Below are 72,089 nucleotides of genomic sequence, written 5' to 3' on the forward strand. Positions count from 1 at the left end.
ACATGAAAATGAAAATGTTCAATATTGCTAATTATTAGAGAAATATGAATCAAAACTACAATGAAATACTACAAAAACTACACCTCATAACAGCAAGAATGGCTACCATCAAAAAATACAAACAATAAATGCTGGAGAAAGTGTGGAGAGAAGGGAATCCTTCTACTCTGTTAGTGGGAATGTAAATTGGTATAGCCACTATGGAGAACGGTATGTAGGTTCCTTAAAAACAAATTTTTTTAAATAAAATAAAATAAAAAAATAAAAATAGAGTTACCATATGGACATATGCAGGGTCCCACAATCCCACTCCTGGGCATATATCCAGAGAAAAACATGATCTGAAAGGATACAGACATCCCAATGTTTATTGAAGCACTGATACAATAGCAAGACATGGAAGCAACCTAGATGTCCATTGACAGAAAATGGATAAAGAAGATATGGTTCAGTTCAGTTCAGTCGTGTCCGACTATTTGTGATCCCATGAAAAGCAGCACGCCAGGCCTCCCTGTCCATCACCAACTCCTGGAGTTCACTCAAACTCACGTCCATCGAGTCGGTGATGCCATCCACCCATCTCATCCTCTGTTGTCCCCTTCTCCTCCTGTCCCCAATCCCTCGCAGCATCAGAGTCTTTTCCAATGAGTCAACTCTTCGCATCAGGTGGCCAAAGTACTGGAGTTTCAGCTTTAGCATCATTCCTCCCAAAGAACACCCAGGACTGATCTCCTTCAGAATGGACTGGTTGGATCTCCTTGCAGTCCAAGGGACTCTCAAGAGTCTTCTCCAACACCACACTTCAAAAGCATCAATTCTTCGGCACTCAGCTTTCTTCACAGTCCAACTCTCACATCCATACATGACTACTGGAAAAACCATACCCTTGACTAGACGGACCTTTGTTGGCAAAGTAATGTCTCTGGTTTTTAATATGCTATCAAGGTTGGTCATAACTTTCCTTCCAAGGAGTAAGTGTCTTTTAATTTCATGGCTGCAGTCAGCATCTGCAGTGATTTTGGAGCCCCCAAAAATAAAGTCTGACACTGTTTCCACTGTTTCCCCATCTATTTCCCATGAAGTGATGGGACCGGATGCCATGATCTTCGTTTTCTGAATGTTGAGCTTTAAGCCAACTTTTTCACTCTCCTCTTTCACTTTCATCAAGAGGCTCTTTAGTTCCTCTTCACTTTCTGCCATAAGGGTGGTGTCATCTGTACATCTGAGGTTATTAATATTTCTCCCAGCAATCTTGATTCCAGCTTGTGCTTCTTCCAGCCCAGCGTTTCTCATGATGTACTCTGCATATAAGTTAAATAAGCAGGGTGACAATATACAGCCTTTACGTACTCCTTTTCCTATTTGGAACCAGTCTGTTGTTCCATGTCCAGTTCTAACTGTTGCTTCCTGACCTGCATATAGGTTTCTCAATATACAATTGAATATTAATCAACCATTAAAAAGAATAAACCAATGCCATTTGCAGCAACATGGGCCTAGAGATTGCCATAGTGAGTGTAAGTAAGTCAGACAGAGAAGGAAAAATAGCATATGACATCCCTTTTATGTGGAATCTGAAAAGAAAAGATACAAATGAATGTACAAAACAGAAAGACACCCATAAACTTAGAGAACAATCTTATGGTTGTAGGAGGGAAAGCATGAGGGAAAGGGATAGTTAGTGAGTTGGGGTGGACGTGTACTCACTGCTATATTTAAAATGGATAACCAACAACAGCCTACTTACTGTATAGCACACAGAACACTGCTCAATGTAATGTAGCAGCTTGGATGGAAGGGGAGTTTGGGGGAGAATATATACATGTATATGAGAAGCCGAGTCCCTTAACTGTTCACCTGAAACTATCACAACATTGATAATCGATTGGCTATAATCCAATACAAAGTAAAAAGTTAAAAAAGAATTTCTTGAAAACATCGAAGTTAAGCAAATGTTGACCAAACTAAATTTTTCAAACAAGTTGAGCATAAACTGAAGTCTGTATTTAAAAAGTTACATTGCACAGATTGTTAAAAGCATGAACTGTCTTTTTTAAAAAACTAAATTTAGTATTTCTTGCTATGCACATTTAGTTTTTCAACATATTGATTTATTAAACTTGTATCCACTGTGATTTCTTTATAAATAAATTGTTGAAGAAGTGAAAAAAAATTCAGAGGTAGGGGGAAAAATACTGAGAACAAGTTTAATTTACTAGTCAATGAATAATAAATTCAGACAATTCAGTTAGGATTAAGCTTCTTCTAAATTAAAAAAAATAGTAGAAATCCTTGTTATTTTAAAGTCTTTAAAGAAGTGTCTTTTTTGTTTGTTTGTTTATTTTGTTAAGGATTACCTACGCTAGTTAAGTGTTGTTATTTTTGGTTACTTTATCAGCACACAGTCCTCTGCCTTTTTAGTTTATTTTGTTGACTGATTTAATTTTTGCCAGAATATCCACTGAGTACATACCCAAAGAATTTACATTAAAGAAACACTTGGAATGGGTTTTAAGCTGTGTGGCCAAGGAATGACTTCTGTCCAGGCCCTTTGTGGCTGAGTTACATACAGTGTTATCTAACACTGATGGAATGCAATCCCAGGCAATCTTTCAAGTATTCCATCTGCATAAGTTCGTTCAATACTCACAGCAACACCAGTTCACCTCTGTTCCGTCACTCAGCCGTGTCCGACTCTTTGCTACCCCATGCACGGCAGCACATCAGGCTTCTCTGTCCATCACCAACATCCAGGAGTTTGCTCAAACTCATGTCCATCGAGTCGTTGATGGCATCCAATCATCTCATCCTCTGTCGTCTACTTCTCCTCCTGTGCTCAATCTTTCCCAGCATCAGGGTCTTTTCCAATGAGTCAGTTCTTCGCGTGGGATGGCCAAAGTATTGGAGCTTCAGCTTCGACATCATTCCTTCCAATGAATATTCAGGACTGATTTCCTTTAGGATGGACTGGCTGGATCTCCTTGCAGTTCAAGGGACTCTCAAGAGTACTCGCCAACAACACAGTTCAAAAGCATCAATTCTCTGGCGCTCAGCTTTCTTTATGGCTATTAAGGTTACTATTAATATTATAGCCTCCTTTTTTTTTTTTTTTTTTTTAATACAGAAGAGGAAACTAGGGTATACACACCTTAAATTGCAGGACATCACATGGATAGAGAGAGGTGCGCCAGGATTCAAATGTGCCCTTTGACTCCGGAGCCTGCAAAAGACATTATCTTGCCTTTCTGTCCCATCTATCAGTGCATTAGTCCGTCAGTACACTACTCCGATTCACAGAACTTCATGTCTGTGACAACTGTGGCAAAACAACGGATATGCTTTGCGCTGATGAAGCCCCTCACGCCACTGGCAGGCGCCAACTCTCAGTGCGCAGGCGCCAACTCTAAGGCAGCCAGATGGGTCCCGTCTCCTAGGTAACGACTGAAGCATAGGCGACAGGTAAAACATCCTTCTCCCCAGACCCAGAGTGGCTGACGTCATTTCCTTCCTCTGGGCGGTCGCCTCAGTGACACGTAGGGCTGCAGGGCGGTGTTAGGTACCCGAGGCCCGGGGCAGGAGTAGTCACTTCCTCCCAGAGATCTTGTATCCTAGCAACCGCCCCCCCACCTCCGTTCTTCGTCTCGCCTCCAAGCTTCCTAAGAAGCCAGGTCTCTGAAAGCAGCCAGGGGCAGGCCGGGTAGAGGGGCCAGCCGCTGGGTTCTCGGGTTGCGGGCTGCCCTCCGCAGGAATGCCAGGTGAATACAGAAGGCGGGACTTGAGGGTCGCGGAGAACTGGGGCCGGAGCCGCGCTCGGCTGTGCACTGGCGTGGCTAGTGGTGGCTGCTGGGTCGGCCGCAATGGGCCGAGCGGTCAGGCACAGGGCGCCACCACCTTGTAGGGCCAGAGCGGTCCCCGCGCGCTGCGGAGGGCAGCGGGGCGGCCCGGCAGTCTCCTCCTGGAGCAACTTCATTTTGTTTTATCTAATTGTATTAACATTTTTGTGAGACGGAAGAGTGAAAGAAAAAAAAAAAATTAAATGATGAAGTTCTTAGATGATCCTTTATGCTGACAGTACTCTTCTTTTAAGTAAGTATGGCTTTCAAATAAAGGGCTTCCCTGGTGGCTCAGAGGGTAAAGCGTCTGCCTGCAATGCGGGAGACCCCGGTTCCATTCCTGGGTCGGGAAGATCCCCTGGAGAAGGCAATGGCAATCCATTCCAGCGCTCTTGCCTGGAAAATCCCATGGACGGAGGAGCCTGATAGGCTACAGTCCATGGGGTCGCAAAGAGTCGGACACGACTGAGCGACTTCACTTTCTTTTAAATAAAAGTAGACTTCATTTTAAAAATAAAAGTAGCCTTTTAAATAAATATGCCTCTTTTGTAGGCAATATTATACTTTTGAATGGAAGAGAGGTAGAAAAGTTTCTGTTTTAATTGGCAACAAGCCATTGCGCTCATTATTCAAGTGAGTGCAATAATTGTAAAACTTATTTAGGATAATAAAATAATTGTAAAACTAAGATAACTTAAGTTTGAATTTTCTTTTCTCTTTGAAAACCAGTTTGTTGGTAGAATTTGCTATTTATTTTCAAGAACTCTGTTGAAGTGAACTTGCAGCTCAATGATGCTTTTCTTGTTTTTGTTTGGCTTTTCTGGTGGTCAAATGGCAAGCCTCTCCTGTTCTCTTGCCTGGAAAATCCCATGGACGGAGGAGCCTGATAGGCTACAGTCCATGGGGTCGCAAAGAGTCGGACACGACTGAGCGACTTCACTTTCTGGTGGCCAAGGAAGCATTAAATGTAATAATACAAATTCTCAAGCATGCAAAAATCTCTGACTTGTTTTTTGTGTGTTTCAGCCATCATCAGAGGTTGAATTATTCCTATCATTGGTTAGCCATTTTATAAAGGTCGAGAATTAAAACACACTATGTCTGATGAAGTTTTTAGCACAACTTTGGCGTATACAAAGAGTCCAAAAGTCACCAAAAGAACTACTTTCCAGGTAAAGTATTTTTATTTTGAATGATTTTACAAGGTAATTCCTGTATTAGGAATATTGGACTTGAAAGTAATCCTAGAGCAGTCCTATAAAGAGCATGAGTAAATCCTATGTTTCTTTTGAGATTTTGCAGGTGATTGTATTTGGGCTCTAGTATTACCAGCTCCTCTGTGTGGCTTTAAGACTACCAAACTAAATACTAGGTTCTTAGTATATTAAAAGTTAAATTCGCTTGTGAAAGTTAAATAGCAACTTCTAATTGCCATTTTCATATAAATATTGTTAATTTTTTTTCTGGTTTAACATAATAACATTTAAGCTTTCTGTGTCCAGTTGCTACAATTTTGAATTGAAGGTCTCAATTTATGGTATTGATTACATCTGTTAATAGCAATATGCTGAAACAAAAGATCATGAAGAATACCAGTTTCTTCCAAATATCAGTTTATAATGAACCTGGTCCAGATAGAGTCCCTCAATTAATTTTCTTGGTGTTTCTTGTTAAACTGTAAGTTCCATGAAAAAAGGGGTCATCTGTGATGTTCTGTGTTGCCTCTTAGAGTTTGGGTGCATGGCATAAAGTAGAGTTTCGGTAAATATTTGTTAGATGAATGAAATCTGAGTTTTAAAGCAGTTATTAATCAAGCATTATCTGTTTAAAGAATTAATTCTACATATGAGAGTACACATTTGGGTGGCGACTGATTTTAATTATCTCATTTCAGGATGAGCTAATAAAAGCAATTACAGCTCGCTCAGCCAGACAAAGAAGTTCTGAATACTCAGATGACTTTGACAGTGATGAGATTGGTATGTGAGACCGTGAGAAAAGAAATGTCTTCTTTTTGCTTCCTTAGTTATTTATAGCCGAAACCTGAAAACAAAACAAACTAAAATCACCATTCTAAAATAATACCAGTGAATTCACTGGTTTTAGGTCTCCAACTTTTTAATGAATAAAAAGTCACTCTTAATTTTCAAAAAGTTGTATGATTGTCCTTGTTTTTTTCTGAATGTGTATACAAAACTGAAAAGTAACTGATAGCAGATTTGCTTGTCAGTGGTAAATTATATTGGAGATGATACGTTCATCTTTAAGGCCAACCCTATGAGACCTACAGTGAGGTAATAATTAGGGACCATAGAACTGAACTTTGGGTACATCAGAATCACTTTTATAATGCTTTTTCTAAATCAAGGTTTTTTGGCTGTGAAAGGGAATCCGTTTAAAAAACCCAGTATGTCAGTACTGTATGATTAATTTGGTTTCTTTGGTTATGTAAGATATTAACATTTCACATTTCAAGATAAACATACAAAATTCTGAACTTGAAATTCAGTGTTTTATTCTTTGATATTCAGTGAAAAACTCTCGGTGTTCTCTGTAAAAGGTACCAGAACAATAATTAAATCATTACTGTATAGTTAAGTTAGCATTCTTCATTCTTCTTCTCATAATAAAATCTAATACTCTGGTATGGATGGAATAGCAGTTCCAAAATTTTACTGGAAAAACATTATTAGCTAATTCTTCCATTTACAAATATTCTTGATTTTATATGATGAAGTTTTTGAAAAAAATAAATAAATAAGTTTTACAGTCCAAAATCTAAATGTCTATGACTGATTGTTGTTTTGAAGAACCTTTGAATGACTTCTCTCAGAGCAAGCACAGTGCTTGACTTGATACACTATTCATACTCAGTAAGTACGTTTTAAATAAATGAAACTGAAAATTTTAATTTATAGACTGCCTAAGTTAGGAGTTTTTTTAGGGTTCCAAATCTATTCACAGTTGTAAATTCATATCTAGCCTTTAAGGTAATGTTTTTGATTAATGTAACCTTCAAAACTTTAAAATGTACTATTGAAAATATTTTTCTCTTCTATTTTTCTGTTTCCTTAGGTGATTTTTCTGACACCTCAGTAGATGAAAATTCAGTTAATAAAAAAATGAATAATTTTCACATATCAGATGATGAAGAAAACAATTCTCCAAAACTGTCTTTTTTGAAAACAAAGAAATCAAGCAATGATGTGAGGAAACATGAGCCAGTAGTCTCTATCAAAAACGATGACATTGCATTTGATAATGGTGAAGGCATGGTTGTAAATCCCTTACCTGAATCTCAAAATAAACAACAGGAAGTTGAAAAAGAGAAAATTAAAATGGAAACTAAACCTAGAATTCTTCCAATCAAAAGTACATCTTCAGGTAATTTGTTGGTTTGGTTTGGTTTAGTCGCTAAGTTGTGTTGGACTCTTTGCGATCCCATGGACTATAGCCCGCCAGGCTCCTCCGTCCATGGGATTTTCCAGGCAAAAATACTAGAGTGGATCAAAAGTACATCTTCAGGTAATTTGTTAGGTTACTGTAATTGCATTTCTTGAAAATTTATTTTAAGATAATTACAAAATATTTTTACATAGGAGCTAATAAATATTTAAGAAAAAAGACAGACTTAACATTTCAATTTTACAGATATAAATAAAAATACCAGAAGTATAGAAAATGAAAATGAAAATGTTTGTCTCTCAGTCCTGTCTGACTCTTTGTGACCCCATGGACTATTGCCTGCCAGGCTTCTCTGTCCATGGAATTCTCAGGGCAAGAACACTGGAGTGGGTCCCTTCTCCAAGGGATCTTCCTAACCCAGGGATTGAAACCAGGTCTCCTGCATTACAGGCAGATTCTTTATTATGTGAACCACTAAGGAAGCCCATAAATTGGAGATCTGGCTGTGTAGAGGTTGGGTGCGTCTGTGTGTAGTAAGTCACTTCAGTTGTGTCCTACTTTTTGTGACCCTATGGACCGTAGCCCACCAGGCTTCTCTGTCCATGTGACTCTCCAGGCAAGAATACTGAATGGGTTGCCATGCCGTCCTCCAGGAGATCTTCCCAACCCAGGGATCGAACCCACGTCTCTTATGTCTCCTGTATTGGCAGGCAGGTTCTTTACCACTAGTGTGACTTGGGAAACCCAGAACCATAGAGGAAAGTCGTAATTCTCAGGAAAGTCTGGAGGCTTAAATGGTAAGAGCAACAACACCTCTCCCTCCCGTCCTCCAACCCCCATTTCAAATATACAGATGTCAAACAAATATTCTGGCAAATGACTGCATGGATATGATTGTTTTAAGGACTCCCCCAGTGCTGCTCTAACCCTAATGTCTGGAGTATGAGATTGATTAGAAAAGATTCCATTGTAGTTACACTGCTAAAAACAAAATTGGAGCTCATAGGCCTTAGCGAGGCTGGATGTGGATGACTGAAAGCTCTTTGGCCTCCTATCAGGCACCAGCAGAGATGCGAGACTGAATGAATGCAGGAGGTGGAAGAACTTTGAGCATCCACATCCAGCCTCGCGTAGACATATGAGCTCCAGTTTTGCTTTTAGCTCTGTAACTACAGTGGAATCCTTTCTAATCCATCTCACACTCCAAACATTAGGGATAGAGAGCAGCATTGGGGCTAGTCCTAAAGAATCATTTCCATGCAGCCAGAATATCTATGTGACATTTGTATATTTGAAATAGGGATGGGAGAGAGAGGTGTTGTTACTCTTATCGTTTAAGCCTCCAGATTTCCTTAAGAGAATCTCCATTTGGTTTCTCTGTTCCCCAGGAAAATCCACTAAAACTCAGTTTTCTGTGGGGAAGTTCCTGGTAGGAGCATTACAATAGTTTCTCCACAATTCTATTGAGCCCTGGGCACAGAGGAGCAGGGATGGAGTGAATCAGGCACTAACTGCCGTGAGATCCCCTGGGCTACCATGCAGGAACAAGGGCAGAGAAGGGAAGGATTTGGGGTCTTCCAGTCTTTTTATGTTTTATGGAAAACAGTAGTAGTTGATACTAACCTTCACAAAAACCTCTTTCCTTTATATAATCATTAAATACAATACTGGGAAGTATTTCATACTTTATATACTAGATAGCACGGATAACCTCAGGCAAAGCTTTATTTCAGATATGTATTAGGGACTCACTCCTTTTTCCACCCCTGACAATCCTATCCACTTTCAAATGAGAAGACATGAATCAGCAATGATACTAGGGAAAAAGCCACTGTATGTTAATTATGTTTGACCTTAGCAATAGGGTAAGCCTTACTGGCCTCATGAGGAGGGAGAGGAACCTTGCTCTCCCTTCCTACAGAATTGTTTGAAGAATGTACCCAGGTGGCACAGTGCTAAAGAATCCACCTGCCATTGCAGGAGATGGCAGGAGAGGTGGGCTTGATCCCTGGGTTGGGGAGATCCCCCGGGAGGAGGACTCCAGTATTCTTGCCTGGAAAGTTCCATGGACAGAGGAGCCTGGCAAGCGAGCTATAGTCCCATGGGGTTACAAAGAGTCAGACATGACAGCACACACTCATCACACTAAAGTATGTCTCAAACTATAAACGTCTACAAAAGTGTAAGCACAAGGTCTAATGAAACAGAATTTACTTGCTAAAATGTCCCTTACCAGTGTACTGAGTAAAATAAAAAATGGAGAGAAGGAAAACATAATCAAATAGTGAGTAATCCAATAAATCACCTTTTTCCACAGTATTTTCCACAGTTTGTTCATTGTATTAAGGGGAAAACACAGAGTTATAGAAATTTTAAACCGACTTCTTTATGAGAGAACTACTTGGAACCATTAATAAAGACATATGCACAGTGAATCTTTATGAAAGATAGAGTATGTAGTATTCCCTAGTCATAGTTGAGTTTAAAAATCAATTTTTATAGATTATGTTTGTTCTATTTGTCCTGATTCTGAAAAGCTTTTCATTAGGTAATAAGAAACTGTGAGCATACTGCTGCTAAGTCGCTTCAGTTGTGTCCGACTCTGTGCGACCCCAGAGATGGCAGCCCACCAGGCTCCCCGTCCCTGGGATTCTCCAGGCAAGAACACTGGAGTGGGTTGCCATTTCCTTCTATAAAAGCTAAAACTTAGTCTGATATAGATATAAGTATATAATTAAAACTTTATGGTACATAATCAGCAATAATCCATCTATTTAATACCTTTTTTAAAACCTGTGACAAAATGAATTAGAGAAATACTGTACTTTGACCACAAGATGGCCCCAGGATTATGAATGTGCAATACTGAATTTTTGAACAATCATTAACCATTTGCAATTCAGTATATGTAGTATAAAAATAATTACTGAAATAGGTAATCATTCACATTTGATAGTGAAACAAGACATTTTGATAATGTATAGACTTTTTTTTTCTTTCTGAAAACTTGATGCTTCTGGAAATGGAATTTTGGTATAAAATATTTGAAATCATTATTCCAAGGTTATTCAAGTTGAAGGACAAAGTTGAGTCTGCTGGTTAGTGCCTGGCATGTAGAATTCTTTAAGTATTTGAATATATAAATGAATAATTTATTCATTAAAGAAGTAATGTGGTTAACAAGTTTAGCTCTATCTAAATTTTTAGACTTTTTTCTTTATCATGTTTAGAACTTAATATTTTTAATATCATGAGATATTGCTGCCTATCATTTAATGCTTTATAAAAATATTAGAACCTGAAAGTTTCCTTTGTTCTTGCTTGTCTGCTGTTCAGTTCAGTCACTCAGTTGTGTTCAACTCTTTGCAACCCCATGGACTGTAGCACACCAGGCTTCCCTGTCAATTACCAGCTCCCGACAAGACCCAGTTTTCCCCTCAGTCAGTCTCTCCCATTAAGAAGCTTCCATAAGCCTCTTATCCTTCTCCATCAGAAGGCAGACAGAATGAAAACCACAATCACAGAAAACTAACCAAACTGATCACGTGAACCACAGCCTGTCTAGCTCAATGAAACTATGAGCCATGACGTGTAGGGCCAACCAAGATGGACGGGTCATGGTGGAGAGTTCTGACAAAACATGGTCCACTGGAGAGGAGAATGGCAAACCACTTCAGTATTCTTGCCTTGAGAACCCCATGAAACAGTACGAAAAGGCAAAACGATAGGAGACTGAAAGATGAACTCCCCAGGTTGGTAGGTGCCCAGTATGCTACTGGAGATCAGTGGAGAAATAACTCCAGAAAGAATGAAGAGATGGCGTCAAAGAGAAAACAACACCCAGTTGTGGATATAAATGGGTGATGGAAGTAAAGTCTGATGTTGTAAAGAGTAATATTGCATAGGAACCTGGAATGTTAGGTCCATGAATCAAGGCAAATCAGAAGTGGTCAAACAGGAGATGGCAAGAGTAAACATTGACATTTTAGGAATCAGTGAACTAAAATGAACTGGATTGAGCAAATTTAATTTAAATGACCATTATATCTACTACTGTGGGCAAGAATCCCTTAGAAGAAATGGAGTAGCCATCATAGTAAACTAAAGAGTCCAAAGTGTCGTACTTGGATGCAATCTCAAAAATGACAGAATGATCTCTGTTCGTTTCCAAGGCAAACCATTCAATATCTCAGTAATCCAAGTCTATGCCCCAAACAGTAATGCTGAAGAAGCTGAAGTTGAATGGTTCTATGAAGACCTACAAGACTTTTTAGAACTAACACCCAAAAAAGATGTCTTCTTCATTATAGGGGACTGGAATGTAAAAGTAGGAAGTCAAGAGCTAACTGGATTAACAGGCAAATTTGGCCTTGGAGTACAAAATGAAGCAGGGCAAGTGCTAATAGAGTTTTGCCAAGAGAATGCATTGGTCATAGCAAACACCCTCTTCTAAGAGAAGACTCTATACATGGACATCACCAGATGCTCAATACCCAAACCAAATTGATTATATTCTTTGCAGCCAAAGATGGAGAAGCTCTATACAGTCAGCAAAAATGAGACTGGGAGCTGACTGTGGCTCAGATCATGAACTCCTTATTGCCAAATTCAGACTTAAATTTTCTGCTGTAAAAAGTACAATAATCAAACTCTTTCACTTTATCAGGTAATGGTCACATTGATGGTGATTGTAGAAAGTAATTTTTACAAGGTATGCTGTCTTTGTTTTAACTTTAAAGCAGGAGCACCTTGACTCCACTAGCATTGGAGCCAGAGTGCTCCTGCTTTAATTCCACAAACTAGAGTTTATAACCATAGGCACATGAGTTCTTTGTTCCTCATTTTATTTATCTGTGAAAGGGGCCGATAGTTGAACCACCACAAGGGGTTTGAGACAATTAAATGAGTTTATGTATCTGAAGGGTTTAGAGCAATCTGGCATAAATTAAGCATGCTATAAATGCTTTTACTCTTCACTTTATTATTCAGCATTTGTTCATAGGCAGATCATTTTATTTATCCACACATATTTGTTGTTTGTATGATATGTTTCACTGTTACAAGCACTGTGATGGTAACTGTGACTGCAGCATTAGAGATGTGGTACAATCCTCCAATACTGTCTTACTCATTTGGGCTGCTGTAATCAAATACTTCCCAAATACTACTGGGGCTTCCCAGATGGCGCTAGTGGTAAAGAACCCACCTGCCAATGCAGGAGATGCAGGTTCAATCCCTGGGTTAGGAGGATCCCCTGGAGGAGGAAATGGCAACCCATTCCAGTATTCTTGCCAGGAATATCCCAAGGACGGTGGAGATTGGTGGGCCACAGTCCATGGGTTCACAAAGAGTCAAACCTGACTGAGGTAGCTTAGCAGGTCAGCATAACCAGAAACTTCAAACTCGGTGAATTATAACCGATAAAAATCTGTTTCTCACGGTCCTGGAGGATGAAAGTCTGAGATCACAGGGCCCATATGGTTGGTTAGGGTCCTTTTCCATGTTGCAGGCTTCCCATTGTAGCTTTACATGGTGGAAAGGGCGAGGGAACTTTCTAGAACATTGTTTTTAGGGCACTAATTCCATTCATGAAGGTCTGCCCTTATGACATAATCACCTCCCAAAGGTCCTACCTCCTAATATATCACTCTTGGGGTTAAGATGTCAATGTAAGAATGGTAGTTATGAGTGGCTAGAGGGAGAGGGAAATGGGAATTGCTAGTCAAAAGGTGTAAAGTTTCAGTTAGCAAGATGAACAAGTTCTAGAGTTTTGCTGTATGGCTTTGTGCCTTTAGGTAAATAATACTGTATTCTGCACTTAAAATTTTGTTAAGAGAATGGATCTCCTGTTAAGTGTTGTTATTACAGTAAAAAAGACTCAAAAAACCTTTCATCAAGCTTTATATAATATTCTGCGTAAACTGAGATTCCAAAGACAAGCAAGCATTTGTCAGGAGAAGCCAGAAGTGGACATCCTAGGCAAAGGAAGAACTAGGGTAAAAGTTTGGTGGCAAGAGAGGTGGCCCAACTGCAGAAGGAGAGCGAGCCCAGCATATCAGGACAGATTACCAAGGGAGTGTGCCAGTGACGAGGCAGCATAGCTAGCCAGGGACAAGACTGAAACCTTTTATATTGTTCGGAGGCAATGAACTTGCAGGACTGGATGATGGGGAGCCACTGAAGAATTTCGTGGAGAGGGGTGGTGTGATCTGATTTGTGTTTTATAAATGCTGCTGAGACAGTAATCTAGGCAAGACTGGATAGGGAACTGACAGTGGGGTTGCAGAAAGTGGGATAAATGAGAGGTATTTAGAGGTAGAGTCAATAGGGTATCATGATGCTTTGGATTTTGAGGGAGGAATCTAGGATAACTCTTGGATTTTAAATTGGACATTTGACCAGAATTTAGGACATACCTAAAATTGGCAGTGAAACATTTATAGTGGTTCCAATTAGGTCTGACTATAGAATCTTCTAGCAGGATTTATAACCCCACTTACGGATAAAAAAGAGAAAGGTATTCAATTTTGCAGCTTTGTGAAATTTAGGGAAAAGTTCATATAAAAAACCTGTATATCTTGTTTTGAGGGCTGAAAGTATACCAGCATTAGATTGTTGTTTTAAACTTAGAAGTAGTGGAAATAGTAACTGAGAAATTTTAATAACTGCTGGAGAGGTTTTATGGACTCAGAGAACAGCAGCTCACAAGTTGTCGAGATCTCCATTCCTCTTTCCAGGGACTTTGGCTCTTCTACCCCTGTACCGACATCATCTTTATACTTGTTACAGCACTTACCTTTGTCTTATAATTTTATTTGTTTACAATCATCTCCCTCCCCAACCTCTAAAATCCTAGGACAGGGCCATTGCCAGTGTCTTGATTCTGAGATCTGTTCATATGAGTGATGTGAACGGGACCTGGTGGCAGACACTCAATAAAGGTTTGATGGCTGAACTGCCTCATTTTATCAAGGCTGAAATCAAGACATGGTTTTGTTTGTTTAAAAAAATTGTTAATACTATGAGAGTTGATAGAGTAGAGTAGTTAACTACTCACAAGAGTGAAGTATACTAGTTACTGTCAGAATGGCAGCCATTAAAAAAATTTTTTTTTGATTGTCAGCTATCACCTACTTTTACTTTCTGGAGTTCTTTGTAGAGAAGGGTGTGGACTTCTTCTCCAGGACAGAGGCAAGGTGCTAGGTGCTTGGAAAGAGGAGGGAAGTTTGGTGGCACCTGGGGTGTAGGAGAAGCCATGACCATCTTAAAAATATATATTTTTTTTACTGTATTAAATGTATTAAAGCACTGCATTTTTCTGCAGAAAATAACAGCAGCCTCGAAGCAGACAGCCAATTTAAGCCTTCACCTCGACCAAGGAGCATGTTGAAAAAGCACAACCATGGGGAGAAGAAAGATAGCCTAGGAAACAATAAAGAAACTGTCCCACACGAAGATTTAGAGGGACATTCCACCCCTTCGTTCCTCCCAAGGCCAAATGGCAGACAACCAGAAGCTGAGAGGAATGCATTCTCTGAAAACCTTGACCCTGAGGTTAGCACTGTTGCTGAATTGTATTTTGATTCAGATTTTTGCATCTGATTATAAGAGAAAGAGAATATTTGCGTACATGCATGTGTGTGTTTGTGTGTGTTGTACACGTTTTCTTCAGCAAATGACAAGGAACTTTAATTTTTAAAATATGTTCTATTGGGTCTAAAACTGCATTGTAAGATAGAGCAAAGATGCAGAATTATTTCGTGTACTGCTAAGAAAGAAGAAAACTGCTAATTAATGCATCCAATATCAGAGAAAGTTAAATGTGAAAAAACAGTGCAGTTCTTTTGAATCTTTGCAACACTTTAATTGCAAGTATATATTTACACATATTTTAATTGTATAATTTATGGCTGGTGTCATTTTATTCATTTGGTTTTAATCTCTCAACATATGCATATTGAATGGTCACAGCAGTGTCCTATCTTTTTGGGATACCACAATGGGAGTAGATATGATCCTTCAGTTCATCAGGAGTTTACTGTGTATTGTCATTAGGGAAGAACACTTGGCCTCCTGTATTTAAATTGCACTATGGCTAGGAAACTTCTACCTCACATTTCAGAAGGGATAAGTATGGGCAGAACATTCTTGCTGCACAATCTGCTTAAGCAGATCAGAGAAAACTAAACAGTACCTGGCTAAGCTTCTTTCTTCTGACTCCTCTGTGGTTCAGATGTGAGTAAGAGAGGTGGTACAAAGGGAGACAGAGAAAGTCCTTTGTATCACAGCTAAATGAATGGATCTCTCCAATTCAGACCAGAAGTGTGATTACAGTAGGTTTCTTATTCCACTCGTGTCCTGTAGGTTAGCTTTACCAGTAAGGCTGGCAATTTGATATAAGCCTTTCTAACTTTAGTGTGGTATGTCCTAATTTGTTATAAAAATCTGGAGAAGAGATGGGCTTATCAAAGCCAAACAGTTATTGTATATTGAATAAGATCATCTGACCAAGTGGATATTATGGTACTTCACGGTAGCTGTTACAACAAATTGCCACAAATTAGACTTAAAACAACAGAAGTGTTTTTTTTTTTTTCAGTTCTGGAGGTCAGAAGTCCAAAATCAAAGTGTGGGTAGGGTCATATTCTCTCTGAAGGCTCTAGAGAGAAATCCTTCCTTGCTCCTTCCAGCTTCTGGTGGTTGTCAGGAATCTCTGGTGGGCCTTGGCTGTCAGCTGCATCACTCTAATCCCTGTCTCCATCATCACATGGCCTCTTCCCCTTGGTCTCTGTGTCTCTCCTCACTTTCCTCTAAAAAAAGACACCAGTCATTTGACTTAGGGTCCACCCTAGTCTAGTATATCCTCATGTTAATTAATTCCATCTGAGATTCAGGATAGACATAAATTTTGAGGGACATTATTCAGACTGGTAGTGATGCCTAACTAAATCCTCTTTGTGATGCATGTTATGTCCCTTGATTAAAGAAAAAAGTATTCCTAAAGTTTTTAAAGTAACATTATATAATGACAAGAAGTTTAATTGAAAAATATCTACTCATAATCCCACCACTTAATAACAACAATGTTCATTATTCTTATTCCCTTTGGGGCTATTTTTCCTATACTTATTTTATCATATTTGTCATCTTAACATTCATAATGTTTTGTATTATGCTTTTTTTTTTTTTTTAAATCTCTTAGCACTGAGCTCATGAAGTGTTTCTGTGTTGCTAGGTGATCTTGAGACTACATTCACCTTAATGATGGTAACATAGCCCATAATGTAGATTTATTATTTTATTGTTGGGCATATGAAATACTTTTGTTTTTAATAATCTAAAACTTTCTTATTCCTGATTAAAAAATTTTCCTGAGCGTGCTGTGAATCTTCTTTAAGCCCGCCTTTTCAGGGATTTCCATTAATTTTTTGTCAACCTTTCTTTCTCCTATATCCATTATCTTTGCTTCTGGAAAGGTCTGTTATCATCCACATTCAACTATGCTTATGTCTCTTAAACTATGTATGGATTCTTATGACACTGCACCTCTCTCTACTGCCTTACTTTCCTTCGAGTGTCACAGCTGGATATGGAAAGGTGACTCTTTCTATTTTGCTGCAGCCTCACTTCCTACGTTTCCTTCATGTGTGTGTTTGTATGATGATACATATCTATACTTTTCTTTTAAATCAACTCAGTATTCCTGGGGTAAAATCTGGTCGATCATAGTAGGTTATTTTAGTGTGAGATTTTATTTCTTAATATTTTGTTAAGACTTCTGCATCTGTATTTATGGAGGCAGACTATAATTTTTTCCTTATAATGTTATTGTCAGGCATGGGTATCACATGAATTGGGGATTGTCTCTTTCTTTTTGTTTTCTAAAATTTGGTATGAAACCAAAAATTTGGTATCATTTTTCCCAGAATTGGGAGACTTCACCAGCAAAATTATCTGGGCCTAGAATTTTCTTTGTGAAGAGGTCTTTGATACTAAATTTGATTTTTTTCCTTTATTGGATAGATACTTTGGTATTCACATTTGCTACTTCATCAGTTTAGTAATTTTTGTCTGTTTAGAAATTTGACCACTTTTTCTGAGATGCTGTATTTATAAAGTTGTTTGTGATATTCCCTTATGCTTTTGATGGCAATAAAATTATCATGACATTCCATCTTCCATCTCTAATGTATAGTTTGTGTTTTCTGTCTTTTTTGTTAAATTTTGAAAGGCATTGCTCAGTTTTGTTAAAACTTTTCTAAGAACCAATGTTGACTTAGTTTTCTCTATTGTTTGCATCCAGTTTCACTGATTTTTATTCTTTATTATTTCTTTCTTTTATTTTCTTTGGGTTTAATTTGCTTATCTTTAAGTTAGAAAATGTGTCCCTTCATTTTAAGCTTTTCATCCTTTCTATCAAAACTTTTAAAAACTATGAATTTTCCTCTAACACTTGATTAACAGCACCCATTTTTGATGACATTTATTTTCATTATCAGACTTCCCTGGTGGCTCAGATGGTAAAAGCATCCGCATACAATGCGGGAGACCTGGGTTCAATCCCTGAGTTGGGAAGATGCCCTGGAGAAGGAAATGGCAACCCACTCCAGTACTGTTGCCTGGAGAATCCCATGGATGGAGTAGCCTGCTACTCCGTCCATGGGGTTGCAAAGAGTCAGACACGACTGAGCAACTTCACTTTCATTTTCATTATCATTCCTTTAAATATGTTTTCTAATTTTCCTTGTGATCTCTGTTTTGACCAAATGGTTATTTTATGGTGAATGATTTTAAACTTTTAGTCTTAGACTTTTAAAGAACTAAAAGAGTAGAATAAACATTTGTAGTTTTCTTAGATTTATATGCCATTTCTAAGGATCCTCATTTCTTCCTTTAGATTCATATTCCTTCTAATGTTATTTCCCTTCAATCTTAAGAACTTATTTTTATTTTTCTTGTAATATAGATTTGCCAGTGACAGGTTTGCTCAGTCTTTACTTATCTAAAAAAATTCACTTCATCTTCATTTTTGAAGGATGACTTAGCTGAATATGTACTTGGCTGACAGTTCTCTTCTGCTACCTCCAGCTCTTTATAGGTTTCCATTTTTCCTGACCTCTATGATTTCTGTTAGAAAATCAGCAGAAATTTATCTTGTTGTACTCATTATATAACATTTTGGGTTTTTTTTCTGACAGCTTTCAGAATTTTTTTTTCCAGACTTTATCTTTTTTCTTTGAATTACAATAATTTGACTACAAGGTACATAGGTGTAGTTTTTCTTTATATTTATCCTGCTTGGGTTTCGTTGAGGTTTCAGGATCTGTAAACTGATATTTTCCATGAAAATAAGAAGTTAATTTTTTTTTCTGTTTTTCTTTTCTCTTGTTTGTAATCTAGTGCATTGAAATTTTTAATATGTCTCACTGATCCTCTCATGATCATGTTCATGTTTCTTCAGTCTTTTTACCCTTTGTTTTCTTCAGTTTCTGTCTTCAGAGATTTTGAGTTCACTGCTTTTTTCTACCATATCTGATCTGCTGTTAAGTCTATCCAGTAATTTTTTTTTTTCAGTACTGTTCAACTCTGGAATTTCCATTTTTTGTTGTTGTTGTATTTTCTGTATCTAACAAGATACCCATTTGTTCCACCACTGTGTATATATTTTTCCTCCTAAATGCTTGAAGATATTTATGAAACCTACTTTAAAGTTCTTATTTGCCAATTGCAATATCTGGGTCATCGCTGGGTTGGTTACTATAGACTATTTTTGTTGTTTGTATTCATAGTATAAGTCACTATTTTCTGTTACTTAATATTTTGATTGAATACTGAATATTATGGATGATAAGTTGTAGACATTTTAGATTCTATTATGTTTCTCTGAACATGTGTTCTATCATACTGATTTTATGGCCAGACTCAAATTTCCAACTCTGTCTCCCTTGCCATGGACATTGACTAAAACTTCTGCTTAGTTTTTTTACTTTCTAGCTACTACAGTTTTACAGGGCCCTCTGAGGTCTTTTCCATGCCATGCATAGTTGAACCAAAGGTTTGAGGTGGATTTTATATGCAGATTTTGGGGTTCTTGCCCTCTGCAGCTCTTCTCCAAATTTATTGGCTGATCATCTATTCCTAAATTCTATTCTCTGACTCCTCAAGCAAATCTGGTAGGGTTGCAGCCTACTACTACTAGAGCTACACTGTTGGGGAAATTTTCTCAGGAGAAAAGCTACTAACTTGCAAATCTCCTTGGGTGAAGCTTCATCCCTTAGGGTAGACTCCGGTGTTTTAGCACTTCTGCCATCTTCCCAGATGGTTTCTATTGCTTTTGACATTAAATATATTGGAAAAAAATAAAAAACTTTATACAACAAAAATCAAACTTCTTATAGTATCATCACCCTTAGACTAGAGTATTATCCTATAAAACAATGTTTCATATAGGAACACAAATATAATTACTTCATTTCATATACTGCTACTGCTAAGTCACTTCAGTCGTGTCTGACTCTGTGTGACCCCATAGACGTCAGCCCACCAGGCTTTCCTGCCCCTGGAATTCTCCAGGCAAGAACACTGGAGTGGGTTGCCATTTCCTTCTCCAATGCATAAAAGTGAAAAAGTGAAAGTGAAGTCGCTCAGTCGTGTCCGACTCAGCGACCCCACGGACTGCAGCCCACCAGGCTCCTCCATCCATGGGATTTTCCAGGCAAGAGTGCTGGAGTGGGGTGCCATTGCCTTCTTCATTTCATATATAATTATTTTATTTCAGATACAGTAATTTTGAGGAAAACTAAAGTGCATGAAATCTATGTACTTTTTAACCTAAAATGTTTGGAATAGCTACTTGGTTTTTGGGCTTCCCAGGTGGCACTAGTGGTAAAGAACCCACCTGCCAATGTGGGAGATAAGAGACGTGAGTTCTATCCCTGGGTGGGGAAGATTCCCTGGAGGAGGAAATGGCAACCCCACTCCAATATTCTTGCCTGGAGAATGCCATGGACAGAGGAGCCTGGTGAGCTACAGTCCATAGAGTCACGAAGAGTTGGACATGACTGAATCAACAACACGCACACATATGCACTTGGTTTTATGAATTGCTTTTGTTTGAACAACTATTAATATTTGTTTCAAACCCTGGTGGCTCAGACGGTAAAGTGTCTGCCTGCAATGCGGGAGACCCAGGTTCGATTCCTGAGTCGGGAAGATCCCCTGGAGAAGGAAATGGCAATCCACTCCAGCACTCTTGCCTGGAAAAATCTCATGGATGGAGGAACCTGATAGGCTACAGTCCATGGGGTCGCAAAGAGTCGGACACGACTGAGCGACTTCACTTTCAAGGGTTTTTGACCTACGATCTTTATGCTTTCTTAGGAAGTATATGGAGAAGGAAATGACAACGCACTCCAGTGTTCTTGACTGGAGAATCCCAGGAAGGGCGGAGCCTGTTGGGCTGCAGTCTATGGGGTCGTACAGAGTCGGACACTACTGAAGCGACTTAGCAGCAGCAGCAGCAGGAAGTATATACTTAGAGAAAGAGATGTCAAATACTTAAGTATTTCTGGGATTTGATTCTAGAGCAGCAGTAGTTTTAAAAATTGCTAAAAATGGATTTAGAAGTTTCAGTTAAAGAACTGAACTAGCTCTTAACTTGAAAGTAAAGTATATTATAACCTCCTTTGACTTAACCCTTATGGTGTTTCAGTAAAAAACTAATAATGCATATTTCAGAGTTATGATGTAGTCTTACTACTGCTATTGCCCTCCACAAATCTTGAGAAGTAAACTTACATAGTTTCTTTAAATAGGATCCATGGTTAACAAGTATACCATCATCATCTGTTAAAGAAAATCTTAAAGATTCCTTTTCACTAGGATCTGAAGAAAAAGCCTCCATTACAGGTGATTATATTAAAGTATCCTACCTTATTTTATTTGTGAACTTCTGTATTGCTTAGAATGCCATGTAAGTATGCCAAAGGAGTAATACTTCACATAGTTACAGGAACAATATATGTTTATGTTTGCCTGAGTTTTAATCTCAACGATGCAAATTACTAACCTTGTGGTTATAGATGCAGAACTTAATTTCTCAGTGCCTCAATCCACCAAGTTATAATAATCAAACTCATTAGGCTATTGTGAAAATTAAGTGACTCTATGCATTTTAGCCACTAACTCAATTCTTGACACAAGTAGAGTATTCACTCAGGGTAAGCTATTATTATGTATTTGTTGCTCCAGTACTCAGCATAATGGTTAGGTGAACTTTTAAATTGAGACTAAGGTGGACTTAAATCCAGGTACAACTACATGAGAAGGTAACTAACCTTTCTGGCCCTATGTATGGATCTTTAAAATGGGCATAAGAGTAGAGTGGTTGTAAGAATTAAATTAATTAGTACATGTAAAGCACATATAACAGGACCGTAGTTAACACACAGTCAGTGTGAGATATGAATAAGTAAACATTCTTTCTTTCCTTAGTCCTATGACATATAAAGGCATAGTTATTTCTAAGGTTGGGATGTATAACTAACATTTATTAAGTGCTTACTATGTAGTATAATTTTTATCATTTTACAGATGAGAAAAACTGAAGTGCAAAGATATTGGGAAATATACCCAAGGTCAGTGATGGAGCCATAATTTGAATCTTTGGCTCCAAAGTCACATTGATTAGCAGAATACATTATTGATACTTTGAATCATGAGTATTGTCCAAATATGAACATATAATTGGAATTATAAGGTGATATTTTATCTAGCTTACCTCAAAATGAGTTCCCCAAAAATGGCTGTAATGAAAGCCTCAGCATTAAGACTTTGACAGTGAAGATACAGGTTTGGCCAGGTACTAGTAGAACTGAAAGTTGGTGATCAGCACAGAAAGCACTGATTTTCTGTTGTACATTCTAAAGTGTAATAGAATCAAAATAGTAGAAGCAATTCTGTAAAAGCAAAACTGAATCCTCCATGCCAGAGCCTAAGCCTTTCCCTAGAGCACTGAGATGGTGAGGATTAGGCCTTCCTTTCCTGCCCTTTTGTTATCAGAGGCAACACTGCATCTTAGTGGGAGTAAAACTCTGGCAGATGACTTTATTCTCTGTGTGGTAGACTCTTCTAGAATTGCACTGATTCTTGGTTTTCTCTGTATCTGTACAATTTCACAACTGCCATTGCTAGTAACTGTGGTAGCTTAGAGCTCTATGCCTTTTGTTCCAGGTAAGAAACACAAGCTTTTAAATAGAATAGATATTGCTATCTCATTTACTTGATTTATACAAGTATTTGTGGCATGTCTATATTTCAAGATGGTTATTCCATTCTGTTTACTTATATGATATTTTTCTAAGGTGTGCCAAATGCTTAATAGGTTTAGTAGCCATTTTCTCTGTTATAGATCACTTTGGAAAAATGTTTATTCAAGTTTAATATGGTTGTTTTCTCCATTTCTATTTTGCAAGAAAGATCAGAGACAGTTTTCATTTAGCAGAAAGCAAATGAATCAGTTATCCACCTCATTAATTCAAAGGGAGATTTAATTCTGTTACTTTGTCACAAAGTAGATCAGAGTGAAGAATGCACTGAAAGCCATAATTCCTTGAAATCAACCGAAAATGAAAAGAACTCCTTTTTGATAGACTTTGTTACTACTGCACTTGAGAAACCCCAGGAAAGTCAAGTGACTGTTGGTGACGTTGAAGAAGAAAAGGAGAAAGCTCACCTGATTATGAAGGATGACTTAACAGCTGAAGATACACCACTACTACAACTTCAGAGTATCTTATGTACTGAGTCTTCAAAGGTATTTATATAAAATTATGCCTTCTATACTATACCTTAAAACTCCACATAGGGCTCTTAAATGTTTTATCTCCCATGTTAGGCACTTCTGAATTGTCTGTGTGAGACTCATCTTCTGACAGTGATACCATACTGTCATGTGGTCCTTGCTCAGTGGAATTTTCACTTCAGAGACGTGTTGGAGTGAATACAGTAAAGCCCAACATTTCATTAAAATTTTCAGAGGCATATGATCATAATATTCTTTTAAATGTTTCAGAAATATATACCCAGAAGTGGGTAGATTTCTGTAGGTCTTCACGTTATAAAAATATAGCTCTCTGGAATAATTTCTGAGGGTTTGGAATTAGTAAGAGGTATTCCTTTGGATATCATCTTTAAATACTTTAAAAAATTTAAAAATAAAAATCTTTTAAGAAATATTTATCAGCATCCATACCTATTTAAGTGGAAGGTCAGGTCATTATCAGGAATATTATTATCATTACCTTGGGAACCAGATTTGTGATATGTAGGATTACTTGTCCCTATGCAATATTGCAGGCGTCCTTGGTGACTTAGAGGTCAAGAATCTGCCAATGTGGGGAACACAGGTTCGTCCCTGGGTTGGGAAGATCCCCTGGAGAAGGGAATGGCAACCCACTTCAGTATTTTTGCCTGCAGAATCCCATGAACAGAGAAGCCTACAGTCCATGGGGTCACAAAGAGTTGACAACAAACAGCAATATACTATAATACACTAGAGTACTGTACTGTTAAAATTTATGGTGGAGCATTTTTAGTGTCTATTTCTCCTGAGTTTTCTTTATCCAGTTTCTCCTGCAGTTAACTGGTAGATATGTATATTTACTATTGGGGAAAATAACAGTTATCTGAAAACTTGTGGTCAAACAGGACTTTTATAATACAGGCTATTAGATTTTTATTACATTTTAAGGAGAAGGTTCATTAAGCCATATCGCAGATATATTTCCTTAGGAAAAACGCTCATGCCAAGTTAGGGATGTGTTTACATCTGTGCTCTCATGTTCGTGCTAATACCCATCTGTCTGTGGAAAGTAGAAAAGTCATTCCTTAAAAGGAAGAATGGTATTCTGGAATTTAAAGACAAGGTTTTAGAAATGTTTAACAGAGGTAATTCTAAATTAGAACAGGTGATTTATATATAGCAAGTAAGATTATAACATGTTTCTTTTGATTGAATCTTTGTCTTTATTCTTACTCGTTACCAAGTGCTTTTAAGTCTGAATAATTCCCCTCTAAGGTCTCTTTGTTGGACTCTCATCATGGAATAAAATGCAGGCTTCTCGCCACTGCCTGGAGGTCTCTCTTGGTTCTTTCTGGACCTCATGCTCTTCAGCTCTCCCTGACGCTCACTGTGTCTCAGCATCTTTCACTGGCTTTTGCTTCTCACAGCTATCAAGGTCTCCACAGAGTGTCACATGGCCCTTTTCTTTCCATCATCTGTCTGAGCTCTGATGTCACATTCTCAGGGGCCCTTCCCCGATCACCTGCATTAAAGTAGCTCCTCAACTCCACTCTGTCACTGCCGTTACACCCTACTTTATCACTTTCATGAGTCATATTATTTATGTGTTTAGTATCAGTGAGTTTCCCTGAAATGTGATATCCTTATTTGTTCCTGATGACCACTATGCTTAACACATAGTAGATGCTCAAAAAACATTGACTTTATAGCAGCTGGCCTCTAATTATAATTGTGATATATACAGTGAGTAATCTTTTGCTTTTCTATTTAATAGAAAGCAATTCAAGATAGAAATATGAAGAATAAAAAATCAACAAATAATAGAGCATCCAGTGCATCTGGCAGGTAATAAAGTTTTCATTTTCCTTCAGTAATAGGTTTATATTTCAACAAAGCAGGTTTTAGTTTAATTTCTGAAAGTAAATTTCATTTGGTATTCTTAATTTTCTTCTTATGAGAAGAATGAATTAGTTACTTCATAATCAATCCCCCTAGTTGAATATATTCTTTTATAAAAGGGATTGATTAAGGACCCTCTGTGTTCTACATTGCTCATGAGATGGAGTTTCTTTCTCCTATTTTTCCTGAGACAGTAGATATAAAGTAGTAATAAAGCTGAAGTCTAGCATTCACCTTCTCTGTTAAGTGTCTTTATCCAACAACACATGTAAAATTGTACTTTAAACTTTGAGGTTCTATGCACTAAGTTGGTTTATTAAAATGATAAGAACTGATCATCATTCACGCTGAATCCTAACTCATAGGTGCTAATCAAAACCTTCTGCATCTTTTAAATTATCATTACTCAAGTAGAACAGGGGTCAGCAAACTTTTTCAGTGAATTTGCCAATTAGTACGTATGGCTGGCCCTATAGGCCATATGGTCTCTGTTGTAATTACTCACATCTGCTATTGTAGCAGGGAGGCCATTGTTGGCATTATGAAAATAATTGAAATAGCTATGGTGTAATAATTTTATATACCAGAAGAGATTGTGAGCCCGATTTTCCCACTAACCCCAAGTTAGAGGTTATTAGTCTAACTTTATATTTAAGATGGTTTATGTAGCAAAATGGGGCTTCTCTGGTGAAGTGAAGTGAAGTCGCTCAGTCATGTCCAACTCTTTGCGACCCCATGGACTGTAGCCTACCAGGCTTCTCTGTCCATGGGATTTTCCAGGTAAGAATACTGCAGTGGGTTGCCATTTCCTTCTCCAGGGGAACTTCCCGACCCAGGCTGCATGGTAGGACCTTAATAATAATTTATCCCTAGCAGAGCAGTAAAGAATCTGCCTGCCAATGCAGGAGAAGGGGTTTGATCCTTGGTTCAGGAAGATTCCCTGGAGAAGGAAGTGGCAACCACTCCAGTATTCTTGCCTGGGAAATCCCATGAACAGAGGAGCCTGGCGGGCCACAGTCCGTGGGATTGCAGAGTTGAACATGACTTAGTGACTAATCAACAGTAGCAGCAGCAGCAGCAGCAATGTAGCAAAATAATACAAGAAACTATTAAAACCGACTTATTGTTTTTTCCCATGTAACTTGAGTCCATGTTTTTAAAAAAATGTTTTAATTATAAATAACCTAAAAAGAAAAATTACTTTGAAGCTATATATAAATTAAAGTAATAAAATTTAAATTATATTGAAAGGGTCTTTGTGTACTAATAAAATACCACATCATTTTCAAAGTAATTATAATTTATTAAATTATAATGTAGTTTTTAGATATAGTAGTTTCAAAATCTAATGAATCTTTCTTCTACCATTGTAATTGTAATAGTTTGTCTTGATTCATTTGGGTCTTTTCAGATTAATGACCTCTGAGTTCTTAAAGAAGCCTAGTTCTCTAAGGAGGATTCCGTCGACAGCTTCAGCTTCTCACTATTTAGGGACTTTGAGAGTCTTGGACCAAAAGCCCTCACAGAAACAGAACACAGAACCTGACAGAGCAGATAACCTAAGGGCAACTGTTTATCAGGTAAAAAGGAAAATATATATTCTTTTAAAATTAGAATTAATCACATAAGATTTTTTTATCAGGGAGTAGAATGAACCTGTCAGAAATGATTTATTAACTCATTTCCTTTATAATACCTGAGCAATCCAAATCTCCTCCCAAGTTTGCTTGTGTGTGTGTGTTAGTCGTTCAGTTGTGTTCGACTTTTTGTGACCCCCATGAACTGTAGCCTGCCAAGCGTCTCTGTCCATGGAATTCTCCAGGCAAGAATACTAGGGTGAGTTGCCATTCTCTTCTCCAGGGGATCTTCCCAACCCAGGAATTGAACCCAGATCTCCCTTATTGCAGGCAGATTCTTTACCATCTGAGCCACCAGGGCTACTTTAAACTTTGCTTAACTGATCATAATTGTAAAGAAAGAGAATTTGCCATAGCAATTGATAAAAATATAACAAAAGCAAAATATAGTTAAGGTATATCTATGTTTTTATACTTTTTCAACTTAAAGTTTATATTGTTACAAACAAAAGTGTTTTAATATTTTTTTCTTCCCTGAGACTTTTTGTATTTGAGTTAAACTTACCTAGAAAAAAGCTTTTCTAATTTTTCAAAAATTCAAACAGATGTCTCTTTTGGTCTTATTTGTTATATAAAATACAAATTGAAAATGTATTTTAATATGTATTTTTAATACATAGAAATATGAAAATAGAAAATTGTCCATGTGAATTTCAGAGAAAATGGTAATATATTCAGTCATCATAGTCAGTCTTTGAAATCTGTTCCTAGTACTGAGAAAGATAACATAGATATGATTTTCTTAATTCTTGTTCATTGTTATATATTAGAATATTATCAGAAAAAGAGGAATGATATTAGCACATATAAAGTTTGTAAGGTTTATGTTTTAGTTTTTTTAAGTTTTTATTATATATTTCAGAAATAAACAAGAATTCTAATTTATTTGCAAAACTTTGCATAATATATAGCCTTTTTCTTCTTCTCACAGGAGTGGTTAGAAAAGAAAAATATTTATTTACATGAAATGCACAGAATTAAAAGAATCGAAAGTGAAAACTTAAGGATTCAAAATGAACAGGTATTCTGAAATATAGAAATGAAAAATATTCTGGATTTTTAAGTCAATAAAATAGTCTCGAATGCTTAATATTTTTAAATCACCTGTTTTTTAAATGGTGAAATAAATTATATATAAAAGAAATGATTTCTGATTTTATTCCTCTAGTCCTTTATACATTTTTAGTTGATGTAACTGGTTTACATGAAAACAAAGATACACAAATTTTCTTATATGTGTGCAATAGCTTTGGCACTATTGATTATGAATATTTTTTTTCTTGTGACCATGTACCTATTTCATTCTTAAACATTGACTTCAGTATTACAACTTAGCCAAGAATATAAAGGGTCTTCAGACATTAACCTTCAGTCGTCCTCTGTTCTTGATTCATGGACCTAACATTCTACGTTCCTATGCAATATTGCTCTTTACAGCATCGGACCTTGCTTCTATTACCAGACACATCTACAACTGGGTATTGTTTTTGCTTTGGCTCCATCCCTTCATTCTTCCTGGAGTTATTTCTCCACTGATTTCCAGTAGCATATTGGGCACCTACTGACCTGGGGAGTTCCTCTTTCAGTATCCTATCATTTGCCTTTTCATACTGTTCATGGGGTTCTCAAGGCAAGAACACTGAAGTGGCTTGCCATTCCCTTCTCCAGTGGACCACATTCTGTCAGACCTTTCCACCATGACCTGCCCTTCTTGGGTGGCCCCACACAGCATGGCTTAGTTTCATTGAGTTAGATAAGGCTGTGGTCCTAGTGTGATTAGATTGACTAGTTTTCTGTGATTATGGTCTCAGTGTGTCTCTCCTCTGATGTCTTTTCACAATACCTACAGTCTTACTTGGATTTCTCTTACCTTGGACGTGGGGTATCTCTTCACAGCTGCTCCAGCAAAGTGCAGCCACTGCTCCTTACCTTGGACGAGGGGTATCTCCTCACAGCCGCCCCTCCTGACCTTGAACGTGAAGTAGCTCCTCTTGGCCCTCCTGCGCCACCGCAGCCACCTCTCCTTGGATGTGGGGTAGCTCCTCCCGGCCACCGCCCCTGACCTTGGACTTGGGGTAGCTCCTCTCAGCAGTTGCCGCACCATCACAGCCTGGCACTCTCAGCCGCCGCCCCTGACCTCGGATATGGGGTAGCTCCTCTTGGCCCCCACCCCTGATCTTGAGCAAGGGGTAGGTCCTTTTGGCCAGTCTTTTGCGCAGTCGGTCACAGCTGAAGCGCAGAACATTTCATGCAAAGATGGGCTCGATAAAGGACAGAAATGGTATGGACCTAACAGAAGCAGAAGATGTTAAGAAGAGGTGGCAAGAATACACAGAAGAACTGTACAAAAAAGGTCTTCACGACCCAGATAATCACGATGGTGTGATCACTCACCTAGAGCCAGACATCCTGGAATGTGAAGTCAAGTGGGCCTTAGAAAGTATCACTATGAACAAAGCTAGTGGAGGTGATGGAATTCCAGTTGAGCTATTTCAAATCCTGAAAGATGATGCTGTGAAAGTGCTACACTCAATATGCCAGCAAATTTGGAAAACTCAGCAGTGGCCACAGGACTGGAAAAGGTCAGTTTTCATTCCAATCCCAAAGAAAGGCAATGCCAAAGAATGCTCGAAACACCACACAATTGCACTCATCTCACACGCTAGTAAAGTAATGCTCAAAATTCTCTAAGCCAGGCTTAAAGCTCAACATTCAGAAAACAAAGATCATTGCATCTAGTCCCATCACTTCATGGGAAACAGATGGGGAAACAGTGGAAATAGTGTCAAACTTTATTTTTTTGGGCTCCAAAATCACTGCAGATGGTGATTGCAGCCATGAAATTAAAAGACGCTTACTCCTTGGAAGATAAGTTATGACCAACCTAGATAGCATATTCAAAAGCAGAGACATTATTTTGCCAACAAAGGTCCATCTAGTCAAGGCTATGGTTTTTCCAGTGGTCATGTATGGATGTGAGAGTTGGACTATAAAAAAAGCTGAGCACCGAAGAATTGATGCTTTTGAACTGTGGTGTTGGAGAAGACTCCTGAGAGTCCCTTGGGCTGCAAAGAGATCCAACCAGTCCATCCTAAAGGATATCAGTCCTGGGTGTTCATTGGAAGGACTGATGCTGAAGCTGAAACTCCAGTACTTTGGCCACCTCATGCGAAGAGTTGACTCATTGGAAAAGACCCTGATGCTGGGAGGGATTGGGGGCAGGAGGAAAAGGCGACGACAGAGGATGAGATGGCTGGATGGCATTACCGACTCAATGGACATGAGTTTGGGTGAATTCTGGGAGTTGGTGATGGACAGGGAGGCCTGGCATGCTGCTATTCATGGGTTGGACACGACTGAGCGACTGAACTGAACTGAACTGAACTGTCCCCTTTTCTATCTTGAATTTTTTTGTGTCTTTAAGACCAAGCTCTACCTGAGTGATTGCCCCTGTGCTTCCCATTGAATGGATCTGGGCTCTCATTTCAGTCTCACTTGTACTTCACTTCCTGCCTCTAACTCCTGCCCCATAGCCTACAACATGCTCATTTGTTTCTCATCTACTAAAGTAAAACCACTGAAGAAAACAGAACAAAACAAAACAAACCCTCCATTGTGTTTTTCAATACTACCAGGAATAGAAATAACTCTGAGTGGAGCAGCCCTGCAGGGGTGGTGCCTGGACTCTGGGCCGTGTTTCAGCTTGATCTGCCACAGTCAGTGCCAGACGCCTCATTTGGTCTTCACAGCTCAGTGAGGGTGGCTATACTTCTCCTTCTAAATTATGTTTTCTCTGTAATAAGACTTTATAGCATTTAATCCTAAGCAATATTATAAGGCAAACAATATTATGGGATTAGACTGAAGTAAGCAAAGTAATAACATTTTCCAGTCTGGCCTATGTTTTCAACATTTGGGACATGTTTGTGCAGTAAGAATTGTATGCTCTGATGTCAGTCAAAACTCAGGGTTAAAGCAAAGACCTGTGGCTTACTGTGTGACTTGGCCAATTTATCTTACTTTGACTGTAATTTTAAACTGAAATAGGTTAATAGGTAGTGCAAAGTGCTCATAATGAAATATTACATTAAAAGGAAAATATCAGGGAAGTTACAGGCCAGAGAGGTAAAATTAGTAATTAAAAAAATTTTTTTTAATTACCTCTCTGGCCTGTAACTTCCCTGATATTTTTCTTTTAATGCAATATTTCATTATAAGCACTTTGCAGTACCAATTAACCTATTTCAGTTTACTCTGAAAACATTTGTTCAGTACACTTCCCAAAAAAGGTTCCTTCCCATGCATGGTAGTACATCAATATCTGAGAAGTGCTTAGAAAAGGACATTTTAAAATATAGTGAATAATTCAGATAACATTTTTTAAAAATTAATTTTTCTAAATCATTTAGAATAGATTGCTTTGAAACCTAACTTGATGAACATTAAGGAAAATAAAGACACATACTTATATGTATATCTATCTATGTTTGTAAATTTATATTTATTCATACACATATGACTATTATTTTTCCAAAATAGAAAAGAGCTGCTAAGAGAGAAGAAGCCTTAGCATCATTTGAGGCCTGGAAAGCCATGAAAGAAAAGGAAGCAAAGAAAATAGCTGCAAAAAAAAGGCTTGAGGAAAAAAACAAGAAGAAAACTGAAGAAGAAAATGCTATGAGAAAAGGAGAAGCACTGCAAGTATGCAATAGCTTTAATATCTTTCTTAATTTTAAATATTTTAAAATTAGTGATTAACTGTGCTTTTACTATTTTATTATATTCACATTCAATAAGAAGGTAATTCTTAACTTCTTCAGGCTTTTGAAAAATGGAAAGCAAAAAAGATGGAATACCTCAAGGAGAAAAATAAAAAAGAGAAAGAATATGAAAGAGCAAAGAAACAGAAAGAGGAGGAAACTGTTGCTGAGAAAAGAAAAGATAACTTAACTGCTGTTGAAAAATGGTAATCTAAAACAGCAAGTGTTTTGATAGATCTGAAATTAGTAACACTTTAGGTTTTTCTAAAATTCATTTACTTGAATGTTATTAATGTACTCAATCTTATTCCAGAGACACATTAGGGAATCTTTATTATATATTCTCCTTTAACTTGCCAATGTTTTATACTACCCTACATAGGAATGAAAAAAAGGAAGTTTTTTTCAAGGAAAAGGAAAAAGTAAAAATACATGAGAAAAGAAAAGAAGAACAGAAAAGAGCTGAGAAAAAAGAAAAAGATAAACAAGCTCTCGAGGAATATGAAAAATGGCTGGTAGGTGTTCTATGTTAATGCAGTTGTGTATCTTAAATGTACTTTTTGTGACTTTTCTGTCCCTAATTCCAGTTCTGTTTGTCTCATGACTACTGACTCTTTCTGCCTGGAAGTTGCCTTGTTGAATTCATCCTCTCCTTCTACATATATCATAATTTCTTCAATCTACTCATTTCTATTAATGATTATGTGTGTGCTCAGTGATGTCTGACTCTTTGTGACTCAGTGGACTGTAGCCCACAAGGTTGTTCTGTCCATGGGGTTTTCCAGGCAAGAATCCTGGGGTGGGTTGCCATTCCCTTCTCCATGGGATCTTTCTGGCCCAGGGGTAAAACCCTGGTCTCCCACATTGCAAGCAGATTACCGTCTGAGCTCCCTTGGAATCATTAATGATTCTACTATTCCTTAAAGCACTCAGGCTTAAAACTTTAGTGATGATATTGTTGCCCATTTATCCTTTGCAATAATTCTCATATCTAAAATCATAAAAAGCTGACAAGTGTATTACTGAAGCTATACCAGGTTAGTTTATGTAGAACTTGGTCCCAACACACAGCAAAATAGTATTTAATGAGAAAGTTATTTCATTTTTTATTTCCTTTTGATCTTCCTGATGATCTCAAGGAGACGATCTTACTTAAGTGGTTTTTAAATGAAAGAAAGCAAGTGTGAAGATTGGGAGAAATGATAATAAATGACTTTATATTTTTTTGTTTCTTTCAATATACTTATGTTTATACTTGCTTTTCATTGAGGGCAAGCAAAATAACATTTTCTATCTTAAAACATCAGTATAAATATGTATTAATTGATTTTTGAATAAGTAAATACATTTCAGATGAATAAGTATTTTGTATGTTAAGTTGCTTTTGGCATGTCTGACTCTTTGTGACCCCATCAACTGTAGCCTACCAGGCTCCTCTGTCCATGGGATTCTCCAGGCAAGGATGCTGGAGTGGGTTGCCATGCCCTCTTCCATGGGATCTTCATGACTCAGGGATCGAACCCATGTCGCTTTCGTCTCCTGCATTGTCGGGCAGGTTCTTTACCACTAGCGCCACCCTGGGAAGCCTGATTGAATACTTTATATTAGTCAAAAAGTGCAAAATTTCTCCACAGGGACTAGGGTCCAATAGGGTTTCTGATTAAAAAATTCATGTATTTTGACATGAATTTTTGAATTCATGTCTATCAGCAAGTTAAAAGTATGTCATTCAGACTTTTTTTTTTTTTTACATCATTGCATATTTTTTAATTTTTTGCATTTTTGTATTCTCTGGTTAGGATTGAGGTTGAGCATTTTTCATTTGTATAAGTATTAATTGTATTTATTTTTCCTATAAAGAGTCCATTTTACACTGAACATAAACTGAACATTTTTTCATTGGTCTTCTTCTTATTGATTTCTAGAAGCTTTTATATGTACTAGGGAAATTAGCCTATCATTTCTGATATGAGTTACAAAATTTTTTTCCCATTGCATTATATTGTCAACTTTGCTCATATTATTTACTGAAGAATTTTATTTTATTTTCAGGTATCAAATCTATTAGTCTTTTTCTATGGCTTCTCAATTTTAGGAATAGTTGAAAGGACCTTCTCCAAAATCTGAAGTCAAAGCTCCCATTTTTCTTCTAATAACATTATGATTTTAATATCTTAACATTTTAACATTTGCTCTACTTAGAACTTGTCTTGGTGTATGATGGAAAATATGATTCCATCTTTATTTTTTCCAAATGCATCTTTCATGAAACAACACTGATTTGAGATACTGATTTGAGATACATTAGATCATTCCCATATTTTTGTGTCTGTTTCTTGACTTCCTGTTTCATTGGTCATTCTCACTAGAAATATTCCAGTGCTATACTCTTCCCCTTATCAGGACTTTATATATTTTCATATATTTGTATTAATCTCCCTTTATAACTTCATTCAAAGTATTTCTGAATATTCTAGGTTTCTTCACATAAAGTTTAGAATCAGTAACTAGAAAAGCACACAGGACCTAAAGCAGGCTATTTAAAGGTAGGATAAAAGATGAAATACCTAGGAATAAACTTAGGAAATGCACAAGACCAGTATGAAGAAAACTTTAGAATACTCCTGAAGTACACAAATGAATATTTGAGAAATTAGAACAAAACTACCGTCGGATAGAAATGGTATTATAATGATATTATAAAGATGTCAGTTTTTCCCTGAAGTAATTTGCAAATTTAATGTAATCCTAATAAAAATACCAACAGAATTTATTCTCGTGTATGTGTTGACTAATACTGCTATACTGCTAAATCTATGCAGAGAAATAGTAATAAAATAAGGCAATCAAAATTGTTTCAGTGGTTTGAATGAGAATAGTAATGTTCTATGATACTTTCTTAGACTGAACTTTTAATGCTGTATTATTTAAGCTTTGTTCTGAGAAAAATTAAAAATTTTCTTATATTAAGGAGATGCATGCTAATTCTACTAGTATCTCTAAGAGTAGTTCATATGTGCTCAATTCGTTCATTCATGCTGGATTCTTCGGACTTGTAGCCTACCAGGCTCCTTTGTCTGCAGGATTCTTCAAGAATACTAAAGTGGGATCTTCCCAACAACCCAGGGATCAAATTCGTTTCTCTTACTTCTACTGCATTATCAGGAAGGTTCTTTACCACTAGCACCACCTGGGAAGCCCTTTAGAGTAGTGATTGAATATAAATGTCTCACTTTTCAGTTTTATTTTCACATTGTCTCAAAAATTTGATAGAATTTGCCAAATGACTAAGTCATACATGACTAATGTAAAATACTAAGTTAGGTACATTAAGTTTTATTATAATGTTTAGTCACTTTCTCATTCTAATCAATCCTGTGGAGAAGAAAAACTCATCAAAGACATAAGACAAAATAACTTGTTTTGATGTACAGTATATCCCTATAATACCCAATGAATAGTATGAAAAGGCAAAATGATAGGATACTGAAAGAGGAACTCCCCACGTCAGTAGGTGCCCAATATGCTACTGGAGATCAATGGAGAAATAACTCCAGAAAGAATGAAGGGATGGAGCCAAAGCAAAAACAATACCCATTTGTGGATGTGACTGGTGATAGAAGCAAGGTCCGATGCTGTAAAAGGCAATATTGCATAGGAACTGGGAATGTCAGGTCCATGAATCAAGGCAAATTGGAAGTGGCCAAACAAGAGATGGCAAGAGTGAAGGTCGACATTCTAGGAATCAGCGAACTAAAATGGACTGGAATGGGTGAATTTAACTCAGATGACCATTATATCTACTACTGCGGGCAGGAATCCCTCAGAAGAAATGGAGCAGCCATCATGGTCAACAAAAGAGTCTGAAATGCAGTACTTGGATGCAATCTCAAAAATGACAGAATGATCTCTGTTTGTTTCCAAGGCAAACCATTCAATATCACAGTAATCCAAGTCTATCCCCAACCAGTAATGCTGAAGAAGCTGAAGTTGAATGGTTCTATGAAGAACTACAAGACCTTTTAGAACTAACACCCAAAAAAGATGTCCTTTTCATTATAGGGAACTGGAATGCAAAAGTAGGAAGTCAAGAAACACCTGGAGTAACAGGCAGATTTGGCCTTGGAATACAGAATGAAGCAGGGCAAAGACTAATAGAGTTTTGCCAAGAAAATGAACTGGTCATAGCAAACACCCTCTTCTAAGAACACAAGTGAAGACTCTACACATGGACATCACCAGATGGTCAACACTGAAATCAGGTTGATTATATTCTTTGAAGCCAAAGATGGAGAAGCTCTATACAGTCAACAAAAACAAGACCAGGAGCTGACTGTGGCTCAGACCATGAACTCCTTATTGCCAAATTCAGAATGAAATTGAGGAAAATAGGGAAAACCACTAGACCATTCAGGTATGACATAAATCAAATCCCTTATGATAATACAGTGAAAGTGAGAAATAGATTTAAGGGCCTGGATCTGATAGATAGACTGCCTGATGAACTATGGAATGAGGTTTGTGACATTGTACAGGAGACAGGGATCAAGACCATCCCCATGGAAAAGAAATGCAAAAAAGCAAAATGGCTGTCTGGGGAGACCTTACAAATAGCTGTGAAAAGAAGAGAAGTGAAAAGCAAAGGAGAAAAGGAAAGATATAAGCATCTGAATGCAGAGTTCCAAAGAATAGCAAGAAGAGATAAGAAAGCCTTCCTCAGCGATCAATGCAAAGAAATAGAGGAAAACAACAGAATGGGAAAGACTAGAGATCTCTTCAAGAAAATTAGAGATACCAAGGGAACATTTCATGCAAAGATGGGCTCGATCAAGGACAGAAATGGTATGGACCTAACAGAAGCAGAAGATATTAAGAAGAGGTAGCAAGAATACACAGAAGAACTGTACAAAAAAGGTCTTCACGACCCAGATAATTACGATGGTGTGATCAGTCACCTAGAGCCAGACATCCTGGAATGTGAAGTCAAGTGGGCCTTAAAAAGCATCACTATGAACAAAGCTAGTGGAGGTAATGGATTTCCAGTTGAGCTATTTCAAATCCTGAAAGATGATGCTGTGAACGTGCTGCACTCAATATGCCAGCAAATTTGGAAAACTCAGCAGTGGCCACAGGACTGGAAAAGGTCAGTTTTCATTCCAATCCTGAAAAAGGCAATGCCAAAGAATGCTCAAACTACCGCACAATTGCACTCATCTCACACTAGTAAAATAATGCTCAAAATTCTCCAACCAGGCTTCAGCAATATGTGAACTGTGAACTTCCTGATGTTCAAGCTGGTTTTAGAAAATGCAGAGGAACCAGACATCAAATTGCCAACATCTGCTGAATCATGAAAAAGCAAGAGAGTTCCAGAAAAACATCTATTTCTGCTTTATTGACTATGCCAAAGCCTTTGACTGTGTAGATCACAATAAACTGTGGAAAATTCTGAAAGAGATGGGAATACCAGACCGCCTGACCTGCCTCTTGAGAAATCTGTAGGTGGGTCAGGAAGCAACAGAACTGGACATGGAACAACAGACTGGTTCCAAATAGGAAAAGGAATACGTCAAGGCTGTATATTGTCACCCTGCTTATTTAACTTCTATGTAGATTACATCATGAGAAACACTGGACTGGAAGAAACACACACTGGAATCAAGATTGTCAGGAGAAATCTCAATAACCTCAGATATGCAGATGACACCACCCTTATGGCAGAAAGTGAAGAGGAACTCAAAAGCCTCTTGATGAAAGTGAAAAGTGGAGAGTGAAAAAGTTGGCTTAAAGTTCAACATTCAGAAAACAAAGATCATGGCATCCGGTCCTATCACTTCATGGGAAATAGATAGGGAAACAGTGTCAGACTTTATTTTTGGGGGCTCCAAAATCACTGCAGATGGTGATTGCAGCCATGAAATTAAAGACGCTTACTCGTTGGAAGGAAAGTTATGTCCAACCTAGATAGCATATTCAAAAGCAGAGACATCACTTTGCCAACAAAGGTTCGTCTAGTCAAGGCTATGGTTTTTCCTGTGGTCATGTATGGATGTGAGAGTTGGACTGTGAAGAAGGCTGAGTGCCAAAGAATTGATGCTTTTGAACTGTGGTGTTGCAGAAGACTCTTGTGAGTCCCTTGGACTGCAAGGAGATCCAACCAGTCCATTCTGAAGGAGATCAGCCCTGGGATTTCTTTGGAAGAAATGATGCTAAAGCTGAAACTCCAGTACTTTGGCCACCTCACGTGAAGAGTTGACTCATTGGAAAAGACTCTGATGCTGGGAGGGATTGGGGGCAGGAGAAGAAGGGGATGACAGAGAATGAGATGGCTGGATGGCGTCACTGACTCGATGGACGTGAGTCTGGGTGAACTCCAGGAGTTTGTGATGGACAGGGAGGCCCGGCGTGCTGTGATTCATGGGGTCGCAAAGAGTCGGACATGACTGAGCAACTGAACTGAACTGAACTGAATTGAACATATCAAAATTTTGATGTACAACCTAGCTTGTGGAGTGAGCATTTGATGGCTCACTGTTTTAGGTGAAAATTGTAGTCAAAGATCAAGTAAGATGCTTCATGCTGGTTCCCATATTAACTGATGTGCTTAGTGTGTCCTTAGTTGCTCAGTCATGCCCGACTCTTTGTGACCACATGGACTGCAGCCAGCCAGGCTCCTCTGTCCACGGAGATTCTCCTGGCAAGAATACTGGAGTAGGTTGCCATGTCCTCCTGCAGGGGATCTTCCCAACCCAGGGATCAAACCCAGGTCTCCCACACTGTGGATTATTTACCATCTGAAAAACCAGGGAATTCCATATTAATTCATCAGTTCAGTTCAGTTCAGTCTCTCATGTCCAACTCTTTCTGACCCCCTGAATTGCAGCACGCCATCACCAACCCCCGGAGTTAACTCAAACTCACGTCCATTGAGTCGGTGATGCCATCTAGCCATCTCATCCTCTGTCGTCCCCTTCTCCTCCTGCCCGCAGTCCCTCCTAGCATCAGGGTCTTTTCCAGTGAGTCAACTCTTCACATGAGGTGGCCAAAGTATTGGAGTTCGTTACCTTTAATAAAACAATAAAGCAAAAGATTCATTCTCCAACAAACAATGACAGAAGAACTTTAACAAGCCTCTTTTAATTATTACTCGAGATAACATCAGTTTATCTTAATTGATATTAAGGTTGATACTTAATTGCCCTTTTCCTGCCCTGACTTTTTAGCATCTGCTGGTAAACTCAAAGTTGCTTCAAGTTCCTCTTCCTCCCCATGTTAAATGGAATGGATAAAGAGGTTGGTTTAGTCAGTTTCTAAGAACACAGCATGGTCACTGTTTTTCCCTCACCTAGCTAAGTGGGCCTCCCACTCTCTAAAGTATTAAGATGATTGACAGTGGTCCAATTACACCTTTTATTTTCTCAATTAGTATTCTGAAAGGAGATTCTTTACTAGGAGTAGGAAGGATGCAAACATTCTCATGCAGAAGAGCAAAATGTTAAAACAAAAATAAGTCTCTTTTTTTCTTTTGTTGTATGTGAATAATTGCATGCTAATGGACCCTTGTATTAACATATTCTTCTTGTGACATTTTCAATTCCTTTTATGTACTGATAAAAGAAGCATCAGTTCAGTTCAGTTCAGTTCAGTCGCTCAGTTGTGTCTGACTCTTTGTGACCTCATGAATCACAGCATGCCAGGCCTCCCTGTCCATCACCAACTCCCGGAATTCACCCAAACTCATGTCCATCGAGTCGGTGATGCCATCCAGCCATCTCATCCTCTATCATCCTCTTCTCCTCCTGCCCCCAATCCCTCCCAGAATCTGGGTCTTTTCCAATGAGTCAACTCTTCATGTGAGGTGGTCAGAGTATTGGAGTTTCAGCTTCAGCATCAGTCCTTCAATGAACACCCAAGACTGATCTCCTTCAGAATGGACTGGTTGGATCTCCTTGCAGTCCAAGGGACTTGCAAGAGTCTTCTGCAACACCATGGTTCAAAAGCATCAATTCTTCAGTGCTCAGCTTTCTTCACAGTCCAACTCTCACATCCATACATGACCACTGGAAAAATCACAGCCTTGACTAGACGGACCTTTGGTGGCAAAGTAATGTCTCTGCTTTTTAATATGCTATCTAGCTTGGGTATAACTTTCCTTTCATGGAATAAGCATCTTTTAGTTTCATGGCTGCAAAGAAGCATAGACAACTAATAATTTACCAAACTGCCACTCCTCCCAAGCCATTCAGCAGAGATTGTCAAAGGGTTCCCTGATACCACTGCTCTTTGGAATACAAGGAAACTGCTTTATAGTTTTAGCATAGACTTAAAGAAACAGACAGTCAAGGCTGCAGGATGAAAATACCAAATGCTATTAACATTTCAGCTATTCCTATATCACTTTGGATTTTATATTAATTCTCAAATTCACAGTCATTTCTTGGAAGAGAGTATAGCAGGGAAACCAAATGGTTCTAAAATTCACCTGATATAATAAAAATGTGAGACTATGGAAGATAAATTTTCAAAATAATGTGAAACAGGATTATATCAATCACACAATGAACTTACCATTTCACTCACCTATGAATCCACATTCTTCTACCTTCCTGGATTATTCCCATCAAGTCTCAGTATATATAATCTTAAATAAAAATAAACTTTTTAAATTCTTCATTTCTCTCCAGCTATAATTCCATATTTCATTACTCTTTTTTATAGCTAAACTTCTGGAAAGTTTGTTTATACTTCCTTAGTTCTTCATATTCTTTCCATCCTTAATAAACTCCAATCTTAACCCTTTCCCAGAACTCCATTTTGAGAGTTATGATTTTGCCAGACCATTTAACCTATAGGATGTATTCTTTTCTGCCCCATATCCTAGACCTCTGGGCATTCTGCATACTCAGTTTCTCCTTCCATTTATAACTGTCTCCTCCTCTGTTGCCCTGGTCCCCCGTTTACCTCTCAACTCTCTGTCTTCCTTCTCCAAATCACCAGTTGACAGCTCTTTTTTTTTTTTTTTTAACTTGTGTTCTAAATGTTACAATGACCTGCCACAGTAGATAGAAGATCTTACACATTCACCGTGTCATTCTCATTGGGGACCCTCTCCCATCCCTGCCAGGCTGTGTTCACACTGGCACTCTATTCACCCATCTTCTCCTTGTGTGAGAGTCTCATGCAGATGCCTCTCCTCAGTGCACGTCACCAGTGTCTCCTCTTACCCATCACATCTCACTGAAAGCGAATGCCTGCATCCACTTTTCTTTGAAAGTAAGAATTTCCTTTTATTTTTTTTATCAGTCACAACAGCTTATTTATAAATTTCATAAAATTTCACACAATTTGGAATTATCTGTTGTTTATGTACTTGTTTATTAACCATCTATTTTGAAAATTCCCTAATGGACAGGGACAGTAATTTATGTGTTTCGATTTTATAATCACTTCATGCATGGCTTCTTGTATACTACTTGACCATGGTAAAGTCTTGGTGCTTAACAGAATGAAAGAGCATACAGTAGCCAAGAAATTAAAAGATGGTTGCTCCTTGAAAGAAAAATTATGACAAACCTAGAGAGCATATTAAAAAGCAGAAACATCATTTTGCCAACAAAGATCCATATGAGTTGGACCATAAAGAAGACTGAGCGGTGAAGAATTGATGCATTCAAACTGTGGTTTTGGTGGAGACTCTGGAGAGTCCCTTAGTCTGTGAAGAGATGCAACCAGTCAATCCTAAAGGAAATAAATCCTGAAATTTCTTTAGAAGGACTGATGCTGAAGCTGAAGCTCCAGTACTTTGACCAGCTGATGCGAAGAGCTGACTCATTGGAAAAGACCCTGATGCTGGGAAAGATTGAAGGCGGGAGGAGAAAGGGATGACAGAGGATGAAATGGTTGGATGGCATCGACTACTCAATGGACATGAGGTTGAGCAAACTCTGGGAGATGGCGAAGGACAGGGAAGCCTGGCGTGCTGCAGTCCATGGGGTCGCAAAGAATCAGAAATGACTAAACAACTGAACAACAGCAGCAACAAGGAGAATAATAGACCATGGACTCCTCAGAACCTGTTACCTGTAAGGATGTACTATATAATAAAGTAACACAAATTAATGGATGTGAGACAGTAACAATTGGCATTATTCATGACATTTGGACATAAAGTCACTTCAAACAATTCTTTATTATAATACATACTTCAAAAGACTCAAGCATTAAGCTGGCTTCCTCAGTGGCTCAGCGGTAATGAATCTGCCTACAGTTCAGAGAATGCGCGTTCAATCTCTGGGTTGGCAAGATCCCCTGGAGAAGGAAATAGCAAAACAGTCCTTTATTCTTGCCTGAGAAGTCCCATGGACATGTAGCATGGCAGGCTGCAGTCCATGAGGTTTGCAAGGAGTTGGACACGACTTAATGATTAAAAAACAACAGTAAAATTCCAAACAATACGATACATAATAATACAAAATAAAAAGTAAGTATACATCAGGGGCAGTGGCTGTGCTTTGCTGGAACAGCCGTGAAGAGATACCCCATGTCCAAGGTAAGAGAAACCCAAGTAAGATGGTAGGCGTTGACAGAGGGCATCAGAGGGCAGACAGACTGAAAGCACAATCACAGACAACTAGCCAATCTGATCACACTGACCACAGCTTATCTAACTCAGTGAAACTAAGCCATGCCATGTGGGGCCACCCAAGATGGATGGGTCATGGTGGAGAGGTCTGACAGAATGTGGTCCACTGGAGAAGGGAATGGCAAACCACTTCAATATTCTTGCCTTGAAAACCCCATGAATAGTATGAGAAGACAAAAAGAAAGGACACTGAAAGATGAACTCCCCAGGTCAGTAGGTGCCCAATATGCTACTGGAGATCAGTGGAGAAATATCTCCCAGAAAGAATGAAGGAATGGAGCCAAAGTAAAAACAATACCCAGTTATGGATGTGACTGGTGATAGAAGCAAGGTCCAATGCTGTAAAGAGCAATATTGCATAGGAACCTGGAATGTTAGGTCCATGATTCAAGGCAAATTGGAAGTGGTCAAACAGGAGATGGCAAGAGTGAACGTCAACATTCTAGGAATCAGCAAACTAAAATGCACTGGAATGGGTGAATTTAACTCAGATGACCCTATATCTACTACTGTGGGCAAAAATCCCTGAGAAGAAATGGAGTAGCCATCATAGTCAACAAAAGAGTCTGAAATGCAGTACTTGGATGCAATCTCAAAAACGACAGAATGATCTCTGCTCATTTCCAAGGCAAACCGTTCAGTATCGTGGTAATCCAAGTCTATGCCTCGACCAGTAATGCTGAAGAAGCTGAAGTTGAATGGTTCTATGAATACCTACAAGACCTTTTAGAACTAACACCCAAAAAAGATGTCCTTTTCACTATAGGGGACTGGAATCCAAAAGTAGGAAGTCAAGAAACACCTGGAGTAACAGACAAATTTGGCCTTGGAGTACAGAATGAAGCATGGCAAAAACTAATAGAGTTTTGCCAAGAGAATGCACTGGTCAGAGCAAACACCCTCTTCCAACAACACAAGAGAAGACTACATATGGAAATCAGCAGATGATCAACACCAAAATCAGATTAATTATATTCTTTGCAGGCAAAGATGGAGAAGCTCTATACAGTCAGCAAAAAAAAAAAAAAAGCTCTGGCCGGGAGCTGACTATGGCTCAGATCATGAACACCAAATTCAGACTTAAATTGAAGAAAATGGGGAAAACCACTGGACCATTCAGGTATGGCCTAAATCAAATCCCTTATGGTTATACAGTGGAAGTGAGAAATAGATTTAAGGGAATAGATCTGATAGACACACTGCCTGATGAACTATGGACGGAGGTTCGGGACATTGTACAGGAAACAGGGATCAAGATTATCCCCAAGAAAAAGAAATGCAAAAACCAAAATGGCTGTCTGAGGAGGCCTTACAAATAGCTGTGAAAAGAAGAGAAGTGAAAAGCAAAGGAGAAAAGGAAAGATATAAGCATCTGAATGCAGAGTTCCAAAGAATAGCAAGGAGATATAAGAAAGCCTTCCTCAGCGATCAATGCAAAGAAATAGAGGAAAAACAACAGAATGGGAAAGACTAGAGATCTCTTCAAGAAAATTAGAGATACCAAGGGAACGTTTCATGCAAAGATGGGCTCAATAAAGGACAGAAATGGTATGGACCTAACAGAAGCAGAACATATTAAGAGGTGGCAAGAATACACAGAAAAACTGTACAAAAAAGATCTTCATAACCCAGATAATCTCAACGGTGTGATCACCTAGAGCCAGTCATCCTGGAATTTGAAGTCAATTGGGCCTTAGGAAGTATCACTATGAACAAAGCTAGTGTAGGTGATGGAATTCCAGTTGAGCTATTTCAGACCTTAAAAGATGATGCTGTGAAAGTGCTGCACTCAGTGTGTCAGCAAATTTGGAAAACTCAGCAGTGACCACAGGACTGGAAAAAGGTCAGTTTTCATTCCAATCCTGAAGAAAGGCAATGCCAAAGAATGCTCAAACTACTGCATAATTGCACTCATCTCACACACTAGTAAAATAATGCTCAAAATTCTCCAGGGCAGACTTCAGCAATACATGAATCATGAACTTCCAGATGTCCAAGCTGGTTTTAGAAAAGGCAGAGGAACCAGAAATCAAATTGCCAACATTTGCTGGATCATCGAAAAAACAAGAGAGTTCCAAAGAAACATCTATTTCTGTTTTATTGACTATGCCAAAGCCTTTGACTGTGTGGCCACAATAAACTATGGAAAATTTTGAAAGAGATGGGAATACCAGACCACCTGACCTGCCTCTTGAGAAAACTTTATGCAGGTCAAGAAGCAACGGTTAGAACTGGACATGGAACAACAGACTGGTTCTAAATAGGAAAAGGAGTACATCAAAGCTGTATACTGTCACCCTGCTTATTTAACTTCTTTGCAGAGTACATCATGAGAAACGCTTGCCTGGAGGAAGCACAAGCTGGAATCAAGATTGCCAGGAGAAATATCAATAACCTCAGATATGCAGGTGACACCACCCTTATGGCAGAAACTGAAGAGGAACTAAAAAGCCTCTTGATGAAAGTGAATGAGGAGAGTGAAAAAATTGGCTTAAAGCTCAACATTCAGAAAACGAAGATCATGGCATCTGGTCCCATCACTTCATGGGAAATAGATGGGGAAACAGTGGAAACAGTGTCAGACTTTATTTTTCTGGGCTCCTAAATCACTGCAGATGGTGATTGCAGCCATGAAATTAAAAGATGCTTACTCCTTGGAAGGAAAGTTATGGGCAACCTAGACAGCATATAAAAAGCAGAGACATTACTTTGTCCACAAAGGTCCATCTAGTCAAGGCTATGGTTTTTCCAGTAGTCATGTATGGTTGTGAGAGTTGGACTATAAAGAAAGCTGAGTGCCAAAGAATTGATGCTTTTGAACTGTGGTGTTAGAGAAGACTCTTGTGAGTCCCTTGGACTGCAAGGAGATCCAACCAGTCCATCCTAACAGAAATCAGTCCTTGGTGTTCATTGGAAGGACTGATGTTGAAGCTAAAACTCCACTATTTTGGCCACCTTATGCACAGAGCTGACTCTTGAAAAGATCCTGACGTTGGGAAAGATTGAAGGCAGGAGGAGAAGGGGAACCCAGAGGATGAGATGGTTAGATGGCATCACCAACTCAGTGGACATCAGTTTGGGTGGGCTCCTGATGTTGCTGATGGACAGAGAGGCCTGGCGTGCTGCAGTTCATGGGGTTTCAAAGAGTTGGACACGAATGAGCAACTGAATTGACTGCTGATTGATAGGTTGTTGGACGATAATTTTCTACCACTTTGGAAAATAAATCGTTGTCATCCAGCAAATCCGTACATATTCATACCCTACAAACTGGCATTTTCTTTCCTAGGCATGTATATGGAGATTCTTGACTTTCAAGCACAAGGAATCAGACGTTTACAGCAGCATTGTCTTTGTGTGGGAAGAAAACATTAGGACATCATGTCTTCAAGACCAAAATACGTGTGTTGTAAATTGTGATATGTTGATATACTAGGATTCTGTGCCTCACTGAATTAGAACTATGACTCTATATAGATTTATCTTAGAGATAAAATGATAAAGAAGACAGTTGCCAAAGAATATATAGCATGATGCCATTTAGCATTGATTTAAAATTGATGCTTTCAAATTGTGTTGCTGGAGAAGACTCTTGAGACTCCAACAGTAACACCTTTTTGCATAAATTTTAAAAATCTGCCAAAAACTTGTTATTTGGGATGAATGCATGCGTGATAAAGGTATTAAGAGATGTACTGCAACTATAGCACTACATTCAGAGTAATGGTTAGGTCTGGAGGGTAGAGAAAAAACAAGTGCAGTGAGAGAAAGGATACAAGGGCTGCACAAGTATTGATCATGTTTTATTTCAAAAGGCAGGTAGTGAGTGTACAGATTTTAACTGTATTACTCTTTAAAGTTGTCTATGGTTGAAATATTAATTTTTTTAAAAAAATTAAGGACTAAAAATAATATAGATAAAATGCTACAAGGATAATATGCATTACACGAAAATATGAAAATTGCTAAAAATTGTAAACACTGATACCCATGCAGTTAGATGAGCAAATAATTGCACAAAAAATTCACAAGAAGACTAAACAAGTGAAAAGATGCTCAAGCTCAATAATAAGCAAAGAAATATGAGCCTCAATATTCAAATATCTGTAAACACTGAAGTATCTTCTGCTGCCATCACATACTCAACCTTTGCATCTAGTAATTTATTTCTGAGACTCTGTTTTCCAAAAGTCATCACTAACTTCTGACAATTATTCTCTTTGAATTATGGAATTACAGGTCTTTTTCTTCCTATTTTACATAATTCTTTTAAAATATTATCACTTTTAATATTTAAAAAAATTAAGTGGTGTGCTAATACCTGTTGATAGTATACTTATAAATCAGCAACATTCCCTAGCTGCTATTGCTGTCTAACCAATTAAGGGATTTCCAGAAATACATGATATGCAGATGATACCACCCTTATGGCTAAAAACGAAGAACTAAACAGTGTGCTGATGAAAGTGAAAGAGGAGAGTGCAAAAGTTGGCTTAAAGTTCAACATTCAAGAAACTAAGATCATGGCATCTTGTCCCATCACTTCATGGCAAATACATGGGGAAACAACGGAAACAGTGAGAAACTTTATTTTCTTGGTCTCCAAAATCACTGCAGATGGTGACTGCAGCCATGAAATTAAAAGATGCTTGTTCCTTGGAAGAAAAGCTATGACCAATATAGACAGCATATTAAAAAGCAGAGACATTATTTTGCAGATAAAGGTCTGTATAGTCAAAGCTATGGTTTTTCCAGTAGTCATGTATGGATGTGAGTTGGACTATAAAGAAAGCTGAGTGCCAAAAAAATTAATGCTTTTGAACTGTGTTGGAGAAAACTCTTGAGAGTCCCTTGGACTGCAAGGAAATCAAATCAGTCAATCCTAAAGGAAATCAGTCCTGAATAGTCATTGGAAGGACAGATGCTTAAGCTGAAGCTCCAGTACTTTGGCCACCTGATGTGAAGTTCTGACTCATTGGAAACGACCTTCACTCTGAGAAAGATGGAAGGCAGGAGGAGAAGGGGATGACAGAGGATGAGATGGTTGGATGGTATCACTGACTGGATGGACATGAATTTGGGCAAGCTCCAGAAGTTGGTGATGGAAAGGGAAGCCTGGCATGGGGTTGCAAAAAGTCAGACATGAATGAGCAACTAAACTGAACTGAGAAAAACATTTATTTCTGTTTCATTGACTCTGCTAAATCCTTTGACTGTGTGGATCACTACAAACTGTGGAAAATTCTTCAAGGGATGGGAATACCAGACCACCTTACCTGTCTCCTGAGAAATCTGTATGTAGATCAAAAAGCAACAGTTAGAACCAGACATGGAACAACGGACTCAAAATTGGGAATGGAGTACATCAAGGCTATATATTGTCACCCACCTATTGTACTTCTATGCAGAGGACATCATGCAAAATGCCAGGCTGATGACTCACAAGCTGGAATCAAGATTACTGGGAGAAACATCAACAACCTTAGATATGCAGATGATACCACTCTAATGGCAGAAAGCAAAGAGGAACTAAAGAGTCTCTTGATGAGGGTGAAAGAGGAGAGTGAAAAGGCTGGCTTAAAACTCAACATTCAAAAAACTAAAATCATGTCATTCTGGTCCCATCACTTCATGGCAAATAGATGGGGAGAAAGTGGAACCAGTAACAGACTTTGTTTTCATGGACTTCAAAGTCACTGGATAGTGACTGCAACCATGAAATTAAAAGATGCTTTCTCCTTGGAAGAAAATCTATGGCTAAGCTAAGCTAAGTCACTTCAGTCATGTCCAACTCTGTGTGACCCCATAGACAGCATCCCACTAGGCTCCCCCATCCCTGGGATTCTCCAGGCAAGAACACTGGAGTGGGTTGCCATTTTCTTCTCCAATGCATGAAAGTGAAAAGTGAAAGTGAAGTCCCTCCATCGTGTCTGACTCTTAGCGACCCCCTGGACTGCAGCCTACCAGGCTCCTCCACCCATGGGATTTTCCAGGCAAGAGTACTGGAGTGGGGTGCCATTGCCTTCTCCGTGGCAAACCTAGACAGCATATTAAAAAACAGAGACATCACTTTGCCAACCAAGGTCCAAATAGTCAAAGCTATGATTTTTCCAGTAGTCATGTATGGATGTGAGAGTTGGACCATAAAAAAGACTGAACACTGAGCAATTGATGCTTTCAAATCGTGGTGCCAGAGAAGACTTTTCAGAGTCCCTTGAACAGCAAGAAGATCAAATCCTAAAGGAAATCATCCCTGAATATTTATTAGAAGGATTGATGCTGAAACTGAAGCTCCAGTACTTTGACTACCTGATTCAAAGAGCCAATTCATTGGAAAAGACCCTGACGCTGGGAAAGATTGAGGGCAAGGAAAGAAGAGGGCTGCATAGGATGAGATGGTTAGATAGCATCACCAACTCAATGGACATGAGTTTGAGCAAACTCCAGAAGATACTGAAGGACAGGGAAACCTGGCATGCTGCAGTACATGGGGTTGAAAAGAATCAGACATGACTTAACAAAGCTAACAAATGACATTTAAATACCTTATAATGATTATTTTGTTCTTGAGCAAGCAACTTGATTTTAAAATAATGGTCATATTTGTATATAAATTTATAGTTTTTTCTTTTCTCTTTAGGAAAAAAAAGAAAGGAAGGAAAGAATTGAACGAAAACAAAAGAAACACCATCCCTTTCTTGAAAATGAGACACTTCCTCCATGGAGCCCTCCAAGTAGAACTGTGTTCTCAAAAGTGTTTTGATAATTCTGAAAACTAAGATCATGGCATCTGGCCCCATCACTTCATGGCAAATAGATGGGGAAACGATGGAAACAGTGACAGGCTTTATTTTGGGGGGCTCCAAAATCACTGCAGATGGTGACTGCAGCCATGAAAGTAAAAGACACTTGCTCCTTGGAAGAAAAGCTATGACCAACCTAGACAGCTATGACCAACCTAGACAGCATATTAAAAAGTAGTGACATTACTTTGTCAACAAAGGTCTGGCTAGTCTAAGTTATGGTTTTTCCAGTAGTCATGTATGGATGTGAGAGTCAGACTATAAAGAAAGCTGAGCACCAAAGAATTGCGTTTGAACTGTGGTATTGGAAAAGACTCTTGAGAGTCTCTTGGACAGCAAGGAGATCCACCCAGTCCATCCTAAAGGAAATCAGTCCTGAATATTCATTGGAATGACTGATGCTGAAGCTGAAACTCCAATACTTTGGCCACCTGATGCAAAAAACTGACTCATTTGAAAAGACCTGGATTCTTGGAAAGATTGAAGGCAGGAGGAGAAGGGGACCACAGAGGATGAGATGGTTGGATGGCATCACCAACTCAATGGACATGAGTTTGAGTAAACTCCGGGAGTTGGTGATAGACAAACAGGCCTGGCGTGCTGCAGTCCATGGGGGTGGCAAAGAGTCAGAGACTCTGACTGAGTGACTGAACTGAACTGAACTGATTCTTGCCTTATTTAGTTATTTATCAGTTCAACTATTTTAGCCAAACTAACTTTAAAGCTATTCATTCAGTTATTTATTGTTAGAAGAGTCTGTTTTAATTAATGCTGATCATTTCTGCTGACAATGAAAAAGATGCTTTGGAGTTTACTCAGTGAAAGCAATGAAGGTATTTTTATCTCTAGATGTGTGTGTGTGCTTGCGTCTCAGTTGCATCTGACTGACCTTTTTCAACCCCATGGGCTGTATCCCGCCAGGTTCCTCTGTCCATGGGATTTTCCAGGCAAGAGTACTGAAGTGGGTTGTCATTTCCTTCTCTAGGGGATCTTCCTGACCCAGGAATCAAACCCACGTCTCTTGTGTCTCCTGCATTGGCAGGCAGATTACTACTGTGCCATCTGGTAAATTGCCAAAAATGAAGAGCTAATAATCAGATTGCTTTTAACCATTGAAATATATAACCCTTTATCATGTCCTGATAATTCTTACAGTCTGATGATCCATGATGACTTGCACTAACCTGTGCATGTTATTTAAGTGTGTTTATTCCCCAATATCAAAAGAAAATCATCTAGTACCTTAATCATAGAAATAATTAAATTTCTGAATGATTGACTGCACATCTAGATTCACGTTTTAAAATGAATGATTACCGCGGTGTACATATACTATTTCTTCTAAAACTAGCCTTTAGCTCAAAGTAGTTGCATTTACACTGTACAACTTAGAATTTTGGTCAGCTGAGGCAGTAGTTACAGTAGAATCATTCAAATCATCAAGGAATTTTATTTAAGAATGTTACCTTATGTTTTAATATGAGTGTACTTTATCTGTTCCTGCTAAAATGACAATCATAGGCACTTTATGAGTAGACCTCTAAACTATATCTCCTAAATTTTATCTCACTTTATCATTTCATTGATATCAAAAGATGTCCATTTCATAGTAGTGGTATACGTTAGTTATGGAAATTTCACAAGAGTCCAGGGTCATTATAACTGTTATTTTCTAGACTAAGGCCATAAAAATGATAGACAATTTTTGTCCTCTTAGCTAATCTAGAATCATATAACTTAAATTTAGAAGAAATTATGAAAAGATAATTTGTAGAAAATGTCCAAAGTATGTATTTATTTGATCTCTGCATGTCCTCATTAATCGTACTCATACTTGTCATCTAGTTTATCACAGACCAAGTGTATGCTCTGAGTTGAAACACTGCTTTAACCAGTGAGGCAATGCAGTAGTAGATGAGAGTAAAATTACTGTTTATTAAGCATCTGTTGTATACTCTCTACTAGATCTTTACAAGTATTATTTTTTTGTCTTTACAACAGCTATTCAGAGTATATGTTATTATCTTCATTTTGCAGATAAAAGTACTGAGATAGAAATCAATCAAAAATGTAAAAAAGGAATTTATAATATTTGAGTTAGTTCAAATGCCCATGTCTATTAACTGAATGTCAGAATACCCAGTCGATTAAGAAACTTAGACTTTGAGACAGTTATTCAGGAGGTTTCACACTCTGAGGATTAGCCTGCTTGCTTCAGTGGATGTGCAAAGTAGGAAAAATGTCATGCATATCTCTGTAAGATCACATCAGTGCTACAGATTTTAAAAAATAAATCATAAATAAAACAGAATAGATTAAGTATGTATTGTATTGAATTAGCTATTTAGAGCTTAAAAGATATTTGCAAATTCCATGGAGGTAAAGAAAAATAGAAAAAAGTACATCTACTTTTATGGCTGAGATCTTCACTATGTGTGTGATAGATTTCACATGAAATATTTTCTTCAGCATCCTGACCATTTTCTTCTAATTTATCATGCTTAGTGAATTAATAGTTATCACATTATAGTTAATTAACAAAGCATAAGGAAAGGCTTAATAAGTAAGTGTTCATTGTTTTCATTTACTTCTTATGCTGAGCCGTGTGTTTCCCCATCTCATGTTTGTGACAAGATTAACATGGATGGGGCTGATAATGGTAAGTTAACATTGCACATGACTGATGTACAAGAATAAATCTCTGCTTCCCTGGACAGCCTAGTTGTAGCACTCAAAAGAAAATATAGAGATGACCTGCATTTGGGACTTCTAAAAAGAAATCTAAATAGTAATTCCATAGCATTCTTGTGAGGTAAATGAAAAGGGAAACTGAGGTGTTGTCAAAGACCCAACAAGTCATTTCTCTCAAATAGAATTTTCATCTTACTATGCTAAATAAAATATTATTTCCTGTTTACAGCAAGCTGTACTGATTGAATGGTCTAACAGAATGAAATAACCTCTTCTCCTGTAGCAGAAATAAACCTTAGTTCTGAGAGCTGAGTGAATTTACTTTTTGAGGTCCGAAGAGACAAATCAAGCCTGATAATATTCTCTGGAAGATGTTTATCTTTTTAAGGCATATGATTTCCGTGTATTTCTTTTAAAATGATCAGATATCAATATCATTAACATTTATTAAGTTTTTCTTAAAATACGTGTGTGCTCAATCATGTCCAACTCTTTGCAACCCCAGGAGCCTGGCAGACTCCTCTGTCCGTGGTATTTTCCAGGCAAGAATACTGGAGTGGGTTGCCATTTCCTTCTCTTCCAGGAAATCTTCCTCACCCAGAGACTGAACTGGCTGTCTCCTGTTTCTTCTGCCTTGGCAGGTGGATTCTTTACCACTGCACCACCTGGGAATATGAGGGAATATTAATTCAAATTAAAAACACTAAAACCCTACAGATTTTCAGATTAAACTTCTACTTTTGTAAACTGTATTGAGTACTTGAAAAATGCTGACACTTTCAAGTAAAGAGCAATTTAATGAATATTTTAAAACATTACTGATAACAATTTCCCTAGAAATTTTAATGATAGTAAAAGATAAAATTTTATTCAGAACTGAAGTTTCATAATAACCAAGGAAACTGTGCTAAGTCACTTCAGTTGTGTCTGACTCTTTGTGACCCTATGACTGTAGCCCACCAGGCTCCTCTGCCCATGGGATTCTCCAAGCAAGAATACTGGAATGGGTTGCCATTTCCTTCTCCAGGGGATCTTCCTGATCCAGGGAGTCGAATCCAAGTTTCCTATGTCTCCTTCATTGGCAGGCAGGTTCTTTACCACTAGCGCCACCATTTTATTCAGAATCAAAGTTCATAATAACCAAGAAAATTAGTGTTACATAAATAAAAAGAAATGATATGGCATGTTAGATCAGGAAGAGGTTAAAATTTTCTTAATGTAAGAAAATAAGAACTAGGGCTTCACTGGTGGCTCAGTGGTAAAGAATCTGCCTGCCAGAGGAGCATACACAGGTTTGATCCACATTCCAGGAAGATCCCACAAGCCTCGGAATAACAAAACCTGTGCCCAACAACTCCTGAGCCTGTGTTCTAGGGCCCTGGAGCCGCAACTGCTGAGCCCATATACTGCAACTGTGGACATCTGTGCAACCTAAAACCTGTGCTCCGCAACAGGAGAGGCCACTTCAGTGAGAAGCCCAGACAACACAGCTAAAGAGAGCAGCCTCACTCGCTGCAGGTATGGACAGAGAAAGGTCCGTGAGGCAATGAAGACCCAGCACAGCCAAAAACAAATACATAAATAAAATTATAAAGAAAAAGAAAGTAAGAATTGTTCGGGGATAGCAGTATTCCAATGATTTGTATTGCACCACATTTTGAAAATGTGAGTAGTTCATTTACTGTTTTAAATAGTGTTGAAACTGATGTTTTTCACTGTTGCCAAAGCAGTAGCTGTTAGTTACATGTCCAAAGTTTGGTACCATAGAGTGATACAACTATGCATCTGAAAGAGATTTTAATAAACCTGGTCCAAATTCTTATTTCTAAGTTAAAGAAACTGATTTCCAAAGCCTTGCACTTGCCTGTTCTCACACAAAGGACCATAAGAAATCTAGAATTACAACTCAGGTATCAGGTTTCCCAGCTGTAGATTGTCCACCATTCTACAGTTTTGATAATCTGCCATTATTAATGTCATTGATTTTTATACTCTCAGATGTGTCCTTGCTCTTCCACAGCCTTCTCCATAACCTCAGATCAGAGCTGTTTGTGCACCTACATTCTCATGGAAAATGTGGGGAAATACTGTAGTTTTTAAAATGCTGAATCATGGGCTAAGATACAGTAGAGAAAAAGAATTTTACAAAATAGGAGAAATTGATATTTCTCAAAATCATTCCCAAGAATAAACTAGTGCAAAGAAACTCACTGTCCTGAATTTAATTTTGACTCTGCTTTCAATAATGCTGTATTAAAAAATATTTAAACCCACATGCCTCCATTCTATGCAAAGCAAAGATACTATCAATTATCCTGCATCCTGGATACACTGGCTACCAGAAATAAAGAATGTTATGTAACATTTAACTGGAGATTTCTCTGAATTCTTTTTATGTTAAAATTTCATGTTATTTGGTTATTTTGAAACATATGTATTACATGTAGTTGTATAATGTTGACGAGTGAACTAAACTCTTCCTAAATGATGTTTTAAGAATTATTTTAGGAGATGTGTTTAATGTCTGATGTTTAGTAGCATAATTTCATATGATGCATTAAAAGTGAATCATTCAACATGTATTTTATTGGGTGATATTTACTGAGTCCAAGTTTCATTTCATAATGATAGGAAATATTGTATTAGTTTTATTTGTGGGCTAAAGGGCTACAAATAAGACCTGGAACTGACTGTGGCTCAGATCACCAGCTCCTTACTGCAAAATTCAGGCTTAAATTGAAGAAAATAGGGAAAAGCAGTAGGCCATTGACGTATGACCTAAATCAAATCCTTTATGATTATACAGTGGAGGTGATGAATAGATCAAAGGATTAGATCTGGTAGACAGAGTGCCTGAAGAACTATCGATGGACATTTATAGCATGTGCAGGAGCCAGTGATCAAAACCATCCCAAAGAAAAATCCAAGAAGTCAAAGTGGTTCTCTGAGAAGTGTTTACAAATAATTGAGGAAAGAAGAGAAGCAAAAGGCAATGGCAAAAGAAAAAGATATGCATAACTGAATTCAGAGTTCCAGAAAATAGCAAGGGGAGATAAGAAGAACTTCTTAAATAAACAATGCAAAGAAATAGAGGAAAACAAAAGAATGGAAAGACTAGAGATCTATTCAAGAAAACTGGAAATAGAAAAGGAACATTTCATGCAAGGATAGGGGTCATAAAGGATAGAAATGGTAAATACCTAACAGAAGGAGAACAAATTAAGAGGTGGCAAGAATGCAGTGAGAACTATACAAGAAAGGTCCTAATGACCCGTATAACCAGTGGTCACTCAACTAGAACCAGACATCCTGGAGTGTGAAGTCAAGTGGGCTTTAGAAAGCATTACTAGGAACAAAGCTAGTGGGGGTGATGAAATTCCAGGTGAGCTATTTTGAATCCTAAAAGATGATTCTCTTAAAGTGCTGCACAAAATATGTCAACAAATTTGGAAAATTCAGCAGTGGCCATAGGATTGGAAATAGTTTTCATTCCAATCCTAAAGAAAGGCAGTGCCAAAGAATGCTCAAACTACCATACAGTTGTGCTAATTTTACATGCTAGGAAGGTTATGCTCAAAATCTTTCAACCTAGGCTTCATCAGTATATGAACTGAGACTATCCAGATGTACAAGCAGGGTTTTTGAAGAGGCAGAGGAACCAGCAGTAAAATTGCCAACATTCATTGGATCATAGAGAAAGCAAGGGAGTTCCAGAAAACTATCTGATTCATTGACTACTCTAAAGCCTTTGACTGTATAGATCACAACATATTGTGGAAAATTCTTAAAGAGATTGAAGTACCAGACCACCTTACCTATCCTGAGAAACCCATGTGCAGGTCTGGAAGCAACAGAACTGGACATGGAACAACTGACTGGTTCCAAGTTGGGAAAGGAAGGTGTCAAGGCTATACATTGTCACCCTGCTTATTTAACTTATATTCAGAGTACATCATGCAGAATGCTGGACTGGATGGACCACAAGATGGAAATGAGAATTGCTGGGAGAAATATCAATAACCTCAGATCTACAGATAATGCCACTCTAATACCAGAAAGTGAAGAGGAACTAAAGTGACTCCTGATGAAGATTCAGAGAGGAGAGTGAAAAAGCTGGCTTAAAACTCAATTTTCAAAAATTCATGGGAAGGACCAATGCTGAAGCTGAAGCTCCAATACTTTGGCCACCTGGTTTGAAGTGCTGACTCACTGGAAAAGACCCTGGGAAAGACTGAAGGCAAAAGCAGAAGGGGACATCAGAGGATGAGACGACTAGAGAGCATCACTGACTCAATGACCATGAATTTTATCAAACTCGGGGAGATAGTGAAGCACAGATGAGCCTGGTGTGCTGCAGCCCATGGGGTCACAAGGCGTCGTACATGACTTAGCAACTGAACAACAATGATAAGATGAAATAATCGTGTGTGCATGAAGCAACTAAATTACTTCAGTCATGGTCAACTCTTTGCAACCCTATGGACTGTAGCCCACCTCCTCTGTCCACAGGAGTCTCCAGGCAGGAAGCCCTTCTCCAGGTGATCTTTCCAACCCAGGGATCGAACCCATATCTCCTTGGCTCCTGAATTGCAGGGGGACTCTTTACCACTAAGCCACTGGGGAAGCCCCTGAAATAATCATATTTTTTTATAAAACTTTATTTAAAAGGACTGAAATTTTGGACATAAAGCTTTTTATTACTTAAAACACTACAGAGATTACAAAGGTAATATAAGTACATAATTATTAGTTCAGTTCAGTTCAGTTAAGTTGCTCACTCATGTCTGACTCTTTGTGACCCCATGAATTGCAACACATCAGGCCTTCCTGTCCATCACCAACTCCTGGAGTTTACTCAAACTCAAGTCCATCGAGTCGGTGATGCCATCCAGCCATCTCATCCTCTGTCATCCCCTTCTCCTCCTGCCCCCAATCCCGCCCAGCATCAGAGTCTTTTCCCATGAGTCAACTCTTCATATGAGGTGGCCAAAATACTGGAGTTGCAGCTTCAGCATCAGTCCTTCCAATGAATACCCAGGACTGATATCCTTTAGGATGGACTGGTTGGATCTCCTTGCAGTCCAAGGGACTCTCAAGAGTTCTCCAACACCACAATTCAAAAGCATCAATTCTTCGGCACTCAGCTTTCTTCTCAGTCCAACTCTCACATCCATACATGACCACTGGAAAAACCATAGCCTTGACTAGACGGACCTTTGTTAGCAAAGTAATATCTCTGCTTTTGAATATGCTATCTAGGCTGGTCATAACTTTCCTTCCAAGGAGTAAGCGTCTTTTAATTTCATGGCTGCAATCACCATCTGCAGTGATTTTGGAGCCCAAAAAAATAAAGTCTGACACTGCTTCCACTGTCTCCCCATCTACTTCCCATGAAGTGATGGGACCAGATGCCATGATCTTAGTTTTCTGAATGTTGAGCTTTAAGCCAAAATTTTCACTCTCCTCTTTCACTTTCATCAAGAGGCTCTTTAGTTCCTCTTCACTTTCTGCCATAAGGGTGGTGTCATCTGCATATCTGAGGTGATTGATATTTCTCCCAGCAATCTTGATTCCAGCTTGTGCTTCTTCCAGCCCAACGTTTCTCATGATGTACTCTGCATATAAGTTAAATAAGCTGGGTGACAATATACAGCCTTGAGGTACTCTTTTTCCTATCTGGAACCAATCAGTTGTTCCATGCTCAGTTCTAACTGTTGCTTCCTGATCTGCATGTAGGTTTCTCAAGAGGCAGGTCAGGAGGTCTGGTATTCCCATCTCTTTCAGAATTTTCCACAGTTTATTGTGATCCACACAGTCAAAGGTTTTGACAAGTCAATAAAGCAGAAATAGATGTTTTTCTGGAACTCTCTCGCTTTTTTGATGATCCATTGGATGTTGGCAGTTTGATCTCTGGTTCCTCTGCCTTTTCTAAAACCAGCTTGAACATCTGGAAGTTCACGGTTCACCTATTGCTGAAGCCTGGCTTGGAGAATTTTGAGCATTACTTTACTAGCGTGTGAGATGAGAGCAATTACATAACTATAAAATGCACATAGCAAAAATCACCCACATTCCATTTCCCGAAGATAATCATAGTTAATATATTATATTTTTTCCAAATTTTATTTTCTAAAGCATTTTCCCACATACATAAAATTAAGCCAAGAGTGAATAAGGTAGAGGTACAGTCCCTCTCTATGTTTTTCTGTATTTCTCTCTCTACCATGCTGCTATATGTCTGTATATATGTGTGTGTGTGTATATATATATATATATATATATTATATAAATTACAATACATGCACATACATGAATATATTCACACTTACATGTTATTATTCTTAAAAAATTATATCAGTCTGCATATGTGGTAACCAGATTTTAAAATATCAGTACATCCAGCAGGTTATGGAACTTAGGATTTAAGACAGTTAATCAGGTTTCATACTCTGAGGATTAACCTTTTGCTGCAGTACATGTACAATATGAGAAAAGTGTTATGGATCATTTTGTAAGATCACATGAGTGCTACAGATAAAGAAATTTCATTGTTGTCATTTAGTTGCTCAGTCTGTCTGACTCTTTGCGACCCTGTGGACTGCAGCACACCAGGCTTCCCTGTCCTTCATGATCTCCTGGAGTTTGCTCATGTCCATTGAGTCAGTGATGGTATCTAACCATCTCATCCTCTGCTGTCCCCTTCTCCTCTTGCCCTCAGTCTTTACAAGTATTAGAGTCTTTGCCAATGAGTTGGCTGTTTGTATCAGGTGGCGAAAGTTTTGGAGCTTCAGCTTCAGCATCAGTCCTTCCAATGAATATTCAGGGTTGATTTCTATTAGGATTGACTGGTTTGATCTCCTTGGACTTCCCTGGTGGTTCAGATGGTAAATACGGGAGACCCAGGTTCAATCCCTGGGTTGGGAAGATCTCCTGGAGAAGGAAATAGCAACCCACTCCAGTATTCCTGCCTGGAGAATCCCAGGGATGGAGGAGCCTGGTAGGCTACAGTCCATGGGGTCACAAAGAGTCAGACATGACTGAGCGACTTCACTTCAAGAAGGATTAACCTTCTTGCTGCAGTACATGTACAATATGAGAAAAGTGTTATGGATCATTTTGTAAGATCACATCAGTGCTACAGATAAAGAAATGTCATTGTTGTCATTTAGCTGCTCAGTCTGTCTGACTCTTTGCAACCCCATGGACTACAGCACACCAGGCTTCCCTGTCCTTCATGATCTCCCGGAGTTTGCTCATGTCCATTGAGTCAGTGATGGTATCTAACCATCTCATCCTCTGCTATCCCCTTCTCCTCTTGCCCTCAGTCTTTCCCAGTATTAGAGTCTTTGCCAATGAGTTGGCTGTTTGTATCAGGTGGCGAAAGTGTTGGAGCTTCAGCTTCAGCATCAGTCCTTCCATTGAATATTCAGGGTTGATTTCTATTAGGATTGACTGGTTTGATCTCCTTGATGTTTTAGGAGGTAGAAAGTAGACTTTTCTAGTGCACTAAGTATGATATATGAAGGATAGAGAAAAATCAACACTGAGTTCAAGATTTCATCATAGCCTGGGCCAGTGGGTGGATGGTGATGCCTTTTATTCAGATAAATGTGAAGGTGAAAGATTTTGGAGTGTGAGGAATGGTGGATGATAGATTTAAGAGAATTTGTTCCAGACATCTCAGAGTCTAGTGAAGAGATAGGAGAAGGAGATGCTGATTGACCTGAGTATATGTCTGACCCTGCTTGCTCCTTGACTGACACATACCATACAAAACCCCACAACAGTCTTATGCACAGGACACCTCAAGCCTGAGCTATGATCTGTACCAGGAAGCAATTATGTCCCAGGACAACCTATGCATGACTTAAGCCCAATCACAAGTCTAGTCACCACTTCCCTTGCTGTTTGGTGAGTATTTTCTGCCTTCTCCCATCATATTTAGTATGGGCTACTTCAGTATATGTGAAAGACTCTTTGCAACCCTATGGACTATATCCTGCCAGGCTTCTCTGTCCACTGGAGTGGGTAACCATTCCCTTCTCCAGGGGATCTTCCCAACCCAGGGACTGAACCCAGTCTCCCATGTTGCAAGCAGATTCTTTACCATCTCAACCATGAGGGAAGCCCTAGGAAGACACAGCCATATGGTAATTACATCTGGACCATTACACTGACCAGGCTACATACATTTTCTTTACTCTCTAGTTACAGTGTGCAGGCTTCTCATTGAAGTGGCTTCTTTTGTAGAGCATGGGTTCTAGGTATGCAAGTTGCATCAGTTGCAGCATGTGGAATTAGTTGCACTGTGGCATGTGGGATCTTCCCGGACCAGGGCTAGAATCAGTGTCCCCTGCATTGGCAGGTGGATTCTTAACCACTAGACCACCAGGAGAGTCCTATTTTTAAGTTCTTCAGGAACTGCCATAGTGCTTTCTACAGTGGCTATACCATTTTCTATCCCTACCAACAAGGGGTCCAATTTGTTCATATCTTTGACAACATTTGTTATTTTCTGTTTTGTTTTTTTGTTTGTTTGTTTTGTTTTTTTGAGAGTAGTCATCCTACTGGGTACAACAGAGATTGAGATGATTGGATGGCAAAACCAACTTGATGGACATGAGTTTGATCAAGCTCCAGGAGATGGTGATGGAGAGGGAAGCCTGGCAGTCCATGGAGTCGCAAAGACTTGGACACAACTGAGCTACTGAACAGCAACAAAATTTGCTCATTTTTTATTAATAGTTGTTGTTGCCTGTCATAATTGTTGTTTGGTGTCATACCAGGAAATCATTGTCAAGTCTAATGTCCTGAAGTTTTTGTCCTAAATAAGAAGCTCAATTTACTGAAAGATGGGGAAAGAACTTGTATAAGGACTTTGAAACATTAATAAGATTTATCCTCAGGTTTCCAAGGAGCTAGACAAATGGAGGTTTAGGGAAGGGAGAAGTAAGCTAAACTCACTTGAAGGCTTCCTTCTCTTGTTCATTTGTAAAACCACCCAGTTGTTTGAAACACCGCCAAGAGATTTCTGAGACCAGTGCTGCTTGGCTTCATCAGAGGAACACAGAATGACTGCAGACCCTGCCCATGTCCCCACTGGGGAGGAATTTCACCAGGGCACCAGGGCTCACAGACTCCAGGGAATCCTGGCCCTCAGGACTGGTCTCCTTTCTTCCAGCCAGCTTCAGGTTAGAGGCCCAGGTACCCCCATCCTGGCTCCAACATTCAGGGACTGGATTCTGGGACACTGTAAGGGTAAGTAAGACCCTTACACTCCTTTATCTGCCTGGGGGTTAGAATATCTAAAAAGCTGCAACTAACAAATCATGGAGGGCTGAGTGCTTGCAGCAGATATGGGTGGAAAGATGGGATCTGAGTTCCTATGTCAGCCAGGCCTTTCCAGGGTGAAGATCTGTGCATTTTTTCCTGGGCAGTCAACTCCCCATGTCATCCTCCCAGGGAGCCCAGATCCATGATTATGAAGGTAGAGGCTTTCCCCTTGCTTATCTGTAACTTCCCACTCCCACAGTGAGGAGCCTGGCTCCCACCATCTGCCATTTATCTGTGCATTTCTCCTTTCCAGGTTACATGTGCGGAGGTTTCAGCATCCTTAGCTACTACATCCTGGAAAAGAACTCCATAAAACAAAGCCCACTGTTTATGACAGTCCAGGTTGCCTTTTGTCTACAGATGCTGTTCATTTCCAAAGTTAATTTAGGTTAGCACCTTTTACTCCATCCCCTACAGTTGAGTTTTCCCATACATTTCTAATATGGTTACATTCTGCCATATTGTGTATTCCATCCTGTGACACTCCCACAACCTAAATAACTAAATTTGAATAAATTATGATGGACCCCTTGGGCTGTACAAATCTATGGTCTTAGACAAATGCATAGTGACAGTTATCCATTTTACTGTATCACTTCAAACCCCCACTCCAGGATTGGCTTACCATCTATGTAGCTTTGCCTTTCCTGGAATGTTATAAATGGGGTCATACTGTGTGCAGCCTCTTCATACTGAATTCTTTCACTTAACAGTATACACTGATGATTTATCCAGGTGTTTCAATTGGTTAATGGTTCACTGCTTTCTATCGCTGTGTAGTATTTCATTTTATGTGTATAGGAGGAAAAACAATTTTTACTCTGTCCTTCTAGGTTCTTGGTTGAGAACCCCCTTGTAATAAAAGATTACTAAGATAAAAAAAGAAGTTAATAGCATGTATACCTTCTCTATACAAGGGAACTACCCAGAAAAACTGAGTTACTCCCAGAAATAGCCACAGCTATCACCTTAAATATAAATCTTCAGATAAAAACAAAAGAAGACCTTGTGAAAGAGGGGATGCCAGTTGTGGCAGGATATTATAAAAAGCAGGGTACACAAGGGTATGATTGTTTGCAGAATTAAGTCAGGGCTTCTACAGTGATGAGTTACTTGAGATTTAGTCATTCTTCTATTTCTGGTGCAAAGAAGGACATGTGTGCATGTTCAGGGATGTCTGACTCTTCATGAACCCAAGGACTGTAGCCTGCCAGGCTATTCTGTCCATGGGATTTCCCAGACAAGAATACTGGAGAGGTGTGCCATTTCCTTCTCCAGGGGACCTTCCCAACCCAGGGATTGAGCCCATGTCTCCTGTGTCCCCTGCCTTGGCAAGTGGATTCTTTACCACTGACCCAAGATACTTGTTCCTTGGAAGAAAAGCTATGACCAACCTGGACAGCATATTAAAAAGTAGAGACATTACTTTGCCAACAAATGTCCATCTAGTCAAATGGACCATGTATGGATGTGAGAGTTGGACAATAAAGAAAGCTGAGCACCGAACAATTGGTGCTTTTGAACTGTGGTGTAGGAGAAGATTCTTGAGAGTCCCTTGGACTGAAAGGAGATCAAACCAGTCAATCCTAAAGGAAATCAGTCCTGAATATTTATTGGAAAGACTGATGCTGAAGCTGAAGCTCCAATACTTTGGCCACCTGATGCAAAGAACTGACTCATTTGAAAAGACCCTGATGCTGGGAAAGACTGAAAGCAGGAGGAGAATGGGATGGCAGAGGATGAGATAGTTGGATGGCATCACTGACTGGATGGACATGAGTTTGAATAGCTCCAGGAATTGGTGATGGACAGGGAAACCTGGCATGCTACAGTCCATGGGGTCGCAAAGAGTTGGACAAAAATAAGCAACTGAACTGAACTGATAAAGACTGAACTGTATCCCATTGTGTATATACTACATTATGTTTATCCATTCATCTGCTGAAGGACACTTGTGTTGATTCCATCTTTTGGTTACTGTGAATAATGCTGGTATGAATATGGGGTACAAATATCTGTCCCAGTCTTTGCTTTTAAATATTTCAGTTGTATACCCTGGAACAGAACTGAGAGATTCTACATTAACTCTGTGTTTAGGTTTTTGAGGAGCCTCCCTACTGTTCTCCACAGCTGTGGCTCTATTTTACTTTATTCCTTTATATGGCAGAATAATGTATCTTATGGATCTACCCTATTTTGCGTATCTATTCATCCATTAGTGGACATTGTAATTGTTTTTACCTTGGGCTATTGAGAACAGTGCTACTATGAATATTGATGTACAAGTTTATATTTGAACACCTGTTTTAAATTCTTTGAGCATATATCTATGAGTGGAGGAGTTGTTGAAACATATGATAATTACACTTTTATATTTTTAAGAAAATGCCAAAATTTTGCATGCATAGTTTGCACCATTGTACATCTCTTTAAGTAAAGTTTGAGTTCCAATTTCTCTACACTGTTGCCAACGTTTGTTGTTTTTCTTTGTTAATTTTTCCCATGTTCATCCTGTGTGTTTTATTTAGGAAGAAGTCATAATGCAGGACCCATATTTGAGGAAAGGGGAGTTAGCTTCAAATATTTGGTGGACAGCTAAGTGTCTCTATCAATTGTTTAGAATTTTTCTGCATAGAGACTTCTATTTAACACCATTCATAAAAATTATGTAATTTATTTTAATCAGTTTGGACACATGAAAATTATTTTAAACTTTTGACTATAATCCAGCACTATGTTATTAGACTGTTTAGTTCATTCTTGCTTTGACTATTGAGAGCTTTTCCCACTTGGTCCTGTTTTCATTTTACATAATTTATCTTTTGTGCATTTTGGGGGGTAATTCTTTCTTTCATTTTAACATTATCCTGATTCACATATTTATTTTCTCAGTCCTAGTATCGGTGCTTTATTCAAAGAGCTCTTGTTCCTTTTTATTAGAGAATAGTATTAAAAACTTGCATGCAGGAGCTTAATACTCTCAGCAGACAATTCATGAAAATATGTGTATGCATCCCAGCCTATGCACACACATATAATTATATGTATTTCCATGTGTGACTATGTGTTACACACATACATGTTACACACATATGAGGCTAAGGCTGAGTGCTGAAGAATTAATGCTTTTGAACTGTGGTGTTGGAGAAGACTCTTGAGAGTCCCTTGGACTGCAAGGAGATCCAACCAGTCCATTCTGAAGGAGATCAGCCCTGGGATTTCTTTGGGAGGAATGATGCTAAAGCTGAAACTCCAGTACTTTGGCCACCTCATGCGAAGAGTTGGCTCATTGAAAAAAAACTCTGATGCTGGGAGGGATTAGGGGCAGGAGGAGAAGGGGATGACAGAGGATGAAATGGCTGGATGGCATCACTGACTCGATGGATGTGAGTCTGAGTGAACTCTGGGAGTTGGTGATGGACAGGGAGGCCTGGCATGCTGCGATTCATGGGGTTGCAAAGAGTCGGACACGACTGAGCTACTGAACTGAACTGAAAGACAGTTTATACTGATGTATCCAACCTGATCTGTAATGACATGTATATTGTAGCCTTCGCCCTTTGTCTGTATGCATCTTCCCATACCAGTGGTAATAAAACTGGCTTCCACTACTTGTCATTTATTGAATTCAGTGCTTGTTCCATTTGATGACTGACATAGTAGTTTCAGAACTATTAGCTACTACCCTCCATGGGAAAGAACTCAGAGTCCACTCTTTATGTATATATGGTACATTTTGCTTTTGACCTGCAGGTTCCATTCATTTCCCCAGTTAACTCAGTTCAGCCCATTTTGTCCCACCACCAAGTGTGAATTTTTTTTCTTTTTCTTCCTCTTAATCTCTTGGCCTCACTGTATGGCATATGAGCTTTTAGTTTTCCAACTAGGAATTGAACCCACATCCCCCGCAAGCAACGTGGAGTCTTAGCCACTGGGCAACCAGGGAAGTCTTGAGTTTTTTCATACATTTCTCGATCAGTTAGGTTCTTTGTTAAATATTGCATTCCAGTCTTTGACACTCCCATACCCTAAATAACTAAATTTGAACAGATAAAAATTTATTTGTTGGGTTGTACATAAAAAAAAATCTAATGTGTTTGATTAAATGCATAGTGGCAGGTAGTCATCACTAAGTTATCATATGGAATATTTCAATGACATCTTCCATAAACTGTTTATTATGTCCATTTTGCCCTTTCTATGTCTTATAAATATGGCCATACAGTGTAGCACTTCAAATTAGATTCTTTCGCTTAGCAATATAAGGATTAGAGTCATCCTTTTTTTTTTTTTTTCTTTTTTGGTAGGGGTTGATGGTTCATTCCTTTATATTGCTGAATAGTATTGCATTTCATTATATAAAAGGAAAAATAATTTTCCCTCTATTCTTCTGTGTTCTTCATGGAGATTCCCCCTTATAATGAAAAGGAGCTGAATTGGAGAAAAAACAATACTTGAAAGATACCTGGGAAATCTCAGTCACTCTCTGAAATGGCCCAAGACTTAACCACTTTTAAATGTGATCTTCAGCTAAGAATGAAAGAAGGATGTTAGGGAATGGAAGGCGCGAATTAAGAGATGTTATTAGGCAAAGCACTGTAAAGAAGAGAATGGCGGTTACACAGATTTACATACAGGCCCATTCCATTGACAAAATTTTCCTGATATTTAGTCTTCACCCAATTCCTGACTCAGAGAGGGACACATCTTTTCAAATGGAGATATCATTAATAAAAAAAATTTACTTCATGAAAAGGCATTTTCTTCTTGGTTTTCAAAGATTCTCCTGGGTCTGTTGTTTCTTAAATTAATCAGCCCAAAATAATCCTTTTGTCAAATGGGCATATTTTGGGGGTACTGTATTATGCTCCCTTTGACAAGTTTGTGCCATAATTTCCTTATAAATTCATCTACAGAAGGACATCCTGATATGTTTAAGTTTTTAGCCATTATGAATAGAACTGTCATGCATTACTTGATGCTAGTTTTTACTGAACAGAGTTTTTCAAAGCAGTTGTCTAAATACAAGAGATACGCTTCTTAGATCCTAAGGTGAGACTGTTTAGCTTTGGAGAAAACTGCCAAACTGTCTTTGAAGTTGATTGTACATGCATTCCACCAGCATCTTGAGTACATTCTTATATGCTCATTTACTATCTGTTTATCTTCTTTAGTCAGGTGTGTGTTTCAACATTTACCAAATTCTAGTAGGGTCATTTGGTATAATTTGAGTACAGATCCTTTATTAAATATGTGTTTTGGAAATAGCTTCTTCCAGTATGATCTTCCATAGAGTAGAAATTTTTAATTTTATAAAAGCCACATTATTTTTTCTTTTGTTGATAGATTTTTTACTAAAAGTTGTTATTTTTATTATTTTTATTTTTGGCTGCACTGTCTTCATCGTTGTGTGCTGGCTTTGTCTAGTTGTGGTGTGTTGGGGGTACTCTCTGGTTACGATGTGCAGGCTTCTCTATGCAGTGGCCTCTCACTGTGGAGTGCATGCTTCTAGGCTCGTGGGCTCAGTAGCTGTGGCACACAGGTTTAGCTGCCCCAAGGTGGGTGGGATCCTCTGGGACCAGGGATTGGACCAATGTCCCTTGCATTGGCAGACAGACTCTCAACCACCAGGGACCACCAGGGAAGCCTGGTATTATGTTGTGTTTTTTTTTTTTTTTGACCTTCAGGCACAGCGGCTTCAGGGGTCAAAGGCCACTGGCTTTCAGGGAAACAACATCCACCCTTTCATTAATGACACCCTGGTATTATGTTTTAAACCCATCACTGAAGCCAAAGTCATGTAGATTTTTGTGTAGAATTTTTATAGTTTGATAATTTAAACTTGTCTAAGGGCAATTTTCAGAGAAGGCGATGGCACCCCACTCCAGTACTCTTGCCTGGAAAATCCCATGGATGGAGGAGCCTGGTAGGCTGCAGTCCATGGGGTCGCGAAGAGTTGGACACGACTGAGCGACTTCACTTTCACTTTTCACTTTAATGCATTGGAGAAAGAAATGGCAACCCACTCCAGTGTTCTTGCCTGGAGAATCTCAGGGACGGGGGAGCCTGGTGGGCTGCCGTCTATAGGGTCGCACAGAGTCGGACACGACTAAAGCGACTTAGCAGCAGCAGCAGCAGCATGGGAAATTTTGAGTGAATTTTGGTTTCAGCCATAAAGTTTGTATCTTCATTCATTTCATTCCATTTGGTTTTTAATTGTTTCTTAATAATTTTTTGAGAAGGTATGGTGAGATACTTGGCTCCATTTCAGTCTGGCTTCAAACTGAGTATGTGCAGCAGAACTGCATTTGGGATGAGGCCTCTGGTAAGATGAAGGCCTCCCTGCATTTCTCTGACATTTGGGATGAGGCCTCTGGTTAAGTGTGGTGCTCCCTGCACTTCTCTGACATTTGGGATGAGACCTCTGGTTAAGTGCAGGCCTCCCTGCACTTCTCTGACATCTCACCGGGTGCACAGAACACACATCTCTGCCCTCTGGGGCACAGGTGCATCCTGCCCATAGCATTTGCTCTGTGATAAGCAGAGAGCAGCTTTGTCTCCTCGGGACCCATCAGGGCTTAGGTTTCTGGACAAAAGGGTAGTGTCCGCACTGATAGGAGCTGGGATTTCTCAGGACCCACCAATGAAGAAATGCCACAAGAGGAAAAAACAAACAAGTGGGGAGAAGCTTCCTGTGTACAGCTGACTGCTGAGGGTGTGGGATCCATCTTCAGGGGACTCAGGAGAAAAAGAGTTTATGGAATATTGTGCATTTTTAGTTAATTTTATGTGCAGTGTAGATGGTGACCAGTGTCATTTTTTGGAACATGGTATCTAGTTTTCCTGGCACCTTTTGTAAATGGCTTTGGGTAGACTAAACATTTTAATAATAATTTGTTCTGATGCATGAGCATGGAATATTTTTCTATTGCATCTTCAGTTTCTTTCTTTAGCAGTGCTGTATAGTTTTCTGATTATAGGTCTTTCATGTCTTTGGTTAAATTTATCCTAGATAGTTTGTGGTTTTTTTGATGGAATTATAAATGGTATTGTCTTAATTTTTCTTCCTGATGATTTATTAGTATATAGAGACAAAATTGATTTGTGTATATAGAATCCATTTTTGCAACTTTACTGAATTTATTTTTTAATATATTTTTTGAAGTAATGTGATATTGTAATGGAGATCTCACTGTTTCTACTGTAGTCCAGGTCACTGCAGGACCCAAGACATGGTAGCTAATAATATACACTGCCCACAGTGCCTCTTAATACCGTACGGACTCCTACAAGGAAAATGAGTATCACCAACTTTGTGTGAACTTGGTCTGGGTGAGTCCTGATCTCTATAAAAAGTCTGATGGCTGTCTTATCACATCCTCTTTCTCCATTCATCAATTGTTGGAAAAGTGGTTTGCTTTCATGTCTTTGCTATTGTGAATAGTGCTGCTATGAACACAGTGGTGAATGTATCTTTTCGAATTACAGTTTTGTCTGGATATATGCCCAGGAGTGGGATTGCTGGTTCATATGGCAACTCTCTTGTTAGTTTTTTTGAGGAAACTCCAAACTGTTTTCCACAGTGGTGGCACCAATTCCCACCAAAGTGTAGGAGGGTTTCCTTTTCTCCACACCCTCTCCAGAATTTGTTATTTGTAGACATTTTACTGATGGCCATTCTGACCAGCAGGAGGTGATACCTCACTGTAGTTTTGATTTGCTTTGCTCTAATAATTAGCAATGCGGAGTATCTTTTCATATGTCTATTGACCATTTGCATATCTTCTTTGGAGAAATGTCTATTTAGACCTTCTGCCCAACTTTTTTTTTTTTTTTTTGCAGGGGGGTAATTGTATGAGCTGCTTGTATATTTTGGAAATTGGACCATTTTTGGTGACATCATTTGCAGATATTTTCTCCCAAACAATTAATACAAGTCCTGGGTCAATGAGCTCCCACAAGCAAAAGAATAAAGTTGGACCCTTGCCTCTCCCTCTATACAAAATCAACTCAAAATGGCTCAAGAGCCTAAACATAGGAACCAAAATTTTAAAACTCATAGGAAAAAAACATGGAAGTGAAACTTCATGACCTTGGATTTGGCCATGGTTTCTTGGATTTACTACCAAAAGCACAAGCAACAAAAGACAAAATAGATGAATTGGGCTTCTTTAAAATGAAAACTGCTGTGCACAAAAGGAGTAGGTAGAAGATAATCCACCATCCAAAAGAGCACAAGATGTTTACAAATCATGTCCTTGATAAAGGTCTGTAGCCCACCAGTCCTCTGCTGGTCAAATGGGGGTGCCTGTGGGGCCCCTCCCATCACAGGTGATAAGGGGCCTTCCAGCCCTACAGCACTCATGAGGAGACACTGGTCATCCTTAGCACGCTCAAGGAGAGAGTGCTGGATTGGTTTGAGCCCAGGCTCCCTCTCAACACTGCCTTCAAAGACTGGAGGCTGCAACATGCCTCCAGAAGAACACAGAGTCTTTGCAAGTCTTTTGAGAACAAAGAGATCATCCTTAACTTTCTTGAAAATGCATCTTATTTCATAGCAGTTACTTTTTCCAATCTAGCTCCCAGGGGTGCTCTCCTACCTTCTTTATTTCTCTGAAAGTGGCCACGACAGTTTGGCTGTTCCCAGGTGACAAAGTCAGGGCGGGGCCAGCTCCTGGTAGTCCTTACCTTCACTGCAGATTAACTCAGACTCTCAGGCTGAGGTTGAACATGGATGCCCCTGCTTCTCCCCATCAATTCTCATTTCCCATCTCTTTTCCTCTTGCTTTTCAGTCTTAGAATTACCAGATAGTCACCATTCACAGTTCCTGCAGAGCTCAGCAATTTCTCCTAAAGGAAAGGTTCTGGGAAAAATGGAGGGATAAATAAAGAATTGTTTTGCCAAATGTTTTCACTTTTGTCTCAGGTTCAAAGGATTTGTTAACAAAAATAAGTCACTCGTTATATTGAAATAAACAATACAAATATTTATTAGTGAACTATCTAATCTACTTTCAATATACTAACATTAAAAGAAAAAAGAAATGGAAACAGCAGAGGAGAGCAATAGTACATACATCACCAAACTGGATTTGCCAGCATCCAGACTTAAAGAGTGCTGAGAAGTTCTGTGTGACAGCAATCCGGAGTTCCAACTGGCAAAAAGTCCCAGGCAGAGTTTCTGCATTGCTGTCTCCTGGTCCTCCCCTAATAAACCCCAGGCCAAAAACTATGAATATCTTTATCAGTCTGTGAGCAAAACTGCAGCTCTTGTATTATGTTAATTTTTTACAATGCTATTTGGTTTGTTCTGCAAATCTTGGAATGTTGCTAAGTCCAGGCAGTGGTTGGCCAGACCTCCTCCACAGAGACTTAACAAGTTATAAAATCTGCTTCCTATTGTGTTTCTCTTCCACAGCAGGTGTGGCTGACACCCACAGCAGTAGTCAGGGCAGTGTCCAGTAGGTCAGAAGCAAGATCAGAGGCCTGCTATACTCTTGCCTGTGAAGCCTGAACAAGACTACTTCTGTTTTATTTCCCTAACAAGAACGTAGCTGATTCCTGCACCTTGCTGATGCTCAAGATGATGAGAGTGTTTTCACATTAGAATTTTAAAATCCTCCAAATAGATCACTGGGGGACATCCTGTGTCTTCCTGCTCATTCTAATAATGTCATTCCTGAATTTTAATTCAGTAATTTATCTCATAAATATGCCAAAAGGGAGATCCATTTAAAAAATGTTATTGAGGTAACTCCAAGGTTTTACAACAAATAGGAATGTAGAACCCATGATCAGACACTGGCTGAGAGATTCCCACCTTGAACGGAGGTCCCTTGGAGGGCAAAGTAGCTAGGACCGTTCTCCTGGAGGTGAGCCTGCTTAGGCTCATCCCATGCGGGCCTGCTGCACTGCTGAACCTTAGATGGGCCAATAGCAGACAGCTGGCTAGAGAAAAAGAGAAAGCTGCCCAGCAGCCTGGGACAACCCATCGGTGAGGACTTAGTAAAGGTCAGTGTCGGGTTGTTAGAGTCAGCATCAGGGCCTTAATTAGGGACAGGATCTCAGAGGTAACCTGAGGGCCTTAGCAAGGGTCAGTTCAGGCTATAAGTTAAGAACACCTCAGAGACTTCCCCAGGGATATATTCAGGGCCTTGGTTATGGACAAGATCAGAGTGTTCATTTTGTGGCAGCTTAGGCTATAAGGGACAGCATCATAGCATAAGTCAGGGACAGTGTCAAGGTGTTAGGGATAGGGTTAGGGCCTTCATAAGTTATAGTTCAGGCCCTTACCGAGAGACAGTATCTGGGGATTAGTTATGGTGAAAATGTTAATTGCTCAGTTATGTTTGACTCTTTGCGACCCCAAGGACTATGGCCCACCAGGCTCCTTTGTCCATGGAAATATCCAGGAAAGAATACTGGAGTGGATTGCTATTCCCTTCTCCAGGGGATCTTCCTGACCCAGGGATCAAACCCGGTTCTCCTGTATTGCAGGCAGATTCTTTACCATCTGGGCCACCAGGGAAGCCCCAGGGTTTAGTTAAGGAAAGCATCAGGGCTTCTGTTAGAAATAACTTGGGGATGTTAGTAAAAGAAGTTCGGGCTGTAACTGAACAGAATCTTCAGGACTTTAATACAGCTAGCCTCAGGTCCATAGTTATGCTCAGTGTCAGGGCATTATTTAGGGACAGCATCAGAGACCTACTTAATTAAATATACAGGGCCTTAGTCATGGACAGGATCAGAAGGTTACTGAAAGAAAACTCAGGCTATTATGGATTTTCTGGGGCTCCAAAATCACTGCAGATGGTGACTGCAGCCATGAAATTAAAGGACACTTGTTCCTTGGAAGAAAAGTTATGACCTAGACCACATCTTAAAAAGCAGAGACATTACTTTACTGACAAAGCTCCATCTAGTAAAGCTATGGTTTTTCCAGTAGTCATGTATGGATGTGAGAGTTGGACCATAAAGAAAGCTGAGTGCCAAAGAACTGATGCTTTTGAACTGTGGTGTTGGAGAAGACTCTGAGAGTCCCTTTGACTGCAAGGAGATCAAACCAGAATATTTAGGAAATCAGTCCTAAATATTCATTGGAAGGACTGATGCTGAAGCTGAAGCTCCAATACTTTGACCACCTAATGCCAAGAACTGACTCATTGGAAAAGATCTTGATGCTGGGAAAGACCAAAGGCAGGAGAAGGGGACGACAGAGGATGAGATGGATGGATGGCATCACTGACTGGATGGACATGAGTTTGAGCAAGCTCTGGGAGTTGGT

At 38.9% G+C, this 72,089-nt stretch overlaps 1 protein-coding gene and 1 long non-coding RNA gene across 9 annotated transcripts; one reads left to right on the forward strand and one right to left on the reverse strand.

The window, feature by feature from the left end:
- Positions 1–342: 342 nt before the first annotated feature.
- Positions 343–3,429, reverse strand: LOC139176674 (uncharacterized). Its single transcript, XR_011561067.1, has 2 exons — positions 2,651–3,429; positions 343–1,574 (listed from the first exon to the last, which is right to left on the reverse strand). It is a non-coding gene; the product is annotated as an uncharacterized lncRNA (long non-coding RNA).
- Positions 3,430–3,602: 173 nt separating this feature from the next.
- MAP9 (microtubule associated protein 9) lies at positions 3,603–53,841 on the forward strand. 8 transcript variants are annotated; one of them, XM_070768945.1, is made up of 14 exons: positions 3,604–3,755; positions 4,860–5,005; positions 5,728–5,812; positions 6,909–7,217; positions 14,563–14,792; positions 21,053–21,146; positions 22,811–23,052; positions 24,815–24,885; positions 26,351–26,519; positions 27,508–27,597; positions 31,116–31,277; positions 31,397–31,542; positions 31,719–31,851; positions 32,759–34,109. In XM_070768945.1, the coding sequence occupies exons 2-14, from the start codon at positions 4,931–4,933 to the stop codon at positions 32,924–32,926; spliced, it is 1,974 nt and encodes a 657-aa protein (XP_070625046.1). In that variant the 5' UTR covers positions 3,604–3,755; positions 4,860–4,930; the 3' UTR covers positions 32,927–34,109. The 8 variants fall into 8 exon arrangements, with proteins under 8 accessions (XP_070625052.1, XP_070625046.1, XP_070625048.1 ...); XM_070768947.1 differs by having other exon boundaries at positions 22,814–23,052; XM_070768950.1 differs by having other exon boundaries at positions 22,889–23,052.
- Positions 53,842–72,089: the final 18,248 nt, after the last annotated feature.

This window comes from Bos indicus, chromosome 17 (assembly GCF_029378745.1).
Source record: "Bos indicus isolate NIAB-ARS_2022 breed Sahiwal x Tharparkar chromosome 17, NIAB-ARS_B.indTharparkar_mat_pri_1.0, whole genome shotgun sequence".
Lineage (NCBI taxonomy): Eukaryota > Metazoa > Chordata > Mammalia > Artiodactyla > Bovidae > Bos > Bos indicus.

Bases quoted from the DNA above. Each gene is read 5' to 3' on its own strand.
- MAP9 (XM_070768945.1), top strand. From the start codon at position 4,931: ATGTCTGATGAAGTTTTTAGCACAACTTTGGCGTATACAAAGAGTCCA. The intron at 5,006-5,727 runs GTAAAGTATTTT...ATCTCATTTCAG, and splicing joins CCAAAAGAACTACTTTCCAG to GATGAGCTAATAAAAGCAAT. The intron at 5,813-6,908 runs GTATGTGAGACC...CTGTTTCCTTAG, and splicing joins CTTTGACAGTGATGAGATTG to GTGATTTTTCTGACACCTCA.